Below are 72,089 nucleotides of genomic sequence, written 5' to 3'. Positions count from 1 at the left end.
ACGAGATGCCAGTAAGGTATTCGCCGTGGTACGTGACGTATGAGGAGCAAATGAACCAACAGAGAGCTGCACTGGTACTATGCCCCTTGTATGTAAGGAGATCAATACCGGTTGAAGCAGCCATAACGTGACAACCCTGGGCAACACGATACCCTATAAGACAGCCATACCAGCCACTGATACGAAATGAGGAATATCTGCACACGGTCCACGAGGAGACCCCTAAAGACTTAATGGAAGGCCAATGAAATTAAACCAAGGCCCCGAGAACAAACAGAATTGGCTACTGAAAGCACGAATGCTAGTACTAGTAACTGCAAGGATAATGATAATGGATGCAGGGGAGAGACACTGTTAAAATGTAAGAGAATGGTGCCATAAGACAAGATGGAAGCAACCGCCCTGTTGAATGTGTGTAAATAAGCTTGAAATGCAAGAGTCTAAGAAATCGATACTGCTTGCAATGCCTAGTAGAAGAGTAGAGCGACAAGTGCCAACCATATATCTACCTCAATACTGCACAATGTACACGTTCGACTCCATTTTGTAAAAGCAGACATGTACCCAGCTGGCCAAAGGCCTGACAGGCTGAGTTTAGAAACCCAGCAAAGACCAGAGAAGGAGCGAAATCGAAACTCAACAAAGAGAGGCTTATGCCGGGGAGATCAAGGTCAACCAGAGAAGGGGAGGTGAGCATGAGCTCACGAGACTCCAACTACAGAGAATACCAGCCCGCCCGTGAAGGTCAAGATAAGAGAGGCCCATGCAGGTGGCCAAGCGCACACAGAATTAAATGCACAAAAGGTTGGAAACTGAAGCAGATTCACGGTGGACCAGCACGTGACCAGACAGGCGCGAAGATGTACCACTGCCTGATGTCATCCAGAACCAGAGGGTGCCATAACTTTTCCCGATAAGAGACTACAGATCCGAGGCCATACCCAGCCAACTAATTGACACATAGCCCTAAAACACTGATTGATGGAAGGGAGGAAGGGTGAATCTTGGGACACTAGGCACCTGGGTGTCTACTCTGCATGCTGCTAATTAAAATGGAGATTTATGTTTAGGGGTGTAACTTGCCCAATCACAAGGAACCATGTAATCTAGGGTCCTATAGACACTGTAACCAATGAGACGTCGTCCTTGTAGTGACGTCAATCACGTGTGTTGTAGGTTGAAGGGCGTAGACGCCCACCCGATAAGAGTTATCCAATCCACTTGCGTTATTTCCATATACAGATATAGCACCTATACTTAAGATACCTTTCCCAACCAATTGTATTGCATGATGATTTTTTGTAGAATTAGATGTCAATGATGACGGATTTTGCCCATAAAAGAGGCTGTTTGACTAAAGTTCGAGGAAGTCGGGGTGAGGCAGGTGTTCGTGATGCTGCTGATTTCCATCTGCTGATGTATGTATCATTAAACGGACTTCCCTTTGCCAATTTACTGAGTCCTGATTATTGAAGCTTGCTGGAGTATGTGAATCCTGCACTCTGTCCTCACATGGTGCAGATATCATGCATTACTAGTTTTCGAGGGTGAGTACTGACCAATAGGCCCGTCAGTAATTTCCTCTCCTCGTCAACAATCCGCGGACACACTTGCCGGACCTGCTCGAAGCACTGGGGCATTCGGCAGACTGTCTGGAATTACATTTACTAAGGGAAAGTCCTCTTTGTTATCCTTAACGGGCCTGAGAGGCGAGACGCCGGATCGGCTACCGGATGTGGGCCTTACGCGAGCGGACAGAGCTGCGCTCGAAGGCAGAGAATCGGAGAGACGCACCGAGGGGGAGAGGCCTGGAAACATTGGACACTGCACGAACAACGGCCAGCGAGCCCATGGGAAGGGGCCGTCCACCGGATACAGCGAACACATGGGAAGGGATGTCTTAAACGTGGTCACATGGAATGTCAGGGTACTAAATGCATACGTCAAAAGGCTGAGGGTCTACGCCTGGATAAATAAGGCAAGAGTCCATATAGCGATGCTGCAGGAGACGCATCTGATGGTGGAGAGGCAAGCCAAGGCTGTCAAGAAATGGGGGGGGGCGAGTTTACAGTTGGACATATTCGAACTACGCAAGAAGAGACCAGACATGGATTGCCCTGGGGATCCCGTTCCAGCACGTAAAGCAGGAAAGAGACGTGGAGAGCAGAGTCCTGATCATACAGGGTATACTGGAGAACCGAGAGGTGTGCCTGGTGAATACGTATGCACCTACCCACGATGCAACAGACTTTTTCAGGACACTTACGCCTCGAATAGCCCCCCTCATTGCAAGTTCAGCCTGCCGCCTAAAACTATTAGCACAAATCAGACCCTTCCTCAGTCTTCCTTATTGCGCAAGCACGTAAAAGTGTGCATGGTGATCTGTCATGCATGTTGGAGGCACTCTAGTGAATGCCTGCCGACATACATCATGACAGGAGGGTGCTGGCGGAGATTTGTGAAAAATGTGTGAGATCTGTTTGTGTCGCTGACGCTAGATTCCACAGGGGACTGTATATTAATACATATATTCAGGTGGGGAACGGAAGAAAGAAAGAAAGAAAGAAAGAAAGAAAGAAAGAAAGAAAGAAAGAAAGAAAGAAAGAAAGAGAGAAAGAGAGAAAGAGAGAAAGAGAGAAAGAGAGAAAGAAAGAAAGAAAGAAAGAAAGAAAGAAAGAAAGAAAGAAAGAAAGAAAGAAAGAAAGAAAGAAAGAAAGAAAGAAAGAAAGAAAGAAAGAAAGAAAGAAATCCAGATGAATAACTAAATAATAAATGGATCCATATTTCTCTGGTAGGACCCCTTTTGTTATATTGATATCTTAATATCCCCAGTAGGGGCGACCTTCTCTTTTGTTACATAAGTAAGAAATGTGAGAAATGGTTTGTGTCATTAGTAATTTTTGTGGGGTTTTGTTTTTTAATACCCAGCAGTTATGTTTAGGTGGTTTATGGCAATGTGTGAAATTGTGGGAAATTAGGAACATTGTGAGAGTGAAACGCTCCCATGTTGGGAGGTATAAAAGTTAGCCTCATTATGTAGGAGGCGGAGTTAGGGTCATCCTGCCCCAAGAGGGGAAGTGACGTACGAGGGCAGGAAATCCTCAGTTTGTAGAAAAAAGTTGTTTAATCAAGTCCTACACATGTGGTCTCTTCATTAGCCAGCCAGGCCAGGCATACCAAGTAGGGGATGTATCCCCAAACCTAGCACTGGTGATGAGGGAGAAACCTGCATGTCGGTCACAAGACGGAGCAGAACCCTAACATGATGTGCTGTGCTTCGGAGTGTGAGCGGAAAGCAGGCGACCCAGTGCAGATGGATACGTGCTGCATGACTGCAGAGGGAGAGGCACGCATCAGCAGGAGGCACGACAAAGTGCGGACGGCCCTAGTGGACACAGGGAGACTGTGAGACCGCTGCAAGAGAGGTGCAGGGCACGCCATGGGAAAAGGACAGAGGTTCTGAGAGGTACACAGAGTGCTCTTGAAGCTCTGTGAGGGACACAGAGAGCTGTTAGCTCTATGTGAAGCAGGCACACTTGGAAGGGGCAGGCACGGAAGCAGAGTGCAAAGTGAGAAACAACCTGCCCAACACATACAGCAGTATAAGCAGGCTTGCCCACATTACAGGACATTTGGCCCAAGAAGGAGCAAGATAGCAAGTGAAGGAAACACAGATGGAGCAGCTGCTTTCCCAGATAGGCATAGTGCACCACGGGAAGTGTGAGTGAACCCAAGATGTCAGGGCAGGACATTCCTGCAACCGTATCAGTGAGATCATCTGATATGTTCCAAATGTCACAAGTGGAGGCTGTACCCGGACAGCTACCCACAGCATTTGATCTTACAGACACCAGCAACCTGGGTCCATGATGGGTCAGCTGGAACAAGGATTTTAAGGTCTATTTTGAGGCAATGAGAGAAAGAAGAGCATGTTAATGCAGCCATGCATGACATATGGTACAAAATAGTGGACAAGGAGAAGGCAACTTTTCAGGAAATATAGGATGCCTTGACAAATTACTTTGCACCACAGACCAATGCTGATTATTAAAGGCATGTTTTTCACACAACAACTCAAGACAAGGGTGAAACGCTGGACAATTTCCTAATGCAACTCCGCATATGGATCAAACATTGTGCATTCCACTGCTATTCAAATGAGGAGGCATTGAGATCTCAAGTAATTGCGGGTTGCCAATCATCAGACTTTAGAAAGAAGCTCCTGCAGAAGCAGCAATTTTTGGACGATATACTGGCTATGGCACAAACAGAGTGGGCCATTACGCAGAAAGTTCTCAACATGAGCAAAGTCACCGGTGGCGAAAGAACAAGAGACCATCAAGAAACTAATGCCTAGTCAAGGTGAGAGTGGCAGAAAGATGGACAAAATATGTTTCAGTTGTGACATTGAATTCCCTCATGATGGCAGATGTCCAGCGATAGGTCCAAATTTTGCAGCATGTTGGGGGATGACCATTTCAGAGCAGTATGTAGAAACGCCCCTGGAAGTACCACAAACCATGTGTAACCAAGAGGGGGAAGAGGCTACAAGAAATATCTATCTGAAGACCACAAACACAGGAAACACAGACATGCAGAAGAGGAAAAGGACAACTACCACTCAAGAAGGCCACCAAGATCACCAGAAAGAAGCAGCTCAAACCAGACTAGAAGCAATGTGAGATACATAGAGGCCTTATCACCATCTGGGAGTGAGTCATCCTTCTCATCTGATGATCAGAGGAAAAAAGGCTGTGTCTGGGCATTGAGAAATGAGACGGCCAATGAGCATAGCCCCATATTAGTGCTACAGGTCACCAACACACCAATGGAATTTCTGATCTACACCGGCATGACTGTGAACGTGTTGAGCGAAGAGGCCTACCAGCATCTGCCACATCCTCCCAAACTGAAGCCGTCAGTGGTGGATATCTATCCTTATGGTTTGAACACTACTCTACACAGAAAGGGCATGTTTACAGCCATGTGCACGCACAAATCGCAGTTGACTCGTGTACAGCTGCACATGCTCACCACTGAAACGAACAGTGGGTGCATTTTGAGCTTCAAGACAGCAGTTGACATGGGTTTGGTTCACATCTTATACCACCTCAGGGCACACAAGTACATGGCTCAAGATGGAGATGTGGCGAAGACATTCTGCGAGCTATTCCAAGGGCTGGGCAAACTCTGCAACTGCAAAGTGCGATTACACATCAATCCCGCCATCAGGCCAGTGCCCAACACCATAGGGGAATAACCATCAACATTTAGAAACAGGTAGAAGAGATTCGCCATCTGCTAGATCAGAATACCATAGGAACCTGCGACTGGAGCTACTCCTTGGGTTTCCCAAATAGTGCCTGTGATGAAAAGAACACCAGATGGGTCCATAAGAGTGTGTGTGGACATGCACAGGCCAAATGAACCCATTCAAAGGGAGAGACATTAGGCACCAAGAATTACAGAAATGATTCATCTTCTCAATGGGGCGACTATATTCTCAAAGCTAGACCTCAACAAGGGCTACTATCAGCTAGAGCTCGCCCCTGAATCCTGATACATTACCATGTTCTTAACTCACCTGTGCTTATACAGATACAAACGGCTAGATTTTGAGATAGCCTCAGCCGAGGAAATGTTTCAGGAACAAATCCATCGGGTCATCAAGCATGTACCAAACTGCTTGACCTATAGCAATGACATTTTAGTGATTGGTACCTCAATGAAAGAACATGACGACACAGTACACTGTGTCTGTTTAGCGTTGCAAGCCGCCAGATTGATGCTGAACAAAGGAAAATGTGAATTCTGCAAGCAAACCCTCAAATTCTTCTGCCACATCTTCTCAGAACAAGGCATGCAACCTTATCCTGTAAAGGTGGCAGCAATGAACAACACGCCAAGACCAAACACCATCTCCAATTTGAGATCTTGTTTAGGTTCAGCCAGCTACTGTTCACGATATTTGGAAAACTATGCCACAGTTAGTGCCCCACCATGTGAACTCACGAAGGACAAACAAATCTTCCTGTGGACACCAGAGTGGCAGACAAGTTTTGAACCTATACGAGAAAATATCTCTTTTGTTGAAGATATGGCTTATTTAAACTCCTCAAAGGAAACAGAGGTGAGCGTAGGCACCAGCCAGGTGGGCCTGGGTGCCATCCTGACCCAATATGACAAGAAGAAGCCACACATCAAGCAGATTGTTTCATATGCAAGTCACTGTCTTTCAATCACTGAACAGGCTTACTGCCAGGCGGGGAAGGAGAGCCTGGTGGTGGTCTGGACATGTGAGTATTTTCATCTTTTTCTTTATGGAAAAGCTTTCACAATTGTCACAGATCACCAGGCACTCCTCTACATATCTGGGAACCTGAATGTGAAAATGCCACAGAGGATGTCAAGGTGGGGGCTGAGGCTACAAGATTACAAGTTATGTTATAGGTCAGGAAAAGACAAGAATCTGGTGGATTATTTGTCCCGTCACCTATCAGACCCGGCACAGCCAGAGCACTCAATTGCAGGTGCATATCTCAACTACATCAAACATCAGATTAAACCATTCCCGATTGCACGGGACATGCTGCAGGTGGAATGAGAATTGCAAAATGAATTATGGCAGGCAAAATGAAACACGCCAAAGACATGGCCAAACACCATGACCTAGACACACAATAGGAAGTAAAGTGTAGGCCGCTGGTGAAGGTAGAGCATTCTGTGATGGAAGACCACATAGTGATGAAAGGGTGCAAAATAGTGTTACCAGGGTTGTTGCGCCAGCAAGTCATCGACTTGGCACATGAAGGACATTTTGGCATTGTGTCAATTAAAACAAATGGCCAGGCAGAAGATTTGGTTCCCGCGGTTGGACATGAGAGTCGAAGAGACACTGAAGAACTGCGTCACAGGCTGTGTGATTGGGCCAACTCCCAGACCCAACCCTTTGCAAATGTCATCACTGCCTGAGGGGATGTGGCAGGAGTTAACCATTGACTTGTTCAGCCATGTCAGAGACAGGTCTTATGTTCTCGTGGTGGTAGATGAATATTCGAGGTTCCCTGAAGTGCAACTCGTTGCATCGACATCGTCCACATCGGCCACAACTGTCATTCCGGCACTGGATCACATTCTCACAGCTTACGGCATTCCGAAGGTCATCAAATCAGACAATAGCCCACTCTTCAAGAGCCAGGACTTTGCAAATTTATGGTGGTTACAAAGATCCTTTAACATTAACATTAACATTAACAACTTTAGCACAATACATGTGGTTTCTACATCATAAGATCACACCCCTACGGCCCCTGTCAATAGCAGAGTCAAACAATTTATGGCAAATATCAAAAGGGCACAAGTGGCACAGGTAGTGGACAAGCCACTGAGCAAGTGCTATAGCAGCTCCTAAGAGACTACCACAACACCCCACATAGCACCACAGGGGTGTGCCCAGCTGACCTCATGTTTGGCAGGAAAATCAGAACTAGGATCCCTCAAGGTCCGTGGCAGGATGGGAGGAAGGAAAGTGATTGGCAGGTCTGTGCTAAGGACAGGGTGGAAAAGAGGAAGATTAAAGAGTATGCTGTTAAGAAAAAAGGTGCCCAGGAAGGATCCATTGATTGATATTTTATTTCCATTGTGCTCATACAGAAGTGTTTCAGAGCGCGACAAGGCAAGGGAAGGGTAACAAAGGAGAAACAAAAACAACAATCTTACTAGGCCCAGTGACATTGAGAACGCGCAAGTGCATGGTAGAGGGGGAGGGGGAGAAGTGCATGGAAGGGGGAACAAAAGGAGAGAGCGGAGCGAGGAGGAAAAAAAAACATAAATAATAATCAATTAATAAATAAAAAGGCAACAAACAGTGGGAGTGCAGCCAGCAAGTGGCAAGTGCTGGGTTTAAGGCAGCAGGCTGGGAAGGTCTGATAGGTGCAAGAAGAAAAAAAAAGGGGGGCTGTAGGGGTACAGATACAGACCCCAGTGCAAGGGGTGGCCCGGAGGCAGTGCATGCGGGTGGCAAGAGGAGCAGGTAACTGGGCCCAGAGGAAAGAGGGTGGCCAGGTGCATGGTGCCGAGGGAGAGTAAAATCAGCAAGGGACAGGGGGGGGCGAAGGCAGAAGCAAAGAGGAAGGTCTTGAGGTGCTTCCGGAACCGGAGATGGTTCTCCTCAAGTTTTAGAGTGGCAGGGAGGCTGTTCCAGGGGGAGGCCCCAGCCGAAGACAAAGATCTACTCCCAGCTCGTTTCTTTGAGAAACGACTGACCCTGAGGGAGTTAGAGGTAGAGGAGCGGAGTGCTTGAGATGGGAGGTATTTGCAGAGGGATAGCTGAAGGTATGTTGGACCCAGGTCCCCGAAAGCCTTGTGGGCAATGCAGGGGTTTTGAATTTAATCCTTGCACCCACTGCGAGCCAATGGAGAGATTTCAGAGCTGGAGAGATACGATCCCAGGGCTTGAGGCCAAGGACAAGTCTCGCAGTCCTGTTCTGGATAAGTTGCAAAGGGCGGAGACTAGAAGTAGGTAGATTAAGAAAGGCTGTTGCAATAGTCCAACCTAGAGAGAACCAGAGCTTGGGGTACAGTGAGCTTCTGGGGGAATGAGAGGAAAGGAAGAGTACCTCTGAGGAGGTGCAGTAGGAAGTTTGACTGATACATCAGCAAGGTGGGCGGAGAAGTAGAGAGTGGAATCAAAGGGGACACCAAGGGTCTTGGCCTCGCAGGTGGGCATAGGAGGAGGGCCAAGGAAGGCCGGCCAGAGAGTGAGGGGAAAGAAAGGAGATGGTGTGCCGATGAGGAGGATCTCAGTCTTGCTGGCATTCAGACAAAGATCGCTGGCGGCACACCAATCTTGAATGGCAGTTAGGAAATCAGTGATGAGAGAGGTGGAGGAGGTGGCCGAGAGCAGCCTGGAAATGAGTTGAGTGTCCATGTAGCACTGGAAGTTTGAGCAGAAAATGGCAATACAGCGGGCGAGAGTTGCTAGGTATTGGTTGAAAAGCCACAGTGAGAGGTTAGACCCCTGGGGAACACCACAGGTGGAGAGGAAGATAGATGATAGGAAGGACCCAAGTCGTATCTGGGAGGGGCGATCCGAGAGGAAAGAGGTCAGCCAGGCCAGAGCCTGATCGGTGATGCCCAGGTTATATCGGAGACGGTTGAGGAGGATGGTATGGTTGACCGTGTCGAAGCCAGAGGAGAGATCGAGTAGGATGAGGACAGAGGGAATGCTAGAGTCAAGGTTGGAAAGCAGATAACATAGGTGATCAGGTAGTAGAGCGGCAATCCAGACATCGTAAGGAAAACTCCACGTTTGCTCCAGAAATCCTGACAGTCGCGTGAAAGACTGGCTGAATGGTAACAGCGGGGATGGGACTCAGAAGATTCCTGTCAAGGAGGAATGGAAACATCCGAGGAGGAGTGGCAGGCACCAGAACAGGAAACACTAAGAAAAAGCCCGGAAGGCAAGAGAGAAGGGAGGTCCGTCATAGTGAAAATAAAACCCATAAGACTCATTGAAGAAATAGGTTGTTTGTATCTCATACTTGCCAACCCTACAGATTTAGGCAGTAGGCTACTGCTTTTTAAGCAGTCCTACCGCCTACAGATTGGGGTGACAGATCCTACTGCTTTTTGCAGTGGCAGGTAATGTATGTGAATTTAAGGCATGTTGCAGGCCAAAGCGTGCAACACATTAATTATTCTGTCTGTACAGTGGGCTGGTAGGTGATTACTTTGATTGTGCGCAGACGAATCCACTGACCCGACAGCTTTGTGACTCTGTCCTGCACTCTTGCTGGGATAGCCCTTAGGTGAACCACCAGTGAAGCCAAGTGGCAGAGTGTAACACCATCACACAGCATCTGCCTTTCAGACTGAGGGGGGAATCAGTCTCCATGTCATTCAGTGTTCAACTTGCACTGCAGGAATACATATGTATTACCCATTCGCCTGCTACAGAGCAGTGGCAAACGTTACCTATCAGCTCCGTGTGATTACCTTCTGTGAATTTAGGTAATTGAATTTGGTGTTAACTTACCATTCAGAATTATAATTTTTTTTATATTTGGTCATCTTTCCATGTTGTGCTGTTTGATGGATTGTGTATTTTAGAATGATTCAATGGTGCCAACAATGTATGTTTTGTATTTTCCTGTGATGTCATTGCATACATGCCAACATCCTGATGCACCAGGGAGGGAGATTTCATAAAAGAAATTCGAAGACCACAATTTTCCCCATAGGAAGGCATTGGGAAATAATTATTTTAGGCGGGAGAACGTGAAAAATAGCAATATTTTTCACTGAAAAATCGGGAGTCTCCTGCCTAAATCGAGGGGGTTGGCATGTATGTCATTATGCGAATTATTATTTTTGAAACTTGAAAAATCCTACATCTTTTTGGTCATAGAATGTTGTCAAGTATGGTTTCATCATAGCTCTCAACTCACCCGCTTTTGGCGGGTGTCACCCGCCTTCAAAGCAGACGAATCACCCGCCAAGTCCCTCATATGCCCATTCACTTCAATGGGCCTCTCACCCGCCAAAAAGAAAATCGGGTGTTTTCACCCGCCTAGGTGACAAAAAAGGTAGCATTTAAGAAAGCGGGAGATGTCATGTTGGTGGGTGTAACAGTTAGCCTCATTATGTTGGAGACAGAGTTAGGGCCGTACTGCCACACGAGGGGAAATGACGTACGAGAACGTGTTGTCCTCCGTTTGTAGAATAAAGTAGTTGAATGATGTCCTTCTTGTGTGGCCTCTTCTTTAGCTAGTGACGACTGGCATCCCAGGTAGGGGACGCATCCCCAAACATAACACAGACCCTTTCAACGTGTCCTCTCAGCGGCAACCCTCCTCGAAAATTGGCGGCTGGTTTCCACCGTCTATTATACACATTAGTTTATCTTTGTTTTGTAATGAGGCAAACTGTTTTGTGCTACCTTAAAATAAACCACAGTGCACACATGTATCTGCTCTGTGGCGTTGCCCCTTTAAGGGTACGCACGCGACGGAGTGACGTTCACTCCGTCGCGTGCTCTGTTAAATAAACGGGGCGGCTCCTGGTGACGTCAGATCACCGGGGAGCCCACACCGACAACATCCCTGTCTCCGTGTCTCATTATCACGGGGGTGGGGGGCTCACGGAGGCGGCCCATCGGAGACTGCCAACAGTGGCGACGAGACCGGGATCACTTCCTGGGACACGCGGGGAGTTTCATCGAAGCGCAGATGATCGCATGTGAGCGCGCGACGAACTCCGACCGCAGAGAAGGAAGCGACGCACGTGGGCGGCGGCCATTTTAATCAACAGGCCTCGGAGACTCACGGCTTCATAACGAAGCGTCGGTGAGCCATCCGGACTTAATTTTTGGAAACTTCAGCGGCGGATGATCGCTGAACACAGCACATGTCAATTTCAAGAGGAAATTCTGACATTTGTCACTGTTATTGTCGAGCAGAGGCAGGGAGACTCCATGGGAAGCCTGCTGTTGCACTAGGGGTCTCTTCCTCTACTCAATTTTTGGACACCTCGTTGTCTGCATGCTGGCTGGAGTGACACCTTCACGAAGATCACGGCTGGTGGTGAGTTGCGGCCCCGTTCCTACCAATCTTTTGGGGTGCCTGTGCGCTTTCCACCATGAATCAGGATGCTGCTGCTGCTCCTGCTGCTGTGGCTCCTGTACCGCCTGTACCTCCGCCTGCTCCCCCGCCGAAACCACCGGGGTCCCTACAGCCAATGCCTGAGTTTGATATCTCGGGTGCTCCATCGGGCCTGGGACAGAGGTGGAAGATGTGGATGGATAGGCTGGAGATGTATTTCAGGGCCACAATGGAAACAACGGACGACGGCAAGCTGGCCACCCTCCTGTACTCTGCTGGTCCTGCGGTGCATGAGGTATTTATGTCCCTGCAGCCGGTGGACGGATCGTTTGCTGCGGCAAAGGAGGCACTCCACAATCATTTTCTGCCGATGGCCAATGCGGACTATGAACGTTTTCCCATGGGAACGGCTCGACAAAAAGATGATGAGACTCTGGATGTGTTCTTTGGGCGGCTGCGGCGTTTGGCAGCACCTTGTGCCTGGAATGACCCTGAGGTTATGATTAGGAACCAACTCATTCAGGGGTGCAGCTCTGGGAAACTGAGACGCCAGATACTGCGAGAGCCGGGCATCACCCTCCCTCGCATCCTAGAACTGGGTAGGTGCCACGAGGTCTCGGAACTGCGTGCAACTAGGATGGAAGCGGGTGCTCGCCCAGCCAAGGTGGAAGAGGTCTGCGCGGTCGGAAGAGGCCGCGGGTTAAGGCGCCCCATGAACACTCAGAGCCAGCGCGCGCAGGGGTCGAATGTCTCATGCCCGAAGTGTGGCTACGATCTCCCGCACCCCGCGGAATGCCCGGCAACGGGAGTCAAGTGCGGCAGATGCGGAGGCCCTGACCATTTCGCCAGAATGTGCAAATCTGCCGCCCCCAAAATTGTGCCGAGGGGACCAGTTTGAGCCGGCTTCTTCCGGCCCCAGAGGGCCTCCAACGTTGCCCAGGTGGACCAAGGTGACGAAGGGGCCCCTCAGGAGGAAGAGGAGGAGGACGAGGATGAGGAGAATGTGTTTTTCGTGTCCAGTGTGAGCGTGCTCAAGTCCCGCTCCAAAAGACAGCCCCGGTGCAACGTGCTGGTTAATGGAGACTCTGTGCCGATGCTGGTGGACACTGGCGCATCTGTAAATGTAATGGCCCGCCAGCATTACAAGACCTTGCTGGCCCCGCCTGCGCTTGCTGCGCCGAGGGCACGCATATTCGCCTTCGGCGGGGACCGGCCTTTGCCTCTAGACGGTGTATTCGTGGCTGGTGTGCAGTATGGGGACTCACACATACGGGCTAGATTCTATGTCACACCGGTGAGCGACAACACCCTGCTCTGCTGTGCCGCGGCGGAGGCACTGGGTATCGTCACGTTCGCCTACGCAGTGTACTTAGATGACATCCAGGTCCACCTGGCCAAACATGGATCCCTGTTTGAGGGCATTGGACAGCTGGTGGGTGAGCCGGTCCCGCTCCATATCGATGAATCTATACAACCAGTGGCGCTGAAGCACCGACGGGTTCCTTTCCATCTCAGGGATCTGGTGGATCGCGAACTGGACAACCTCGTGGGGCTGGACATAATTGAAAAGGTTGAAGGACCCACCCCCTGGGTGTCCCCTATCGTCATCGCCCGCAAACCCAAGCAGCCCGATGCTGTGAGAATCTGTGTGGACATGCGGCTCCCCAATAAGGCCATAAAGAGGGAGCGACACCTCACCCCCACCATCGATGACATTATTGCGGAGCTGCAGGGAGCGAGGTTTTTCTCCAAGCTCGACCTGAGATCGGGCTATCATCAGGTGGTCTTGCACCCAGAATCCAGGTACATCACTACCTTCACCACACATCGGGGTCTCTATCGATACAAAAGACTAAGCTTTGGGGTGTCCTCCGCAGCGGAGGTCTTTCAAAACATAATAAGGGGTGCACTGGCGGATCTGGAGGGCGTCCTTAATATCAGCGATGATATCCTGGTGTACGCCAAATCGGAGACGGAGCATCTGTCACGCCTGTCCAAGACTTTTGAACGGCTACGCTTGCTGGGCCTCACCTTGCACAAGGACAAGTGCGAATTCCTGAAGACGGAGATCGAATTCTTTGGGTTCGTATTTAAGGCGGATGGGGTGTCACCAGATCCCCGCAAGGTGAGGGACATTAAGGAGGCGCACCCGCCCGAGAATGTCGCGGAGGTGAGGAGCTTCCTGGGGATGGTCACTTACTGCGGCCGTTTCATCAGAAATCTCGCATCCCGCTCTGAGCCTCTGAGGTCGCTCACCAAGAAGGACACCACCTGGCAGTGGGGCCCTCTGGAACAGGCGGCATTTGACGACATTCGAGGGGCTTTAGCGGCGCATGACACCATGGCATTTTTCGACCCGAGCCTACAGACGGAAATCATGGTGGACGCCAGCCCATATGGGCTAGGGGCGGTGCTCACGCAAGTAGGAAAAGACCAGGAGGTACGACCAATAGCCTACGCCAGTAAGGCCCTGTCCGACACTGAGCAACGGTACTCTCAAATCGAGAGGGAGGCCCTGGCGGTGCTGTGGGGCTGTCGGCACTTCCGCCTCTATATTCTGGGGCGTCCCGTGACCGTGGTCACGGACCACAAGCCGCTGTTGCCGATCATGGCGGGCTCGTCATCTCGCCCGCCAGTGAGAATTGAGCGCTGGATGCTCGCCCTGCTGGAGTATGGGGTGTCATTGACCTATCGTCACGGTGCCAACAATGCGGCGGATTACCTATCTCGACACCCCAGGAACGACTCGCAGGAGTCGGCATCGGCGGAGGAAGCCGACGAGCACGTCTGCCTGGTCGTAGAGACTGCGACACCCAACTCCATGCAGGTGGAGGAACTTGAGGCTGCATCGAGAGGCGACGAATGTTTCGACATCCTGAAGGAGGCCATGCAGAAAGGAGCCTGGAAGACAGTGCTGGAGGCGGTGGAGCGAAGAACATGTGAGGCCCGGGTCACACTCGAGCAATTGTGGAGAGTGAGAGAGGAACTAACATTCTCCGAGTCGGGGCTACTGCTAAGAGGGGAACGGATCGTAGTGCCCCAGACCAAAGTGGCACAGGTCATCGCGCTGGCGCACCAAGGTCATCAAGGGGCCCCCAAGACCAAAGCTCGCCTCCGTCAGAAGGTGTGGTTCCCTGAGCTGGAGCGGAAGGTGGAGGCGTTCGTGGCCTCTTGCGTGTGGTGCCAGGCGGTGGCCCCGGCCCAGAAGGAACCGTCCATTGAAGCAATGCCCCGAGGGACTCGACCATGGGAAGTGGTGCACGCCGACTCTGGATCTACATCCAGAGGCACGCATTTTCTGGTGGTGGTAGACGAGTGGTCGAGGTATCCGGAAGTTGAGTTTATAGACTCAGTGGCGTTTGAGAACGTGGTGGTGGCGCTGGAGAAGATCTTTGCCACTCATGGCCTCCCCTCTGTGCTGTGCTCTGACAACGGAGCCCCATTCCAGGGTGAGAGTTTTGCCGAGCTCATGAAAGGGTATGGAATTCAACACCGGCGGGTCACCCCACTGTGGCCCCGCGCCAACGGGGAGGCCGAGCGCATGATGCGCACTCTCAACAAGGTGTTCAGAATTGCCCATGGAAAAGGGGAGTGTTTGCAGAGGGCTCTGTACGTCTTCCTACGTGGTTACCGAACCACCCCTCACTCGTCAACGGGGGTGGCTCCGGCAGAGGCACTCTTCCAGCGGTGCCCGAGAGATGTCATACCGGAGGTGGGGGACAGAGACCCTGCCGTCATCGATAATGAGCAGGTGGAAGAGGACAGACAGGTCAGGACACAGATGGAGAACATCAGGAGGGGGCTCAGACCCCCACACATCGCACTGGGGGATGAGGTGCTGGTGAGAAATCGTCACCCCCATGGAAAACTGTCTCTCACGTATGAACCCGCCCCCCTAGATGTGGTGGCCGTCAAGGGGTCAATGGTGACTGCCTCGGATGGAACTTCATCGGTAACTAGGAATGCGTCGTTCTTCAGGAAGATTGGTGACCCCAGAGTGGACAGCCCGGACAGCCGAGAAAGTGAAGGCGCTCTGGATGAAGGTGGGGGAGAAAGCTCCGCAGTGGAATCTCCGGCTCGAGGCGGACCCAGTCCAGGAACACCAGCCAGGGACGGTGGCAGGAGGTACCCCCTGAGATCAGGGCGTGGGAAACCTGCCCGTCTCAATGACTATGTTACGGACTGAGCTGGGGAGGCTGACAGGGGACTAATGGTCAGGCCACGACAGGTACCCACGGGGGATCCGGGGTGGCTGTCAATAAATGGGGGTTTTTGTTGAAATGTATAGAGTTATATGTGTCATAGATGTGTGCTAGTTAAGTACTCCTGTTTCCAATTTGTTGTTATGGAAAAGGAGGATTGTGGCGTTGCCCCTTTAAGGGTACGCACGCGACGGAGTGACGTTCACTCCGTCGCGTGCTCTGTTAAATAAACGGGGCGGCTCCTGGTGACGTCAGATCACCGGGGAGCCCACACCGACAACATCACTGTCTCCGTGTCTCATTATCACGGGGGTGGGGGGCTCACGGAGGCGGCCCATCGGAGACTGCCAACATGCTCTGCAACGTCCTCTTTTGAGATGTGGGCCACTAATAATTTTGTTAACTTGAAAGTGTATAGAACAGCAGTGCAAGTGGCCGTGGAAGTACTTTTGTAATACATAAATACCGGAGCAGGACGATTAGGCGCGGCCAGTTCGGCGCGGGCCGATTCGCCGCGACCGATTCGGCGCAGGAGACAATTGGGCGCGCCCAATTTGGCGCGCCCAGTTCGGCGCTGCGACATTTGGGCGCGGGGATGTTTTGGCGGGGGAGGGGTGGGAATTGTCATTGTTTTGCGTCGTTCAGTATTTTTTATTGTGAATTGCCCAAAAAAAATAATACAGCATTTGATATGATATGATAGTTTATTTATATAGCGCCATGAAACACATTGTGTATAGGCGCTATATAAATAAACTATCATATCAAATGCTTTATTATTTTTTTTTTTCTTAGACTGTTCAATCATGGGAGTTAAATATGTGACTTTTGCTGCCCCAGGCACAAGGCCAGTTTGGTCTTGTGGTTAAGTTCCAACCTCACAATCTTGCAGGCCATGGTTCGTGGCTGGGCTAAAGCTTTTAATTTTATTCTATTTGCAAAATATCACATTATTTTTATTTAAAAGGAGAAATTAAAGAAAGGTTCAGTTTATCCACAAACCATGGCCTGCAAGGCTCTAGGGTAGAGAACTTACCGCAAGGCCACTACCTCCAGCGAATCCCTGTAATCCCTGGCATGGGGAGAGAGGTGGTAGTGGGCAGGTGGTTCGTGGCATCTTGCGGGGGTGGAGGGGAGAGGTGGTATCTGACAGGGGGTTACAGGTGGTAGTGGGCAGGTGGTGGGAGGGGGAGGTGGTAGCTGGCAGGGGGTTAGAGGTGGTAGCTGGCAGGGGGTTAGAGGTGGTAGCTGGCAGGAGTTGGAGGGGGGAGGTGGTAGGGGGTATGAAGGGGGAGGTGGTAGTGGGCAGGGGGTGGAGGAGCGAGGTGGTAGCTGGCTGGTGGTGGGAGGTGGTAGTGGGCAGGGGGTGGAGGAGAGAGGTGGTAGCTGGCAGGGGGTTAGAGGTGGTAGCTGGCAGGAGTTGGAGGGGGAGGTGGTAGTGGGCAGGGGGTGCGAAGGGGGAGGTGGTAGTGGGCAGGGGGTGGAGGAGCGAGGTGGTAGCTGGCTGGTGGTGGGAGGTGGTAGTGGGCAGGGGGTGTAGGAGAGAGGTGGTAGCTGGCAGGTGGTGGGAGATGGTAGTGGGCAGGGGGTGGAGGAGAGAGGTGGTAGCTGGCAGGGGGTTAGAGGTGGTAGCTGGCAGGTGCGGGAGGTGGTAGTGGGCAGGTGGTGGGAGGAGGGGGGTGGTAGTGGGCAGAGGGTTCTTTTTTATTGTGAATTGCCCAAATGCTTTATTATTATTTCTTTTTATTAGACTGTTCAATCATGGGGGTTAAATATGTAACTTTTGCAGCCCCAAGCAGAAGGCCAGTTTGGTCTTGTGGATAAGTTCCAAGCCTCACAATCTTGCAGGCCATGGTTCGTGGCTGGGCTAAAGCTTTTAATTTTATTCTATTTGCAAAATATCACATTATTTTTTTTTCAAATAGAATAACATTAAAAGCTTTATCCCAGCCACGAACCATGGCCTGCAAGATTGTGAGGCTTGGAACTTAACCACAAGACCAAACTGGCCTTGTGCCAGAGGCACCAAAAGTTGCATATTTAACTCGCATAATTGAACAGTCAAATAAAAAAAAATAGTAATAAAGCATTTGGGAAAATCACAATAAAAAATACTACACTTCACGGCAGTCACTTGACCCCAAATTATTTTCAAATGCAACAAGTTGTCAGGCACAGTTCCTGTCAACGTGCTGCATTTGAAAATAATTATGCTTTTAAATTTGGCGTGAGGGAGTTTAGATGTGGCTGCAATGTCAGCCACGTCCAAACGTCCCTCGCGCCAAATCGGCGGCGCCAGAAAGGCTCCCGCGCCGAAATGGGCGCGGCGAACTGGCCGCGCCGAACCGGCCCGCGGCGAAACGGCCGCGCCAAAAGGGGGTGTACCCCATAAATACAGGCAGTTTCAGGAAAAACTAGGCTTTCCTGCCACCTACAGGTCATTTATGAGAACAGCCATGCTGCGAATTTTTTCTCATAGTTTTCTTCGCAACTTCCTGCTCTTAAGCTGTTCCGCGTGTCCAGAAGTTGGCACCTCAACACCTCTCTCGCTTCCGGCCGCTTGTGCATCTTGTTCAACCACTTTGCAAAGTAAATCTTTGCGGAAACCCCCTTTCTCTTTAAATACGTTAATCTCGCGCAACGACATTAGAGGAGCGTTTTTTGCTGACGTCAGGCACGATTGTGAAAGTGAAACCAGGGCATAATCCACACGGAGAGTGCTCCGTAGCGTTTAATGTTTGAATCAGTAAGATACCTTAGGGTTTGAGGCTGACAATCGAACATCGGGGTTCTCTGTGGACTTCGCTGTTTACTAACCAATCCAACCAAAAGTTAGGAAAATACGCATTTTCTTGGTATTTGTTTTTTTGCTGACTCTGAAAAGAGGGTGGTCCTCGCGAGTCGGACGATGGCTGTTTTTTTGCCTTTGCTGCACACCATCTCAATCAATTTGTCAGAGAGCGAACTGACTTCGCTTAAATTTCTATGCCGTGAAAAAATTCCCAAAAGGAAGCTGGAGAACGTCAACAGTGGAGTGGGTCTCTTCACCATCTTGATAGAGTTAAAGGAGATCTCCAGTGATGATGTGGGCTTCATCCGTGAACTGCTAATCCACATCAAAAGGCAAGATTTGGTGGAAAAACTGGACAACTATGCAGAAAACGGATCCAACGAGGCCGTAGACCAGTTACATCCAAGGGAAAGAGGTAGACTGTTTATCTGTTTATGTGTTAGAGATCGTACAGAGGAACAGTGCTGTTTCTTGCATTTTGGTGCTTGGAGTTCTGTATTCCAAATGGGAAACGTAAAACTACAAGTACCAGAATACAGAGGAAAACAAGCATTAGCAAGGCCCAGACTGTTTATTGGCTTTGCTAAAGAAAACTTCTTCAACCAAGCAACTCTTCTCCCAGGTTGCAGGCCGCAGAGCAGGATGTATTGGGGCGGCCAGTTCGGCGCTGACATTTTGGCACAGGAGTTGGTTTGGCACGGCCAGTTCTGCACAGGGACGTTACACCACCAGTATGTTTCGGTGCCAAGACCGTCATTTATTTTTATTTTAATGACAGTGTCGCGCCAAAACATACTGAGATATGTACCTCTTTTTTTATTATTTCAAAAAATAACGATGGTGTTCAAAAATGTCACTTTTGCATACTGAAAAATGTTACTTTCTTTTTATTATTACAATAATGAATGATGGTGTTCAAATATGTCACCTGTGCACATTTAAACTACAAGATGAGTTTGGCCTTGTGGTCAAGTCGTCCGGCACAGAGGCTTTCGTGCCATGGTTCCCGGCTGAATGAAACCTTTATTTATTTTTTCATTAAATAAGAATAATGTATGTTTTGCACACTAGCCTCTGGGGCGGACGACAACCGCAAGGCCAAATTCATCTTGTAGTTTGCATGTGCACAAGTAACATATGAACCGACTTTGCATCTGGTTCACAACTTCTACAGAAATGTATTTGTGATATAATGCACAGCAACAATTGTTCCCTCCTGTGTCATATGTTTGGAGTCGTTTTTTGTTGTTGAATTTGTAGGCTGAGTTGTTCCTTCCTTTCATTGTTTCCCTTTGGTTTTCTTGCGTGATTACTTTGATTGTGCGCAGACGAATCCACTGACCCAACAGCTTTGTGACTCTGTCCTGCACTCTTGCAGGACAGAGTTAACCCTGTGGTTAAGGGCAACATTTGTACACGTCTCTTTTTATGTGCCATATTAACCATTCCCCCGCCCCCAACACATCTTGACACTATTGTGGGCTCAGTTTCTCTCCACTACTTGAGGGGCACATACTTCCAAGATGCTGTTTATCATTTCATCAATGGATGGGTCCTTTTCATTTGATGAGGTCCAAGCACCTGCACCTTCCTGCTCTGGTTCTGACAAACCAGTGTGACGTGGACAATCCTTCAAGATCACAGGCATTCAGTGCCGCTGGTTCTCTGTAGCAGTGGTTGTTGTAGGCTTGGGTGTCTACATGCTGTGCCCACTGATAGATCGGGGACCAGGATTCGAACATGGTGTGCACCTCATCAACTGGGTGAACGCCTCACCAAATGGGTGACTGCAAAATCAACTTTATCCCAGATTTCAATCTGTTGCACCCTTATTATGTTGAGTGTGTTTAGTAAACTGTACATGTACCACTTGATGTATTATATATGTAATTTGTTTTATCCGCTGATTTTCATTGAATATCCTTTCATATTTCTTTGGATATCCTTTCATATTTCTTTGGGTGCAGGTAATACGTGCCAGTGACAGTATTTCTTGTTTTTATCTTATGATATGATATGATATTTTATTTGTATCGCGCTTGTACACATGTGTTTCAGAGCGCGACTAGGCAAGGGAGGGGAACAAGGGAGAACACAGCACAACATAAAAACGATCTTACTAGGCCCACTGACATTGAGAACTCGCAAGTGCATGGGAAAGGGGAAAGGGAAAAAGTGCATGGAAGGGGGAGAGTGGAAAGTGCAGAAGCCGAGGAGCGCAGATAAATAAAATAAATAGAAAATTGAGGCAATCTGTGGTAGTGCAGCCAGCAAGTGGCAAGTGCTGTGTTTAAGGCAGCAGACTGGGTAAGTCTGAATAAGTGCAGAAAAAGAAGACAAATGGCGGGGGGGCTGTATGGGTACAGATACAGCCCCCAGTGCAAGGGGTGGCCAGGAGGCAGTGCAGGAAGGTGGCAGGGTGAGCAGGTACCTGGGCCCAGGGGACAGAGGGTGGCCAGGTGGACAGTGCCAAGAGAGCAGATCAGCAGGGGAGAAGGGGAGCGAAGGCAGAAGCAAAGAGGAAGGTTTTGAGGTGTTTCCGGAACCGGAGATGGTTGGTTCTCCTCAAGTTTTAGAGTGGCAGGGAGGCTGTTCCAGCGGGAGGCCCCAGCCGAAGATAGAGATCTAACCCCAACTCGTTTCTTTGAAAAACGACTGACCCTGAGGGAGTTAGAGGTAGAGGAGTGAAGAGCTCGAGAGGGGAGGTATTTGCCGAGGGATAGCTGAAGGTATTTTGGACCCAGGCCCCAGAAAGCCTTGTGGACAATGCAGAGGGTTTTGAATTTAATCCTTGCATCCACTGAGAGCCAATGGAGAGATTCAAAGCTGGAGAGATACGATCCCAGGGCTTGAAGCCAAGGACAAGTCTCGTAGTCCTGTTCTGTATATATTGTAGAGGGCGGAGAGTAGAGGCAGGTAGATTTAGAAAGAGGCTGTTACAAAAGTCCAACCGAGAGCGAACCAGAGCTTGGGAGTCAGTGAGCTTCTGAGGAAAGGAGAGGAAAGGAAGAATACCTCTGAGGAGGTGCAGTAGGAAGTTTGACTTTTTAGAGCTTTTTAGAACTTTCATTAAACATCAAAAGACAATGAGGTACAGACTCTCACAACTGCATTCCTGCTCTTTTTTTATCATTTTAAGGAATGCCATTCAAAGAATGCATGCAACTTCTTCCTACGCTTTTATTCTAAAGCAAAACCATTCTGGAACGGTTTCTTTTTAAAATAAAAGTACACGAACAGTAAAACGTAATTAAAAAAAAAAAATAGAGGTGCACTGCTCCTGCCCACTTTGACCACTGTCCAAGTGCACCTCCATTTCTCCCCCTTCCATGAAGCACTCGGCCTTGAAACCATAGGGCACACTCGTTCGGAGCAGGATGATTTGGCGCCCCCATTTCGACGCCAATTTGGTGCGTCTGACTGGCTGCAGACCCCGTTTTGGCGCCCCCATTTCAGCACGACCAGTTTGCCGCTGGCATGTTATGACACCAGGATGTTTTGGTACAAGGTGAAAATGTGATGTTAATAACACTAAAACACTTTAAATAATATATATAAAAAAATAACTGAGCCAGCCAGGAACCCCAGCATGCAGGACTGTAAGGCCTAGGATTTGACCACATGGCCAAACAGATGTTACTGTTTAATGCGCACAAATAGTATATAAGGGCTAAAACACTTTTTAAATAATATATATAAAAAAATTATTGAGCCAGCTGTGAATCCCAGCATGCAGGACTGCAAGGCCTAGGACTTGACCACAAGGCCAAACGGATGCTACTGTTTAACGTGCACAAGTAATAAGTTCTCACAATTGCGAGAGAAAGGAGAACGTTTCTCTTCAAGTTTTTGAATAAAGGGCCTATGTTACTCTTCCGTTGCATATACGTTATATGCATGTGTACCAATTGCTAAGAATTAGATAACCCCGGCCCCCGGCCAAGGGGCAGGGGTTCAGCCAGCAGTGCGGTTAACTGCATGGTGACCAGCTCAGTGAGAACACCTGCCGTGGTGTAGCTAAGAAGCTGCAGAAGCAGATGGCGTACAGAAATAGGCAATGACTTTCCACCCAGTGAGCCCGCTTACCAACTGACGAGTACAATATTTGTAATTGGAAGTAATTTGTACTCGAATCCAATGCTGGGCCCTGATACATTTTCTTTCAAGTGCTGTCCAGATGATAGACACCTTGTATGTGTTGACTCAGTGCAAACAATGGTATTTTCACAATATGCTCAGCCACGGGCTGAGAGGAACTGGGAAAGTTGAGAAAATTGGCAGCTATGATCCCATGGAGGTATCACCCCCATGAGACAAGCGTTTCGGGCTTTGCTGAGAGCACAAAGCCCCAGAAAGCACGAGATTGAAGGAGGAGGGAAAGGTGCTCTATCCCATACCTCTCACCATTACTTTGGGGTTCTCTGTGATGCTGCTTATTGAAAATATGATGGTCGTCTAATATTTCAACCACCCAGACATGTACAAAGGCTGTGGAATAACATGGGGGCAGTTGTGCATTGGGGTGCGGGGGTCTGAAATGTAGGAGCTCCAAGTCTATCCAGAAACCCTCTAAATGGGCACCACAAGCAATGGCACAAGAAAGAAAACACAACCCAATGAAATGCATGCATCTCCATTATTTTATTGGGAGCCTTGGCCTAGTCCGACATGTATCTCATGCTGGTCCCGTCACCACTGTTCAGATACCATATAGACACCATATAGAGCACCACAAGCAATGGCCACCAAAAATGCAACACAGGGCACACACAGCAAACACGGGTCAATGGTCAGGTCAGACCTTGCATTTTAAGCAGCAGCAAGCAATCGGACCATTATCACGGTCACATGATGCACATGAGAACTCCTAACATTGTAAATAGTTATCAACAACCAAAAGCTGAGGGAAGCAGACATAAATAAGATGAAAAGACAATACCAACAAACAATACTGCATGGATGCTATGTTTATTATGGCAACTGTGCACAAACCATTCGAATCGCAACAAATAGATCTGTACCTGATCCATTAAAAAATTGTGGGCAAGACCGGGTAGGTACTCCAAAGCATCAAGTTCACCATAGCTTCCCACAGTGTTCTGCACCCTCGTGTTCTGGTTGAGGCACCTCTTCCGCTTTGCAGGCGGGTATTCACCACGGATGTATTCCTCATACAGTTGGTCTCTACCCTTTTGTATCAGACGTACCACATATACACATTTCCACAGTGTAGGGTGGGTCATGCCAAACTCAGCCTGCATCCAGCGGTGGGCAGCTTCAGCAAAGTTGTTAGTCCGTGCCTGGTCCTGGCGAGTTCTTTCACACACTGACCACATCTCTGGTGGGAACATAGCGCAGCAGCTGTAGTCAGGGTTCTGGCAGCCCATGTAATTGTCCTCAAACCAGCACAGATCTGGAACCAACTCTGCAAGCATTGCATTGTCCATTATGACCACTGCTCTGTCTAGGTCATGAATTGGCACAAAGGCAAGCGCCATGATCATGCGTGCCGCCAGTATGAATTTGGGTTCAGTATTGTACCTTGGGAGTAGACCTACCGTAGCAAGCTTCTTGCAGACATTCCAGGCTAGATGAAAAAGGCGTCCATGTAATTGCGAGCCGGCAAATGTTGCGCTCGCTGCCCCAATGACCGCCTGTTCAAAATCCATTGAAATGGATGCCGGATCGAGATTAGCCCACATGTACTTGACCACCTCAAACATGCGCTGGTACGTGCTCCTTTCCTTTTTGGGCAGCAAGACCTAGAGGAACGGCAGCACAAATCCTCCCCGCTCTGCACTCTTCACATATATCTGCACAAAGAGCGCTGGAGCCAGGCCTGCTCCTTGATCCCTGGCAGGATGAGGCACACTTCCCCTTTTGCAGCATCAATCACTCCCATGGCTATGCTCATGCATCCTGCTCAACACCTGGTCATCCACCGTGGCTGTGTGGAGGCGGGCTTTGCATTCACCTTTTTCCTCACAGCACCAGAATATCTTTGTGCTGTTGGCACTGTGCCTATCGAAGATATGCTGGTAACCCTCATGGAGAAACTTCTGCTTGCCACGCTTGGAAGTACTCCAGCCACACTCCTGGAGACAAGTTGAGGAACGTTTTCTTTCTCAGGCCTTCAGACACTGTGTGTCGCAGCTCTGTCAGTGCAGCACACTAAAGAACATGTCAGTGCACCAAGCCACCCTAAATAGTGCCATGGCAGTGACGGGAAAAGGCCTTCTTAGTGCCTCATTAGCCTAGTACAGTCCAGCAACCTCTTCAGACCTTTTGCCTCCAGCTACCACCCCAAAAAATGCATCAGTGTGGGCCCTTCACCGAGCGCAACAGAAAGTTAGGCAAAACATTTTGATAATCTCATATAGGTGCATGGGGATTTATAGCAGGGCGCAAAGTAAGATTCTGAAGTATTAACCTGGGTGTGTGTATACTCACTACATGGGTGTGCACCACTATGTGTATCTAAGCTAGCATGCTCCTGTGTATGTTTGCGTTCACATGCCCTCTTTTAACGCTGCCCTCTCAGAAAACGCAGCAAATGAAAGGGGCACAAAACGCATTCCAATAGCTGCTATATATATATATCTATATTCAATGAAACAAAGTTGTTAAAGGGATGTTATGGTTAAGTTGCACTAATAAAAACCTATGAAATTCAATGAAAAAAACATTGTTAAAAGGGCGTTATGGTTACAAATAAAACTGAAAAACCTCAGACATCACATATCTAGGCCACTTGTTTTTGTTCACTGACATATCTAGGCCAGGTGTTTTTTTTTCACTGACAGTCCGAATATTCAAATTCAAAAGGTGCTATATATCTAGACGTTAACCTTGTCATATGTTCTTAAAGTACTTTCCTTAGGGTTTGGTCTCGGCTCATGGTGCACATACATGGGGCAATAAGCAGGCCTCAAACACACAATTCATTTGTATACATGAAGATAAACTTTAATCTTATTAACTTTTTCTGATGATGCTGATTCTTTGTTCCTTACTTTAGTTTCCCTGTATGTGCCTCTGATTTGTATGCATTGTGGGTCTTCATATGTATTGTTTGTACCAGCACACGTGGGTACTAAGTCTTGAATTGTTAGCTAGTTATTACATTGCTATTATATTGCTCAAAACTCTGATAAGGTAGCATTCATTATTTTACTGTCCAAAATTATAAGATTATAAATATTGTATTTCTATGGTGCCTACTGCCGCCATTGCCTATGTTTATGTATGATTAGGTTCCTATATTAACAACACTCCAATACAATGTTGTTTAAATGAGTACATTCTTTAATGGATTAGTTTGTTCATGATAGCTCCCCAGATCACCCCTGACATCTCGTTACCAACATTATAAACACAACCCCTTGTAGGGACTTTTTATCAAAATTAATTTCATATGTGATGTCATCAATTACATTTGTGATGTCATCTTTGATGTCCTGGGTGTTAGTCTTAGCAGTGCACTGTGGTGGCGCAAGTTATGGTTGCTTAGCTTATCATAACTGGCAAATTTCTGAGCTAACCATAACGTCCCTTTTAACCAAGTTTTTTTCAATGAATTTCATGGGGTTTTACCAGTGCATACTATTTCCCTACAACGTACTAATATCATACTTATCATACTTACCCCAATATAGCAACATTTTTGTGTCCAATTTACAATGTTTCACCTTACAACTCTGCCATTTCCCACCTTTAAGCATAATTTTTAACACTTCTTACACATTTTGCAACTTTTTCCACTGTTTTTTGCATCTGACGTCATCACGGACCTTCCGGACTGTGCCACGTGACCATGCGTTCGCAGGTGGCATGATGACGTGTCCGCACTTCGGGACCGTGCTTCGAGGACAGTACCGAACTCATTTTCTATTGATCTAGGTACTTTCAAGCTCAAAATGTACCCTTGCACAGCTCCTACACCTATACTTACCCATTATCCATTAACAATATAGTACAAAGCACATACTTGGAAGAATGTTAGCAAAACTGCTATTTATCTTAAAAATGGCATCAGCTCTTGCCATCGCTCCTCCCCAAGAGCCACCACCAGCTGGAGGACCTACACAACAAAAAAAAGCGCTGTACTTCCAAAGACAATGAAGAGGACCGAGAAGATGAGGTGTAGAGGAAGTTCCTACCTCTATCACCCAGTGAGAATCATGGGTGTGGCAGTTCTTTACCACTGTTGGGAATGTACCAAAGGCTAAAGCTACCAAAGTGAAATGCACGGAGTGTAATACTCAGTTACGAACTACCTGTATAGTGCTCCTAAGGGACCACCTCCATGTGCCGCCCACCCCAAATCCAGCCACTGCAATGCTGTCAGAAAGGTTGTTCCTTTCTTAGCAAGCAGTAGGCTGTCTTCCTCAACCAATACTGAAACCACACAGCCTACTCTGAGGGACACAAAATCCCCCCAGCTACCTTGAAAGCAATAAAAGAGGCTGTTGATCCATATCTTTCGAAGACAACAGTGCTCTGTATATACTGCAACACACCACTCTAAATGTGGAAGCAATTTTGAAGTGCTTTAGAAGCTGTAATCTAGGAGCACGAGAAACACTGCCCCTTACCATAGAATTAACACATGTGCAACATCTTCCTATGTCCACCTGCCCCTCCATATTAGTGCTTGGTGCCTCTTCCCTCCTTCCCCTCCCCACTTTATGTTCCAACCTCTCCTGCTAAAATAAAATACATAAAAAAACAACAAAAGCAAGGTTCCTTTAGGAACCACCTTTCACAGTTAAATAATTATAATTAAAAAAAAAAAATCTTAGACTCCATCTACTTTACATTTCCCCGAAAAGTACATGGACTCAATAAGATTTTCCAACATTGCCATTAGCATTTTGTGTTCTTCTAATCTAATTGCAATAATGTAGCGCTCATCCCCCGTTCTAGGCACTGGAACGGGGATAACGGCCAGGAAGCCCAAGTTATCAGCCCATCAAAGCAAAGGCAGATAATGAGGCCTCCGGACCGTTATTCCCCCGTTCCAGCCCTTGCAATGGGGTATGAAGGCCCTTAACACCCCAGGTTCCCAAAGCCGGAACCCAAGGTGCTAAAAGGAAGGAAAATCCTGCTGTAGGAAGGATAATCCTTTTCCATATGGCCACCATGGAAAGGGAAGGTGGTTCTCCATACGGAGCACCTCTGCTTTCTATGGCAGCCCGCAGAAACCAAAGAACCCTATGTCCATATTACCATGAGCACATTGTTTTTTCCCCTTTCAAACCTATCCCACTTTCAGATAACTTAACCACATAGCCGGTCCCAGGTGGACATGGCCACTTTAACCCCATTTGTTGTCCCTCGTGGTCATGGCCAGTAGTCAGATTGTCTGGGTCATGACCTTATGCCATGACCCAGACAATCTGGCCACTGCCCATGACCACATGCTATACCTCAGTCACCAAAGGTATATCACTATTATTTGTACCTACATTATGACACTTGTCAAAAATAAAGCATGGGTACATTTGCAAAAACCATGCTTTAAGGTCCTTGCCAATGCTCATTACACGAGTTTGCTGGAAATCCGCCCATTTTTCTTTCTCAAAAGTGTCAAAATGTATTTACATATAATAGTCATATAACTTAGCCCCCACTTGAGAAAATCCATTCAGATTTTACAGAAACATTCAAGGCTGGGTCTACAAGATTTCTGAAAACTTTTGTCCACATTCGTCAAACGGCAACACAGTTATAAGCCATCTAAAAATGTTAAACCCCCCCCTCCCGCTTGACAAAATCCCACCAAACTTTAGTAAAACATTTGTATCTCAATCTAAAATCTTTTTGCAAACCTTTGTGTAGATATGTCAAATGGCACCACATTTATAAGCCTTTACATCATTTTGGATCCCCCCCTCCACCCTCTAATTGTGTTTCCTCTTGACAAAACAGCTCCACACTTTCCACAATCATTCCGAATCGGATCTAGAATAGAATTCTAAAATTTCATACAGTTTCATTATGTGGCGCCAAAGTTATAAGCCATCCAAAAACTGCTTTTCACCAACCCTTTAATGCAGAAATAGGCATAGCTTTCCCCGAACATCTGAAGTGGTTCTCCGATGACTTTGCCCCTGTTTCACATGAAGCATGCCCCCCCCCCCCGGCTACTCGCTTATCCCGCTCAACAGACCTTCCAGAGGAGGCACCGTGGCAGTCTTCTTCAAATCTCACTTCTCCATCCCTCCCGCTGAATCCCAGACATGCATTCCTTCATGCAAATCCCTTCTAGTTAAGCTCTCGCTACCTCCGACTTTCTCCCACAGCTTCCTACCCGTCTACAGACCGCCTGGTTACGACAGACAATTCGCAAACAACCTCTGTGATTCTGTAGCAACCATTCAAGTAAATCACCCTTCTCTGACTCTCCAGGAGTCTTCAATATCTGACTGGACATTCCCACCAACCCCATGACCCATCCTCTGGTCGACACCCTAGATGCAATCTTCAACTCCCACGACACGATCCATCTATCTCCCCCCCATAACTCTCATCTGGTCCGACCACTTTGTCATCCCTTTCTCCATCCTCACCCCCGCTCCTCCCCCTACACCCCACCCCCTGGTCTCCCTGAGACCTCAAATGCTGGAACAAAGTAAGAATCCTTCCTGACCTTGCCGAAACCCTACTTCTTAGACCACCTACAACGCCCACCCCAGACAGATGCCTAACCATTGCATCCTTCGACACTTGGCTGAATGAATCACTAATTCCTCTCACCCTCTCACGCCCTGCTTCCTCACACAATGGACCATTTACCAAATGGTTCACACCCGAACTGAGGAGCGCCAAATAAACAAAATAAACTTCTGGAACGCAAATGGCGAGCATCAAAAACAGATCTCAGCAATTCCGCTTTCGCCTTGCACCACCTTAACTACAGAGCCAAAATCCAGAATGCCAAAAAAGCCTATTGCAACAAACAAATTCTCAACTGTGGGAACAGCAGCAAAGAACTCTAAAGGGAAGATTCTATGCCCTGGTCCAAATAAAGGGGCAGTGTACAATGTTGGCACTGGTGGACACTGGATCCCAAGCTACCCTTCTGTCAAAAAGGGCCTTTGATAAACTGAACTAGGGAAGGGGGGAGGATTACCAAATTCCTCTCGCCCCTCTTCCTGGCCAACTGTCATGATGCCCACCCCCGGAGCACCAGGCCCAGCACCCCCGGGAGCAGGCATCACGCCCCCGGGTAAAAGCCCAGCGGCCCTTTATAGGGGCTCTTTGGACTCAGTCCTGGCGCCATTGGCGCCAGGCTCATGTTGGACATCAGTCCTGGCGCCATAGGCGCCAGGCTCATAAGGGGAAGTGTTTGGTGCACTTCTGAAGCAGACCATGCTGCACACTAACCTGATGCACACCATGCTGCATGAAGAACCAAGCCAAATGAGGCTTAGGACGGACTATTTTTCTGAAGGAACTATTTTGTTACTTGGGTGGGGCTGTGGAAGAATACTCACCTGGAACTTCTTACAAAGCTATTTAAGCCACGCCCGGACAGCCACACGTGCTTCGCGTTGTTCTGCATCCCAGCAGCTGAATGCTCACCGTGTCTGCTCCTGCACCTGGACTCCAGCCACGCCCGCCTCGAACCTGGAACACCTGTAAGGGAATAAGAGAAGAGAAAGGTGAAAACCAAGAACTTATTCAACCTTCTTACCTGCATCTGGAATCTTCACGCCAGCATTCCTGAAGGAAGACTTCCATTTAAAAGCACCGCGTTGCTCGCTGCAGCGCCGCGTTGCTCGCTGCAGCGCCGCGCTTCACTCACCTGTTCCCGAGACGCCGCCCGGCTCCATCGCGGCTCTCAGCACCGGTCGCCACATCTCTGCACCTAGCGGAGAGAAGAAGAGATAAAAGGTGAGCAAGGGAACACAAGAGGAAAGCCGAATTTTAAGCCATATTACTTACCGGCTTTTCTTGGTGAACCATTCCACATCTCGGGTCGGCGCCGCATCTTTGGCAGGCATCGCACCCCGGCCCCTATGGGGAAAGGACAAAAGACATTACTGGGGAACTATAAAGACATTTAGAGGGTTCGCCCTCATCACTAACTCACCTGATTTTACCACCGGCAATTTAACCCCTCAACGCATCGCCTTTGTTCTGCACCTGAAATAAAGGACAGAAAGAACAACATAAAAGAAGGCTCACACTTGAACTTTTGCATCTTCATACTTACGGCGTATCGCTCAGAAAAGTCAAGTGGATGTGCCAGCGCCATTCAGAAAACCAGTGAAGTAACTGGATGAACGCGCGCCCCTGCACCAGAAGCAGGATGGAGAGTTCATCCTTCCAAACCATAAGGTGAGCTTAAACCGGGGGTTTTGGAGGAAGTCAGAGAAAAACGAAGGGGGAAAGGGGGGAGCAAGCACACTATTCAGCAGACAGTTAATCCCCTTTCTCATCTGCAGAAGGATATTCCTACCGGCCAGACGAGCAAGATTTGGGGGTCCTGTTCAATCGGTGGTCCGAATTCTGCGCATCACGCTTGAAGAGGCCACAGCAACCCAGACCAGCGCCTCCGTGGGAGCCAAGGGAGCGTTACACCAACTTCAGAAGTTTGACGAGAAAGAAATTCCCGCCAAGGGGACTGCGGATTGAGATATTAAAATTGGGCGACACAAGGTGAACCATCCGGTCATAGTTGTAACTCCAAAGGGCACCCCTTGTTTACTAGGGAATGACCTCCTGCTAAGGTTGTCACCCCTAATAGATGTGTAAACAAGGTCCTCTGGACCCAGTCTAGCCGACCAATAAAATTAAAGCAGAGTGTCAACCATGTTAGTTTAAACGGCACCTGCCACATGGTTGAACAAAAATCTGACCAAGTGGAATTTCACTTCCAGAACAACCAAATCCCAGACGTGACCGTAATAGCAGTAGGACAACAAACTGGTGATGGGGGTGGGGTGGGTCCTCTCTATTTCTGAAAATCAACCTTCCTTCCAGTCTAAGGTAGCATTCCACACTGGAAGGAAACACTCTGAAATTCTTTACCAATTCACATTCAGACATTCTCACTCCTATAGTCCAGAAAGATGAGAAATTAGCTCAGAGCCTGGCTGACATTCAGCAAATTGGAGAGCAGTTGTTCATCCCTATTCAGTTAAATGGAGGGAAGGACTCTGTTCTCGCCCGAGTGTGTGTGAACAACGGTAAGAGCTTTATCAGCGAGGCCATGTTCCGCAAACTTCCAAAAGATTCAGCCATTCCCACATTTAAACTGATAGACAAATGGGAAATGGAACTGGAAAGACCCAATTCCAACCATCTCCTGCCAAGCAGGTGTATGCTCAAAATCTCCATAGGCAACAAGAGCATAGTCCATAATTGTTGGGTCGTGCGAGACGTCACTGCCGCCTTTTACTTAGGCAGTGACATTCTCAATCGCTTTGCCATTAGTTTGGACCTAATAAACTTCAAAGCTTGGTCCCGATTAGGGGATAATCCCATGGGCTTTGATGACCCAGAGAAAGCATTTAGGTCAGCTCAATTGCTGCCTTATGCATTTGAAATTCAGATTGGAGAGGAAGTCGCCATCCCAGAAAGGACCCGGCAATTCTCCCTGGAAGTGAAAGTTAAAAGAGGATAGAAATTGAAAAACCCTGATGCCTATATTCATCTAAATGTTTATTTCCAACAGCAATGGTTGGGGGTAAACCCAACACCACTAGTCAATATAGAACATCACACCATTCCAATAGAGGTGGATAACAGCGACTTAAAGAGTATCACTCTAGCCGCAGGCACCATTATTGGAATGGCGGTTGATGACCGACATTTTTCGCAAAGTCTATGAAGAAGACAAGTGTGAGGGAATGCCCACTGTCTATGTGGATGGATGCTCCTACCATGTTGACAACAACGGGGAAAAAGAACTTGTGGCCGGCGTAGGGAATGCATGGGTGAATGACGCCACAGAACCTTCCGCTGGGTACAAGATTGGTCCCCGAAGTAGTCAAGTGGCAGAGTTGATGGCTGTGCATCAAGCCATCCTCACTGCTGTCCAACATCAACTCCACCTGGTTAACTGGAAAACCAGAGGCATGCTATGTGCTAACAACAAACCATTGAAACATGGGAAATTAATTCTAAATATTGATGATCTGGTCACCTCGAATGGGATGACCATCTACTGGAAAAAGATCAAGGGTCATTCTAAAGTAGAGGGACCAGACAAAACTGGAAATGACCTAGCTGATAGCTGGCCAAAACCAGAGCCATCCAAGAGTATCTACTTGAGATCGAGTCCCTGTTGGGGAAAATCCAGGTCACTGCTATCACTAGGTCCCAGATAAATGCTCACAATGAACTCTCAACTGCACAATGGATTAAGGAGACCCCAGATGCTGATTTGATTACGGCTCAAAAAGGGGATCCAATAATTGGTAAGTTTTATCAACACATTGAGGACCCTGAGAACTTCCCCTGACGGATACCAATTACATAGGGAAAGAGGACCTCAGAGTGTTGATGAAATGTCCAAAAAATGTTCTGAATCCAAGAATTTTTGTCGGTGAGGAAATCCCTAGCTGGCCATGATCAGTGGGTGGTCCCTACCTCATTCCGAAGCCTGATGTTGTCACGGCCATGATGCGGCCACAGCCGGTCATGGGGGGGTTTCATACAACACTTGAAATCTTAAGAGAGGTTGCATACTGGCCACATATGGGGCAGAACCTCGACAAATACTTGAAGGGGTGTCTTGTGTGTGCACAATTTCAGCCAACATCCCTCACACACCGTGCGCCTCTCCAAAAGAGGGGGATGACACTGCCATGGTCAGATTTGTAAGTCGATTTTATCGGGCCCTTGATTCGCTCCTCTAGGGGAAACAAGTACATGTTGACCGTGACATGCCTGTTTACTAAACCAGATCTTCTCGCGTTTTGGACTACCCCAAAGGATCGAGTCAGACCGAGGTAGCCACTTCACTAGCGAAGTAATGACAAAGATGTGGGAGATACTTGGGGTCAAAAGGAAATTACACATTGCCTACCGGCGAGCCTCTAGTGGTGCAGTAGAGAGATGCAACAAGACCATTGTGAGCATATTAAAAAAGTTTGTGGCAGATTCGGGGCCAAGTTGGGATATTCCATTACCCCTTGTCCTGATGGCCATCAGATCTACTCCTTCATCTACCCCTTCATCTGCAACTAAAATGTCACCATTTGAGCTGATGACGGGACGAAGAATGGCGCTTCCCCAGCATCTGCTCTACAGAACCCAAGAGCAGACATTGATCAATGCCTCCACAACTCATGAGTATGTTGAAAATCTAAGAAAACACCTTCAACATGCTTTTGCCTATGCTCAGCGAAATCTAGAAAGATCTGCAGACAGCATGAAGACCCACCATGACTTAAAAACTACTAGAAAAGAATACCATGTAAGAGACCGGGTCTACTTATACAATTTCCAAAGGAACCAGGCCAAACAGCGCATATTTTTGCCTAGCTGGAGGCGCCCTTTTGAAATTGTAGACAAAATCTCACCAGTCGCCTACAAAATCCGCATCCCCAAAGGCAGTTTGGCAGAGGGGGAAGATAGGTGGGTCCATATCAACCAACTGAATTGTTGCCATCCTAGGCACACTCTGCAGCAACTGGAGGAGACTTCTGGAACCCCAGAGGGGGTCACTCCAGCTCCCTAGAATTCCCACTATAAAATATTCCATCTATATAGTCAATAAAATGCAAATAGAAAAACGTGTCCTGATTTGTCAAAGTGTATGTGTCCGCCCCACTACATAAATAGTGGTGGGGAAATGTCTACAAATATGTTTTTGCTTTGTCATCCTAGAGTTGGAAACCGTGGAGACTAAATCCAAGGAGGACCACCCAGGGACCGGAAGGAAAGATCCAAGGGGCCCGGGGTACCGCTCCATACTCACATCAGGACTGGGCGAAGAGAACTGGTCGATCCACCACTGAATGGAGAAGCTGATGAATTTTGACATTTAGACCCGAAAGAAAAGAAACTGATCTTCCCAGTCTCGCGACTTCCCATTGACGGACGGTCAACGCCAAATCACGAGGGGGGCTTGTGGGATGTATTGACTCACTAGGCTCTGCCCTGGAACATCACTGTGTGCTGCTTTCACCAGAACCAACAGAATCGCCACAAAAAGCCCCATGCACGCTTCACCTCTGAGAATTGCGCAAGGAAACCGGAAAAAGTGGATGCCATAATAATGGTCCCCAAACATCAGAAAATATCCAACATCCTTGCTGGGTGTTAACTATCACCTTATCTAAGGAATCCCCATAAGCACACAATGTCAGGAGAAGCAGATTTCATCACAAGAATATCCACATTAAAAAAAGGTGCTTGCCTGGGAAAATCTGTCAGATATGGGCGCAGTACCGCTGGCCGCCTGTATCAAAGCTGTCATTAAAGTACACTGGCAGTTTAAACTTGTACATTAAAATCAAACTGTTGAAAAGAAGTGACTTGCCATCAAAAGCAATATAGGTTGCCACTATTTAATGTCTAGGTTGAAAACGACTGGAATTGGAGATATGTTTGCCTGTTTTTAAAATTGTAACCTTAATTTCAACAAAGAACAATGTAACAATTTAACTTAAAGTAACCTGATTTAGCAAAACTTCAAAGAAGCTTCCCCCACTGGGAAACACACCACCTTCTCCTTCCCGCCAAAAGGGCAGGAACTCTCAATCGGATGTTAATGAAGGGGAGTGGGGGGGTTTGCAAAACAGCCTGCTTCCTGGTTCAGTGAGACCGGGGGGGATTCAAAGAGAAGGGCTTGATATAAGGGTACATCATTCAGAAATAAAATAACTTGTAGACAAAAATATATAATTAAGGGTTTCAATTGTGCATCCCACGCTAGGCATTGATTTAGTAAAGTGCTGAGTTGAAATCGCTTACATATATCAAGTCCAACTTTTCCGGATGGTCACTCTTCAGCATGTGCTCGGACAACTGGAAGAGGGGGACTTCCTGTCGTTGCTGTACTTAGAGGATGTATACTTCCACATCCCCATTCACAAGGGGCACCGCAGGTTCCTGCGGTTCGTGGTTCAAGGAAAACACTACCAATTCAAGGCCCTTCCCTTCGGATTTAAGCCGGCACCAAGTGCTTGGCCCCAGTGGCAGCACAGCTGCGCCTACAGGGGATTCATGTCTGCCCTTATCTGGACAACCGGCTCATCTGGGCCAGCTCGAAAGAGATTGCTATCGACCACACGGCGAGGACCGTTCGCCTACTGACTGATCTGGGGTTCTCTGTGAACTTTGCAAAGTCCTTTTTTACTCCATCACAGGACGCTCTGTTTCTGGGATCCCGACTCAACGCAGTGTGGTGACTGGCGTCGCCGTCGGAGGAGAGGATAGTGGCCATCTTGGGCAAGGTACAATGGCTGTTGGCCCTAAAGATCGCCAAGGTGAGGTCCATCAAGTCTCTGCTTGGCATGATGTCTTCATGCATCTACCTCATTCGGCTGTACAGGCTACGGATGCGTCCCCTACAGGAGTTCCTCGACGCCCGTTGGGTACAATTGTTCGGGAAGCTTCAAGCACAAGCTCACACTCAACGAGAGTTTCAGTCGAGCGTGCTGGGGAGTACGCGCTCATCTGTCCAGAGGTGCGGATTTCCAGACCCCACCACACCAGGACACAGTCACAACCAACGCCTCCCTAGAAGGATGTGGAGTTCACACCGGAAGTCTTCATGCAAGAGGCCTGTGGATAATGGAGGAGAGAATGTTGCATATTAATGTCTTGGAGCTGCGGGCAGTGTTTTGGACCCTCAAGTCTTTCCTTCTGTCCCTCAAGGGCATGGTGGTGCGGGTCTTCACGGACAACACCACCACAATCTTTGACATCAGGAAGCAGGGGTCACCAGTTCCCCAGCACTCACCAAAGAAGCGCAGGACGTATGGCACTGGGCCGTCGCCCAGGGGATATTCCACATCCCATTTCATCAGGCAGGAGTGAAGAACACCGTCGCCGATTCGTTCAGCAGGGAGCTGCGCCCTTGCCACGAGTGGGAGCTTCGGCAAGACCAAGTGGATCACCTGTTCCGCAGATGGGGCAATCCCCAGATCGATCTATTTGCAACAGCGACGAACACCAAGTGTCAGAGGTTCACCAGCAGGTTTCCCCAGCCAGGGAGCATGTGTGACGCATTCTCATTCCCCCGGGACGGCCTGTTTCTGTATGCGTTCCCTCCGTTGCCATTGCTTCTTCGACTAGTCCATCAACTCAGACGGTTCCGGTGCAGGATGATCATCATCGCACCGGCGTAGACGAGGCAGATCTGGTACCCGGACCTTCTCGACATGTCAGCGTCTCCTCCAGTCAAGCTTCCGGTGGTCGCAGATCTAGCCAGAGAAGGAGGTGCAATTCTGCACCATGACCCAGGATCGCTGAACCTGAAGGCCTGGCTCCTGCAGCGTTAGAGTTCAGGGGTTAAAACCTCCAAGCAGATTGCAAGGAGGTGCTTGCCAAGGCCAGGACATCATCTACTCTTAAAGGCTATGGACATAAATGGAGGAGGTTCGACGCTTGGTGCCGTGCAGAGAAGATCGACCCTCTGTGAGTCAAGGCTCTGCAGGTGGTACCTTATTTGCTGCTGTTGGCCAAAGCAGGACTGGCTCATGCTTCCATCAAAGTTCATCTGGGAGCTATCTCATGCTACACCAGATCTCCAGGACGATGGTCACACCATCTGATTAAGGAGTTTGTCAAGGGACTGTTTTGCTCGTTCACGCCGGTGAAGGCGCCAGCCCCAGCGTGGGAACTCAATGTGGTGCTGACTAGGCTCATGGGCCCTCCATTCGAACCTATGCAGACAGTTCCACTGAAGTTCTTATCGTGGAAGACTGCATTCCTTGTGTCCATCACATCTGCACGACGAGTAGGTGAGATTCAGGCCCTGTCCTGTAAGCCACCTTATTTGACTTTTCATGACACGAGGGTGGCGCTGCGCACGCACCCCTCCTTCATGCCCAAATGCTGTCGGACTTTCATCTAAACGAGCCCTTGGTGTTGACTGTGTTTTTTCCGACTCCTTTGTCGCCGGACGAGAGGACTTTGCACTCGCTGGATGTGGCTAGAGCGCTGAAGTTCTATGTGGACCGCATAGAGTTTTTCTGGAAAACGTCACAACTTTTTGTGAACTTTGGCCCTGTGAACCATGGGAAGGCGCCCTCCAAGGCTTCCATTTCCAGGTGGCTCTCTGGCTGCATCACCCATTGTCACTGGTTGGCGAACCGACCGTTGCCTGGCCGTCTGAGAGCCCATTCGACCGGAGCGATCGCTGCAACTACTGCATTCCTGTCTGGTGTGCCCCTGCTGGACATCTGCAGGGTGGCTACGTGGAGGTCGACGCACACCTTCACGAGATTCTACTGCGTCAACAGGGATTCCAAGGAGGAGTCCAGAGTGCGCAACCTGTTCGCTTGAAGGTGAGCCTGGTGAGGAGGTAAGAGATGCTTATGTTGAGCCTTTGCCACCTCCCGTGGTTGTGCATGTGTGTACTGCTATGGATTCTTTATTCATTAGCATGTGAATCCATGCCAGACCCCATGCTGGAGAAGGAACAAGTTACTTACCTGTAACTGTTGTTCCCCAGCATGGGTCTTGTAAGAAGATTCAATTCAACACTACAGCTAAGTCAATGCCTAGTCTGGGATACTGAATGGAAACCCTTATTGATATATCTTTATGTCCAGTTCATGAGTTCTGGATGACTACCCCTATATAACACCCCTCTCTTAGAATCCCCCTGACCCCACTGAGCCAAGAAGTAGTTCTGTTTTGCAAGTTTAAAAGGTTTATTTGAGAAATAAGACAAAATATAGATACCACGCTTTTATAATAAATTAATAATCGATATCGCCCTTATAAATATAATGTTAATCAACAATGGGTAATCTGACACTAGCACACTTCTTTATAATCAATGAGGAGTTAGTATAGGATGGATCAAGTAGCAAAAATACTTTTATGATTTCAAGGGAAAAGCAATGCGGAATAAAAGGCAGTACAGAAATACTTGAGATGATTTTAGCAAAAGATAATATAATCACTTTTTCTCTGACCATTCACCCCCCCCTTTATGCAATGTAAGGAGATGAAGAGGAGAGCACACAGTACTTAGAAATGCAATCAAATATAATTCAGTTCAATTCCCCCCCCAGCAACTTAGAGAAATCAGGTATGAGTTTTAAAACACTGGCCCAAGTGCTTTGAATGTGGTGGCAAGGAAGTGAAAAATATGCCGAAAATGGTTTTAATTCCCTTTAGGAAGTTCAGGGTGAGTGAGAGATACTTGGGATGAGTTCAGGCTCACTTTAGCAATGATTCAGAGATGGTGATTAAGAGGCAAACAAATTTTTAGCAAGGAAAGAAATGACTGCTGATGGTTACACGTGGCTGGATTTTTAACCAAATCGCAAATCGCGGTAAAATTCGCGAGTGCGTGAATCGTGATTGCGGAAAGTCGGTTCTAGGCTCGTTGGAAAGCTTAGATTCTAAGCTTTCAGAGGTAAGTTAAACCAAGTTCGTAGCCCAAACGGTTCCAGAGATATGAACAATTTTGTAAAGGTCGTTTTTCGGATTTAAAGTAAACTCAAAATGACAGGTGACAGCTTTGCAGCTTCAGAATTGACAAGTGACAGTGGTGCAGCTTTACAAAATGACAAGTGACAACTTCTAGGAGGCATTTCTGGTTAGATTAAAATAGTTTGGACTAGATTATTTTAAACTAAGAGATTGGTTCTGCTAGGTACTCACAATATAAATTTGAAATGGGCCTCGCCACGGATCTGGTCAGGTTTCGGACTGGACTCCGGTTCTGGTCTCGGCACTTCACAGTGATCTGGGTCAGCTCTCTGGTTCTGCTCACAGCGGTCTGGGTCACTCTGGATCTCTGGTCTGGTCTGTCCGGATACAGCGGTCTCTGCACAGCTCCTGGATCTCTGCACTGGTCCTGGCAAAAGTTCTTGGCAAGGGATTCAAGCAGCTCGCCCGGCTGTGAGTAGCTTGCAATGATTTGAGGCCTGCTGCAGAGAACTCAGCTTGTGGTTTTAGGCCTCTGATTTAGGTTCTAAAGTATAAGTTCTAGGTTCTGGAGTATGTAGCTAGAGTCAGTCTGGAACTGGTATCTTCTGGATGTTGTGTGGTCCGGCAAAACGCTCCGCAGCAACTGGATTTGAATGTCTCTACCTGTCCCAGCAGTCTCTTTTTATGTGTTTTGAAAATGGGTGTGTGCCTGGGCCTAGCTAAGCCTGCCCCTCTCTACTTGTCATTGGCCCAATTCTCCCCTCTCCCATGATTGGGGGAAGGAAATGTGAGTCAGAGTGATGCTGTAGGTTTTATGGGTCAGAGGATCCTCCCCTGGTCAGTTTGCCCACAAATCTTTATTTGATTCAAATACATCCTTCCCAGATATACAATTTGTTGAAATTACATGTGCACATTATATATTCCTTATGGTCCATGCTTGTCCGCATCTGATCTTCCTGGGGGCTTGCATTAAAAAATGACAACATTTTGCACTTTTTAACTGGTTTTGCAATATCGGACATTTACCCAAATTTACACACATGTGTGCAAGGAGTATGGACATTAATTGATGAAGTGTCAGATTTTTAACATGCAGACATTTGGAGTGAGACCCTATTTTCCGCTAGCAACCCCCCAGAATACACCACAGGGTCCTAACGCATCTCAAAATGTGGGCAGAAAAATCACAAGAATTATGGTATCATTTAGATAATTTTGACAAGTCCGCACCATGAGTTATACATCTTTCTTAAAATCATATTCTGGCCAACAGGGGTGTGTCTTCCCAGGTCACATGGTGGAGAAACCAGTCTATCCACTTTCTTTAAGCTCAGCCTGTCCTCAGAGGGGGCTGCCCCTCCCCGTTTCTGCCAAGAGGAAGCCACTTTTACGACGCCCCCAATATAACTTCTGCCTGAGTCAAGGAAGGGCTTTGTTCAAAAGGAAGCCATTTACAATCCCCCCAATAAACCATCTGCCTAGGCCCTTTGTTTAGTTTCTTGCAGTCCCCTGGTAATTCAATCAGAGAGTGTGTGACCTCCTTTTGTCAGGGGCAACAGAATGCAGCCAGGCCTGGGAACCTGTCAGGCAGAATTGGAATCTCTTTAAGCCAGTTTTCAGCTAAAATGTCACTTTTTGTTCCCCAGTTTGTCAATACAATTTTTACATATGCAGCTAGAATGCTGATTCTAAGTTCAAAACTATGACATTTTAACAGTTACAAACTATGTGACACTCAAAAGTAGGTCACTCAGTTAATTTAAACATTTCGATTTTGGTGGTTTTAATCCAGTTTCAGTTAGGCTGCTGACATGCATAGCTCAGCCAGTTTTGTTATGAACATTGTTTTGGGCTCTTCATCTTCCCAGATTTTGTATGCACACATACTTCATTCTGCCAGATGTCCGCTGGTGATCAGTGAGATTTTTGGATGTGTTGCAATGTTTGAAAATAGGCATTTTGAGCTGGCATTCCGAGAAACCAAAGGTAATTTGAAAGCGTTTTTGAGCTAACAGGCGCTGCTGTTTTACCTTTAGCACCCATTCCACTCATGGCACCCTGGCCCATCATGCTCGCACTGGTGGGTGGCAAGTTAGGCAGCCATTTTGGTGTACACACAAACTGCGTGGTTCTCCTGGATTCTGGCGCACATGTGGGCTTTTTGGCCATCTTGGATTTTCTAAGCCCACAGCATCAAATGTTGCAGCATGATAGCTCAAACGTGGGTCAGGACACCCAACAGTCTGGCATGAATTCACATGCAAACCCTCCCGCCTACCCCTCTGCGGCTCTTCTCTTGGTCCTACTGCCACTTGACGTGCTACCAAATATGAAGATGGCTGCCAGAGGAGGGGCTTAGGTAGGGGGCAGTCATTGGCAGGGGCAGTATGACCCAGACCTCAGTGATTGGTTGTTAGGAGAAAGACACCTCAGAAAAGAAACTGAAACAGATTTTTCTTTACCGAGGACTTCCAGCCTGATGACTGGGAATGTTCATGAGCATGTGAATCCATGCCAGACCAATGCTGGAGAACAACATTTGTAACTTGTTCCTTTTTCTATTTTATGATCCATTATTTGTTACTATCTCCCTCCTGGAGTACACGTTTTGTTAGGTTTTGTAAATGAAATGTAGTGGTTCAATGAAATAATGTGGATTTTATAAGGTCTACAATATGAGATGTTTTTAGGATTATTGATGATTTTTATATGTTCTTTTGGGGGCTGCAAGCTTTAAACTGTATGATCTGTACGTGGTCACTCTCTTCCCCTCCACCCCAAAGACATTGGTTTACTAGATTTGATAATTGATATGTTTTAGAACTTGGATGAATTGAATGTCACTGCTGTTTTTAAAAGATATGGTGTAATATGAGGTTCTTTTATAGCTTAATAGCCGAATGAAAGATTACAAAAGTGAAAGCTATCGGCTGTAGCAGTTTTCAACTTCCTGACATAAGTGAAAGGTTTCCAAAGACTAGGCGTTGGCTTACCACCTCTAGTCATCTTCATTACTCAATCTCTCTTCCTCATCTCAGTACCTAAATAGAGGATGGGGGGCAACCAGGGTATTTGTTTGGAAAAACCTGGGATTTTTGCCTCTGTACAGGTATGGTGTATGGGTCTCATGTGTAATTAGGATCAATGGTTATTTTGCTCTATGGGTTTCCTACCTCTTTGGAGTTGATTTCCCACCCCCATGTAGTCCTCCCACAGATAGCCATCCCCAGGGTCTGAGGTCAGGTAGCTTCTGCCTTTCCCTGGTCACATAAAAGAAGCTTCCCTCCAGAGAATCAGTGACAATATTGTTAGATTAGTCACATCCCATAGAGTGAGTCAACTCAAGAGGGCACCATGGCATGTGTTTAAACCCATATCACCTTCCGACCTCCTGCCCTTAAGAAAGGATTTTCCTTCAAAGCTAAGATTAAAAAATATGTGTATTAAGCAGGGACTTTTCTATTCCATCATTCATCCTCTCTGACTCATCTGAGAGCTTTGCTTAGAGAAAGGGCTGTCGAGGATTGAGTGTGATATTTTGCTAATCTGTTTGTCAGAAAGATAGAGAAATTTGAGTCGGTGATTAATCTGTGATTATCTACTTTCTTCCTCTTAATTATGCAATTCATCTAGGCACCCCATTCTGTGGAACTTTGCTAACAGACGAGAGTGGAGAACAGTACGGCAAGCTAAAAGCAATGAGGAAGAACTGGCCCAAACAATACCAGGAGAAGGAGTCATTCTCCTGGTGCCGAACTAAGAGTTGTGATAAAAAGCCAGGGGAAGGTAGACATTACCCCTGAGCTTGTTGTAAACTTTACCAAGTACCAGGGGAAGAGATGCATTCTCTTGGGCCCTTACTGAGAGTTGGGCTGGAGGCGCCAGGGAGTCTTTCCCCTCTGGTTTTATTGGAAACTGTATAGATCTACACCAGGAGAAGGGAGCCATTCTCCTGGGTGTTAAGTTGCGTAAGGACTGGGTAAACCTGTAAACCAGGGGAAGGGCCTTTCTGTTGAGAGAACATTCTTTTGGACAATGTTCAAGAAGCAGGAGAAGGAAGCCATTTTCTTGAAGATGGAACTTTGTTAGTTACCTTTAGTTTAGTGTGAGTGTTAGAGCAGGATTTTGAGACACAGGACGGTGGAACTTTAATTTGAAGGACATTCTGACAGACCCTTTAATATTAGTTTCGAGGCAGGGAAACCCTCCCTTAGAGATGGGGACAGTTAGGATTTTAATACGATAAAGTAAAGTATATAACCAAAACCAAACCACCTTTTGTGCCCGCTTCCTTCTTGGACACCTCTACGGTACCACGGTAAGAGCCCGGAAAGAACACCTAGCTTCAACTGGAAGCCAGTGCAGTGCTCTTCCGGCTTGTGAAATATGCTCTCTTCTCCCTAAACCTTCCACAGCGTGAGCTGTGCTATTTTGGATAGCTTGTCATTTTGACATGTCCCCCTTGCCTTTTCCCTGTAGCAGACTGCCACAATAGTCCAATTTGGCTCTAATGATAGCTTTGGCAATGGTAGCACAATTCCTCTTTGTTAAAAAGGGGTGCAGATGATAAAGCAATTTGTTATAATAGGCAAAAGCTGAGACCAGGTGGTTTACGTGCACCTTAATGCTCATTTTCTGATAGAAATAAACTCGTAAGGTTTTCACCTTGGGTAGTGTGGCAATCATGCAGCCTGATATGACAAAATGTATAATCTGCACCTAGTTTTCTTAGCCTACCTGCTGTGCCAGCTATCATTACTTCCATTTTGTAGTCAATTAGAGCCCTGCCAATATCCACCATTCAGTGCTGTATTACGGAATACACACTATTAACGTCTTCAGTGTCCTTCTTGTAATCACTTGAAAGAGGGATTGAGCACTGCGTAGTATCTGCATAGTTCGTATACATTATCCGTCTTGCGTCAAGCAGCGCGTCCGCTGATATTTAAATGCGATATACTCTGGCCAAGCGATTGTCGAGGAAGGTCTTGGCCCAATTAGCTGCAGGGATAGAAAGGTGTTCAGAGTGTTGAAGTCCATCGACTAGGATAGTGTGATCGACTAGATCAATAGCAGTGGAAAAGTCTAGAAGCATTAGAAGCATGATTTTACCATTTTCCATAGCTTGCAGAATATTAGTCTTCAAGTCCAATAATGCTGTTTCGATACTATGTGCTACTCTAAAGCCAGATTGTCACGTGCCCAAGATGTTATTAGCAATTAGATGCTCCTGTACCTGCAAATAGACCACTTGATGAAGGATTCTGAGAAGAAAAGGACCATTTGTAATCGCCCTGTAGTTGGCCGCATTATTAGGATCAAAGGCAGGCTTCTTCAGTAGTGGTTCTGCCCATTGCTGAAGAAGCCTGCCTTGGATCCTAATAATGCGGCCAATTACAGACAGATTACCAATGTTCCTTTTTCTCATTTAGTACCATGTGCTACTCAAAAGCCAGATTGTCGCTTGCCCAAGATGTTATTAGCAATTAGATGTTCCCGTACCTGCAAATAGGTCACTCCATCAAGGATTTTAAGAAGAAAAGGAACATTTGTCATTGGCTTGTAATTGGCCACATTATTAGGATCCACGGCAGGCTTCTGCAGCAATGGAGAGATCCATGTCTGATTAATATATTCGGGTACATAACACTCCGAAAAAGATTTGTTACATTTTGTGATGGTCGGTATCAAAGAGGGTGCACATGCCTTAACCACAGCCGCTTGGCTGTCACCTCCTTTACAAGTAGTTGGCTTAAGTTGTGCAACAATATCTGTCATTTCAGCTTTATATACTGGCCTGAACTCAAACGATTCCTGCTGATTGTCTACCGTATGAGCATGGGGAGCAGCCAGTGCACATTTGGTTTTGGGGGTGTAAGGAATCAGAAGTAAGGCTTGGACACAATCGTGGTATACCTTTAGGTATAAACACTTAATTATTCAAGAAACTGATGGAAAAATGCCTCTCTATCCCTAATAAGAGGGGTTTCCCTACCTCAAGGAAAACGAGTTTAATTGTCAGGATGTCCAAAAGTAAAAAGTCTGTCCCTAACACTAATAACGTAAACAACTGTGCAAGGATGATTTCTTCTCAAAGTAAAAGTGTTAGTTGTAGAAAGGTTCCCACTCTCCCTGGTAGTAAACAATGATGAGAAAACAAACAACGTTTAGAAATGCAAGATTCCAATACCAGGGTGGTGCTCCTTTCCCCTAGATTTCTTCTAATCTTATTTTCATGTGTTTAGTACCCCTGACTCCCTTTCACCCTGTTGCTAAAATGTCACTGGGCTACTCTCAATGATATGCTTCTTGGATTTAGAGTTCTTTATCCCATTAACTTGGCACACTCGACTACCAAGCGTAGGATTCCTTTTAACATGGATTTGCACTTCTTTATCCCACCACCTTGGCACACTCTGCTACCAAGAGTGGGATTGCTTTTCATAGTTCTTTATCCTTCTAACTTGGCACATTGTGCTACCAAGAGTGGGATTCCTTTTATCAGTCCCAGAGTTCTTGACCCTCTTATTCTCAACCTTTCATGTGGGCGTGGGTCCCAGACTTGCAATACTTGATATGGCTTGGATCACTCTCCTGCCAAGCAAGTGTCCTCTTTGGACTGTCTCTTTCTCTCATAGGGTCCCAGACCCTCTTAATCTTTGTCACTTTAAACTTTGATTTCTCATATGGGTGTGGGTCCCAAACTCGCACTGAAGCATAATGCCTGCTTGGTTTACTTCCCTGCCAAGCATACAACTCTTCCTTGTTTGCTTCTTTTATCCTTATGGTCCCCTGATACCCTCTTATTCTTGACTTCTTATTTGGGTGCAGGTCCCAGACTAGCACGTAAGCTTTATATCCACTTGGTTCACTCTCCTGCCAAGCATACAACTTTCGTGGTTTGCTTCTTTTCCAATCAGGGTCCCAGGCCCTCTTCTTCTTTTCTCCTTATTTGGGTGCTGGTGCCAGACTCTCACTGTAACCATTGCTTGCTTCACTCTTTTGCCAAGCATACAGCTCTTCCTCGTTTGCCTATTTTCTTGTCAGGGTTCCAGACCCTCCTATTTTCGCCTTATTTTTTAGGTGCAGGTCCCAGACTACACAGTAACGTTGCATCTGCTTGGTTCAATCTTTTACCAAGCATACAACTTTCTAATTTCTTATTTTTACATTCTGGTCCTTGTGTTCGACTTTCTGGGTGCACCCACTGGACCTCTAGGACCTTGGGTAACCCACGTTCCTATAGCTTCTTTGGCGCAGGTACCAGTGTTGCCCCTGCAGCTGTGTCCTTTCTTGAAACTCCTGTAGGAATTGGGTGACCTGCTGGATTTGCAGTGGCTCTGCAGACGTTTGACACTTCCGGGCGGCGCATTCTCTTGCGTGTGCTTCACTGGGTCCTGAGAGGCCCAGAGGATTCGTTCGGCAGCAGCCAGAGTAGTCATCTCATCCTGAACCAACCTTGGCTTCTCCTGATCCTCTGGTCACAGCTCCCCTTTCTGTTCGCGTGCTAAGTGAAAAGATCTTTTAAAAAATATTTTTTTCACTTAAAGACCAATTTAGAAAGACTGATCCGTGACCGCACAGAGCAGTCTTTCTTAATCCACTGTCAGGCCCCTGTCACGCATGAGTGCCCACAGAGGCTGACAGGCAGGTCGGGACTCGGAAGCGCAGGATTAGGAGAACAGGTGAGTGTGTAGGTGCGTGTGTGTTGGTGTGTGTATGTGTTTTGGTTTGGGAGTGTGGGGTGTTGGGAGGAGGAGAGAAGTGGAGGGCGGGGAGGAACAATGGGGGATCGGGGGGTGAAACAACCTGAATATGTAAAAAAATAAAAATAAAATAAAAAGGAACCCGCATTTTAAAGGTCTCGAAAGAAAAAGACCTTTACAATGCCGGTTTTCCGAACAAAAGACAATCGGTCAATGAAAATCAGTCTTTTTCTCTTCAGACCTTTATAGAACCGTTCGAATCCGTGGCTCCGGTACACGCCTCCCGATGTTCCTTCTCAGAGGATCCTTCTCTCCCTCATGCATCCCAGCTGAGCTCCATTCAGATTCCTTCATGGGATTGTTGTACTGCCGTGTGTCAATCGCTTGCCGTGAGAAGCTACTGGTTCACGAGAGTGAACCTTGGACTTCTGGTCATCATCTTCTTCTTCACAGTACCAGTTTCAAAACCACATTCATGATACTTTATACTTTTGGTCTTTCTGTCTTGTCAGGAATGTTGGATTGACTGACTTAACAACACAACACATTAGCTCTTTCTAAAGAGGGGAGGAGGATTTAAGGTTGGAGAAGGGGTTGAGTGTACTGACGCAGGGTTTTACCATGTTCTCTGTCAATGATGGTCCCTAATCCCATAGAGGGATGTCTTCCCCATGTGATCCACCCTTGGTGCACCATGCCCAGGGCGACTATTGTACTGTGGATGCACCGCCCTTACCCCATGGGAAAGGTCAACCCCCCAACGGAGAAGGGACGACATCCTCACATTCATCACAGGGAACTTACACTATCTTCAAACGTACATTTATTATTAATGTACTCCCTGATCTGCTGGGTTTTCCCAATCATAGCATTCTGCACGGATGAACAACAAGCTCTATCCTTGTTGTGTTTTTATATTCATGAGGTCTTTCGCAAGACATGTGACTGTTGCAATGTCTTTCTAAAAGGGGATTGCGAGACTATCAGCAAGTGATTCTTACCCAAAATAAAAGGAATGCTGATTCATGAAATAGGACACTTTCCCTTCAAATATCCACCCTCGCTTGAATATTTATTCTTCAGTACCCAAAACATTTGTAAGGAATCGGGAATATAAGACCGACACAGGAATAGTGGTTAGTTGATTCCCTTTTATTTAAAGTAAAAGATAAAGGGGGTTTGGGGAAATGCCTCACTAGCCTGAACACTATAAGGGGTTTCCCTGCCTCAACAAAACTAACTGTTGAACGGTCAGTGACAGAATGTCCAAAAATAATATTCTCCGTACTGTATCCAAAACCTAATCTGATCCTCACACTCTGAATTCTACAATAAGATGCAAAAAGGGAAAAAGTAAAATGTCTCTTGGCTATGCTCCTGCAGCCTTGTTCAATTGTGTAACACAAGGTTAACACAGGTAAAGCAAAAACCAAAGTGTTCCAAAAAAAAGTTCCACCAGTTCAAAGGAGGTTGCTTTCCTTCCCTTTATTGGTGTTTACAACTTCCCAAGAGCATTATCTTTCTTTAATTAACTGACAGCCTGGGCTTTACTCTCGTGGCAAGGTCTTTATTCCTGACTTGGTCTATTATACTTGGTTTAATAACCTGCCAAGTATATATTGGGTGTTTAGACTTTTGCTACTTTTTTCTTTTTGCAGTAGCTTGCATTTTCTTTGTGTCCAATATACTTTCTTTTAGTAGACCTCTTTAAGCAGCAACACAGCCTTGATTCACTCTCCTGCCAAGGTCTGTGTATGTGACACGCTGCTCGCTCCACCCCCAAACCTCAGCCTCCACTACTTCACACCCCTGGAGTCCCTCTCTTACAGCTCCATACCGTATTACAAGCTTTCTCCGGTCTGCTTGTCTACTTTGTGCCAGCCTCTGTGCTCACTGGGGCAGCTGGGATCTGTTCTGCTGCTGTGCGGCGGCGGTCGCACCAGTCTGCAAAACTCCACTTGGGGATATTTTCTTTGTTCTTCCCCCCCAGCTTCCTGATAACTTTGCTGTGAGGCACGCTTTGGTTCTGCGGTGTTCCGGAATCACAGAGGATATGAAGCTCTGACACGCTGCCATAGGTAGGTGTCGTCTCCACATGCCCTTGTCCTTCACACGCCCTGAACACCATCTCTGTGACTTTCAGCAAGTCTTCCGCTGTCTTTGCTGACCACGAGTCAGTCACGGCACTCACTGCCTTTACTAGCCTGTCTGCCCTGTTGCTGCGGGAATCTGGGATCAGTGTATCCGTGAGGTTTAGCTGGCTTGCCCTGAGTCGATGGTCCCTTCTCACAAGTGGCTTTTCTTGCCAGACCTCCCTCGGGTTCCTCCTTTGGCATTCAGTTTTCTTTTCTGGGCACGGTTCGGTCAGCCAGCTTTTAGTTTGCTGGTTAGCGTTTTTTTCGCTTCTTCAGTCTCTCTGCAGTCCTTCTACGTCCACGACTCCTACTACTACAGTGTGTCTATCCTTGTCCTTTGTTTCTTTTTATTCTCTGGCTGGTTTCCCTGATGGCAAAATAACTTGAACATTGACAGTAGTTCTGTGCATCCTCTGGCTGCCTCCTCGCCCCAGTATTGCATATACTTGTTACCGGTGTCATTTTACCTAAGTATAGTGGTTGATGTGACATGTGAGTGTTTTTAAAGTAGGGGAAGAAGAGAAAATCTTTTGGTCACGTCAGGTTTTAACCACTGGAATAGTGTTTGTTTGCATCAAAACAGGGACGTTAGTCTTGGATTTGTCACACATTACACCAAACCCAACAAATCCTCCTTGATTACCCTTGTGGTACCTCACCCTCCCAGTACTTACCCTCGCTTCTATTCTTTCTCTCTTCTTTCTCCACTTGCATGGAATTCTCTTCCCCCTGACATCTGAGAAACAGTCCACATGATTTGTTCAAAACTAATCTAAAAGCCTAGCTCCTCACCTTTGGGTTAGCCTATTAACCTACCTCTCCCTTGCCTCACACCTGCCTCTGTCCCTCACTTTCACTGCCGCCACTCTAGCACTTCATCTATCATGGTCACATCACTAACACAGCTGTCCTCACCATCTACCTGCACTTAAACATGTCTATTGTTGATTGTCTTTAATCTTTGTAAGTCCACCCATGTATTGTCCCTGAGGACAGTTCCATTTACTCCGATCCTCAACTGGTCAGAATGTCACTCAAACTCATCCCATTGTAATAAGCTCACTGGTTCCCCTTAAATCTGATTTCTTATCTATTGTATGCTTTTTAGTGATCCATAGAGCATTGCTCCTTCCTATAAATAAATAACTACAGTTGAAAAAAAAACACTGGTTTGGTTTCTTTTTTAATTGCTTTTAAGGCGGTTGGGAAGGAATAAACAACCTAACTCCCCAAACAATATTAAAGATGTTAACAGTTCCACTTACTGCCAGTGCTAATACAACACTTTCAGCATTTTCAAATGTGGACGTGGTGGTGCTTCAGAAAATGGTGAATCCCACTAACTAGACTTGCCGTATCCAACATTCGCCACACAAGCTAAGCAGCATGTCCCAAGCTGCTGGGCAATGTTGTCGGTATCACTGCTCTCTGTGATAGTATCTATGTAATAACGCATCCTGAAATGCTGCCTGGAAAGGGATTGACCTTTTGTTTTTGGGTACCACCCCATCAGTCTAGAAACAGGGTGCTCACTCATTGTAGGGACACACTTTCACTTATGGTGCGGAACTACTTCCCAATGTACTGCGAGCAGTCAACCACGTTCCCCTCCTCACTTGTGTGGGGTGGAGGCATGGTCATAAACATCCTTGTTTTAGGAGTGCAGGTGCATCTGGAGGGCCTTTGTACCCAGGGCATATCTCGCCGAGATGTTAAACCTCCTGACTGCCCCCTTTACCATGTTGACCTCTGCCTGTAAAACCCCTCGGTCACCTTAAAATCCCAGGCTTTACAGGATTATGCCAAAGGAAGGGCATTTTTCCTGCTTGGAAAGACCCCTGGGCATGCTTTGTCCTCCTGACCCCTGTGCTACTGGATGTGCCACCCTTTCCTCCACCACCATCTCACCTGCATGTTAGACCTTCCTTTGCTCCTACCCCTTCCTCATCCACCCCTCTTTCATGCTCCTCTTCTTCCCGTTCCTCCTCCATTACTCCTAAATGCTCCTCATCCTCCTTTCCCTCCATCTCACCCTGCCCCTCATCATCAACATCCTTTCTGACTACGCTCCCATCCCCATCAACACTATTGTCTCTGCCACCACCAGTGCCACCCTCAAACCCAGCAACATATGTTGGAGGAGGAGGCGGCAGATTGTCTGCATAATTCAGCATTCCAAATATGCTATATTAGTTTATTATTAATGTTATACAGTTTACAAATATGCTATACAGGTGTGCCTTCCTCTCCTCAGATTTGCATCCTCGTCCTCCCACCCTACACTTGTCTTCAAATAAAAAAACAACAAATGAGTCCCTTAACAAAATGTTTCCTTAGAGAAATATAATGAAAATTGGCGACCCAAGCCAAACTGGCTTCACACAACTAGAAAGATAAAAGGTTTTACTGGCAGGGCACTTCCTGAAATACCCCCAAGCAGTGACCCTCAAATTTGACTTGTGTGTTAACTGTAGTTCACCCAGTCTGGTATGCTATCTGTCGGAGCAGGTCAGAATAAAACACACATATCAGGAAATTATATAGTGAACATTCTTCTGTTTTCTGCATTAAAATAATAATACAACAAATCTTGCAAATTTGCAGCTATCTTGGTTGGGCCTCACACAAACCTATTTAAGGCAGCCACTCCTTCAACTACCTTAAAATGTTTTAATCATGTTAGCCCAGAGGAGGTTAACATTTTTTATAATAGTAACTATTTTCTTCTTAGAGTTCAGAATCATCTTAGTCATCGTGGCCAACCCAGGGATGCATGTAGTTTCATGGAGTTGGTCCAAGCAGTACAGCCACTTACTTTGTCCTACCTTTCCTCTAAGTGATTTGATTCCACCAGACATATAGGATTAGTTGTATCTTTGGGTACTGCTTTCCTTCCTTTTTTTGTGTGATGTTATATCATATTGGGAGTCCACTGTCTCTATCAATCAAGTGAAAGGTGCATTGTTCTGCACTTTGTTACCTGTAATCCGTACTCCATCATTATTATTTATTGCTAATCATGGATTATGACCTTAAAAACGTTTAATGTCTGTGGCTGAATCATAGAAAAACAGCACAGATAATACTGGCTATAAGGCTACTTAGTCACTGATATTCGCAAATGAAATTTGGATTACTTTTGTCACGGAATGTAACCTTTCTTGTCCTAAACCAGGTTAGGGGGAAAGTCCTGCTCCAAGAATGGATTACACTTCGCTTCCAAAAGATCTTGGGAAGACGTGTGGACATATTTAATTTCCCCCACAGTCTGTATCTGATATATTAATTGACAACCTATCTTAAGTAGATACCTGAAAAGGAGCTTCATTCAACAACAGCATAATCTCATCATATTCTCTGCTCAGGGGTGTGAAAAAACAATGTGGCACTTCCAGAAATAAACATGCAATTTTAATCTTGCTGGTCACCTTGTCAGCAAACCTTTAAGGATATCCAATCTAGCAACTATACTGCTCTTCTGCCTGACCCTTAGATTGGATTGTTCTACAAAAAAACGATTTTAGGTGGCTGCTTAGCATGCTAACATTTGGGTGGCACCAAACTAGCCTCCAAAACAGAATATCCAGCTCTTTATAGAGACTGCATAAGTCCTTGCATGGCCCTGTACATAGATCACGTGTCACCCTGATTGAAAGACCATGCATTTGCTCCCTATGCACCATAGGTGTTCCCTAACATCATCATTCATTGTGCATCACTATTATCAAATTGCTTCCAAATTATATTGACAAGACAAATGATCTCATATGTTTCCTACCAGAAAATGTGCTCTGCTTCAGCGTACCACATACGGAATCCAGATCTTCAGTTTGGTTTTGACATGGGTTGAGCCGTTGCAGTGGCAGGTGTTTATCTGTAATAATCATCCTGTCCCAACCAGAAACATATGAGACTAAGCACCCTAAGAAAGCCCATAGACGCTTTTGTTTATTTTCTTGTTGGTTAAATGGGGAAATGCGTCTGTTTCCCAATCGCAACAATTGTGGGTTGTGATTAAGTCATGGGTCTGAGTCCATTCCAAAACCTTGATGGGACTCTGCAGACAGGGAAATCTGACTTTACAGGACTTGCCGGCTAGAGTCATGAGCCACTTGAGGTGGACAAAGATGAGATCCTCGTAGCCCCACGTCCAACTCCATAGACACTTGAGCTACTCTAGCTCACTGTGCCTTTAGATCCTAAGAGGTAGTACTCCCTACTCGACCCTCCCATTTCATTATCCTATTTGAAGCCAGTGTCCACTGCCAATACATCTTTCAAATTGGTCAGTTGTGGGTGAGACACCACAGGGCTGGTAATAAATCTCTCTATGTCCTTCTGCCTTATCCTCAGAGACAGCTGCCCATTCTGCTCCCACAGTGTCCGGACACGTATACCACCCAGCCCATCAGATCCAATCTCTGTTGGAAACCCCAGTCCCTTGTCAATCCTGAATTCAAGATTCACTGCCCCTTTTACTAGCCATAGGGTGTTGGAGTAGGAATGACAAGCACTCAGCCGCAAGTAGAAGATCCATGTGGAGAGGGAGACTGGAGACATTGGAGCTGGTCTTGACTCCGAAGACTGACAGTGATGACAGGAGCACAGGTAGAGGCGCTGCTATACGGATGAGGGACTTCCACCTGGTTGAATAATGGAGGAAGGGTTATTGATGCTTGTAAGAGTGCAGTGCTGCCACATGTGAGTGTGGTTATGCACTGGAACAACCAACTGGATCAAAGTTTTACAAAGAGAGGATGAAAGTTCAGCCAATCCCAAAGCCACATAGACATCTTCAGCTAGGAGAAACCTTATAAAAAAAGTGTCCAATACCCTGCAGCCGGCACTCTCCTATCTGTGTGAAGATCCCTCCTGCTCTCACTTTACAGTGCACACGTCTCTTGCACTGTAAATAACTGCCAAGGGCTGATATGTTATGTTATACACCTTGAGCCAGTCCTGGCTTTACAGCCAATAGGACTTGGGATGTTTCGAATTAATGGTTTGGGCATGGAAATTGCATACATAGTGATGCTACATCGCACTGTGATGCATGCACTCCCCTCACCAGGAAATACCACTTCTGCTTACTAAGATGCATATGCTCCTCTCAGTGAGATGCACAAGCTCCAATCGTTCAGATGCATAAACACCTCCACATTGGCTCCACCGTGCAGCCAAATTTGTTATGTCATCAAAAGGTGCCACTGCACTTCGGAAAAAAGATAAAATGAAAACGGAACAAATTGAAGCAGGAAGGCATCATTGAAAAGGTGATTGGGTGCACACTCTGGGTATTACCAATAGTGATGGTGGTAAATTCTTAAAAACTGGATAGGAATATTTATCAACATATGGTTGCCTACCCTGACAATCAATGACATATTTCAAGAGTTCTAAGGAGCCAAACCTTGAAGTCATTGCAGGTTATTATTAGGTTCTACTTAACCTGGATTGACAGTACATAACCACCTTCTACTCGCCTCCTTCATGGAACTATACCAATGCAAGCACATGAGCCTGAAGTCCCATCAGCAGCTGAGGATATTCTGCATATTTTATGAAATGCACTGGAAGGACTGCTAGGAGTCTTCCATTTTAGCGATATCATGTTGATTTGTGCAATTTAGAAGGTGACTTGGAATAAGGAGGTGCCAGTGACTTGAGAGGAGCAGGGAGGCTGGTTTGAGAGAAAGAGGGAAGAGGTAGAAAGGACCAGGAGGTTGGGGATGAAGAAACCCTGGAGTTCAGGACGTAAAAGACCCATGAGGGATGGGTATAGGGAAACCCAGGAGACTAGGGGTAGACAACCAGAGGGCAAGTGAGAGGGACTCAGTGGCTGGGAGGAGAAAGACCAATGATGCAAAAAAGAGAGAAACTCGGGAGGTTAGGTAAAGTAGAGCCCATGCACTGGAAAGGGTGACGGAATAGAAAGGCACAGATGTCTGGCTAGAGAGAAGATATTAGAGAACAGCAGGACAGAACAACTTAAAGTAAAGGGTGTAGGCACAGTGAAATACCAGGTGAATGTAGGGTGGAGGTGAGAAGTGTATCAGGCAAAGGAAGATGTAGTAAAAGTACAAAACAAGGATCCGAGAGAACAAATAAAGCCCAGGAAGGAGGCTATAAGGAGATGGGAGTGGTGTAGGATGATCTGACAGTAGACTTTGGAAGAGAAGGTGAGACAGAAAGCCCTGGCAGGCAGAGACATAGAGGGGAGGTGCTCCAGATGGTATTCCCCACTTTTGCCAAATGTCAATTTGCCAATTTGTTACCACCTTTTTTACTGCACATTTATATGTGGTAGGTTGGGGTATGGTATATAAAGTCGTTATGGGGTAAGGGGTACACGGTTGGGGAATGTGAGGGGTCTCCCCCCAATTTTGCTGGTAAAATAAAGTGGTAAAAATGTCAGTGGGGCAAGAAATTTGCCACGGTGACATTCAGCCCCAGAAAATTAAGGAAATCTAATAGATCCCTACAGATAAAGCCAGTGACTGGCACACCAGCAGAGGCAGGAGCAGGTACGAGCATGTGGCAAATTGATGAGGAGGGGCTAGAGGCTAAGAGTGTGGACAGAGTGAGAAGTAAGTCAAGGAGAGTGAAGAGAAGAAGCCCCTATGTTTGAGAGTGTTACCGAGGTGCGAGGCGGGCAGGCAGAGGAGTGGTTTGTGGGTTAGTCAGGGAATCTGATAGTGTTGTCTAAGACCATAGTTTCATTACAAGGGGTATCTTCGACTATATTCATGCAGGAACTAGGGACCTTCATGACTGGGCATTGCCCACAGAACAATTGTATAATGCTGCATTTCAGCTCTAGCAGTATTGGCATGGTAGGCTTGCTTTCCTTGGCTGCAAAGTCCCACTCTGCCCCCTGCCGCCAGCCTTGTGACGGAGACTGGAATCTGCTTTTGTCACAGAGGTGAACATGGTCAGGTAACTGAATGACATTATGGTTTTAATGCTTTGTAAAACCACTGCTGTCACTAATGAAAACTTTTCTTCATTTCAGAACAATTGAATGCTGCATTTATGGTGATATGTGATAATGTCGGAAGAGATTGGAAAATGCTGATTCGCAGGCTTGGAGTTCCAGACACGAAAATGGAGGGAATCATTGCTGCATATCCCTTCCAAATGCAAGAACAATTGATGCAGTCTCTGAAAGAGTGGCAGAAAAGGAAGGGTGCAGATGCCCGAGTGGCAGACCTACTGACCGCTCTGCAGCAGTCTAGGATGACCTTAGTGGCCGAAATTGTAGAAGAAAAATTGAAGACACTACCAGCTACACCATAAGACACGTACATTTTATTTTGACTGGCCACTGACGTTAGTCCCACCTTACCACAATTATGTCATGTGAGAGGAACATTGAGGCAGATATCTTGACTTGGGCAGAAACAAATTGTACTTTTGTCTCAGTGAACTATGAACACTAAATTGAGGGTAAAGTATCAGGTAACAGCTAAATATTCCATGACTTTTTTACTACTACTTGAGGTAGGTAGAATTGGTCTTAGTCTTCAAATAGTCAAATTTAATATGTGTATTTTACATTTTGTAGAATTTTCAAATCCTAATACGAACAAACTTAAGTGTGGACTTTAAAGCTCAGGTAATTTTATTTGGACTCGTGCTCACTTTTTTTAGGCCATTTTCACCAATCATGGAAAGAAATCAGTACGTCACCTCCAGAATGACAGGCCATATATAAGAAATCAGTACGTCACCTCCAGAATGACAGGCCATATATGTTTTATTTTTAGGTGTAATCTAATTCAGTTTGAAGCTCCCACGCCACTGATGTCTGTCTGTTGGGTTTTTGATTAATTCTAACTCAAAATATGTCTAGTATTTATTTCGGAAAAATATTCATGATTTACTGACTATAGGTCAATGTGGCTTTTCTTGCTTTTATGGGGAGGGTAAAAACAAATTGAAGTGTGACATTTTCTGTTTTAAAGATTTCATGTGTGTCTTTTGAATAAAAAAAAATCATGTTTACATTGAAAAACTATATTTACTCTCTAAATCAAGTACCATCAGGCATAATCATTCGGAGGCCAATTCTGCAAGCCAACAGATTTTGAATTTGGGTTTTATCTTATTGGAAAATAAGAGAGCATCATTTGAAAAGCTGTCTGCAGTGCTATCCAAATGCAAGACCTGGAGGGCAAATAGGTAAGTTATAAGAAAGTCATTGCTGCTTTTTTTTAAGGTTTTCAACTATGGAAAGATGTACTCTTTGTTAGGCTAGCAGGGATGAACCTGCAGAATTCCCTGCCTGTTCCGTTCTGCCCTCATCCTCCCCAATGTGGAATGTAGCATGTATCACATGAATTCCTTCCATCTGCTAAAATTCATCCTATTTCCTATCTCTTCTGCCATGCTACATTAAACATTTTGACTAATCTCATTGGCTAAAAGGTTACTGAGCGCTTTCACTAGTTACAACCATCCTCCTCCATCCCATAAATACCACATTTGCAGTTGGTGTAAGTCAATAAATGTCACTGCATTCGGCTGTTTCTAAGACCACATTTTTTGGGGTTATCATACTGCAGTGATGGGCAACGTGCGGCTCTGCAATTGTTTTTTGACCTGCAACCACCAAGATCCCTCACCAATGACTATGTTGGCTACTGTTGATGGGGTTTGTAGGCCAAATCGTCTGGAACGCCGCAGGTTGGACTAAACTGACCCAAGGTCTACCCTCAAACTGACTAAACTATTTTGCAAGGAAGTGGAAAATTTAGGGTGGTACAACCATGAAATGCACACATTGGAAAAGCAAATTGTTTTGTTTTTTGAAGTTGCTCATTGCATTTTGCAATTAAAGTCTATAATTTGTGTCAGCCCCACAAATAAAGGGCCAGCTCAAACAGCATGCAAGCTGAAGGGTCAGTCAAAATGTGACTATGATTCGTTGAGCTGTTATCCTCTGCTCTGCTGGATGATAAAATACTTTAAAAGTTTTACAGTAGCAGCTGAGGCATGAGGCCTGTAGCTTTCATAGCCTGATACACAGGCCAGTAAAATGTGTTTTCTCTCTGTACCATTTGGCCTGGAATCTTCAATAATGTTTAAAACAAACCCTTAAATCCCAATTGACCAAGGGCATTAACAATGTCCAACAGAACAGTCTAACCCCTAACAATCGGTTCATTACAAGGTCCACAAGTATGACTGTACCACTCTAAAATAGAACACAGACAGACACACATGGTATGAGAGTATCTATATGAAACCATATGCCGCTGCCTAATAGCTATTTTTGCAGCAAGATGATAATATTGTGCCATACCAAGATCCAGCACCAGTTTACTAGCCATGCCTATGCAAAAACATTCATGTCAACGTGCTAATTATAACTGATGCATGAAGGATCCAATGGCATGAAGGCCATATAGCCATTTCTGGCTGAGGATTATTTGAGCAGCTTGCATGTCTTATAATTTACCTCCAAGAGAACTGAAGTATCTGCTCTACCTAGACCTAAGATTGAATGCATACCGCAAACTCTCCAAGCAAGGCGCCCATTTGCCAAAAGTAGAAGTACCAAACACCATATAAATATGCTTGCTTTGGATGTGGTTGTTTCAGTATAATAAAGCACAATTCTTGTAGATTACATTACATGTTATGCTTTCAGCTTACAAAATGTCCATGCCTCCTTTCATGGTTACTTCATCTACTCTTTCACCATTTCCACCTCACCTGGCATGGCACACCCCAGTGAGATGAAGGGAATGAAAGAGAAAGCAAGAGTGGGAGCGGGATTTATGGAGAAGAAAAAAAGAAAAGTTAAATGATTCAATGGAGGTGGGGGGAGAGACTGACAGAGATGGTGCCTGAGCGACTGACTGAGAAGTATGCAGGTGAAGCAGAAGTAATCTGATAAAGGACTAGGATGAAGGACTATGACTAAGAGCTAGGGCTAAGGAGAAGGACTGTCATGAAGGAGAAGAACTATGATGAAGGAGAAGGACTAGGTTGAAAGACTTGGACAAAAGTGAAGGACTAGGATGAAGAACCAGGGTGAAAAAGAAGGGTTAGAATGAAAGAGGACATGGATAAATGTAAAGATGGCCTCAGGCGAAGTAGAAGGACTGGGACGAAGGACTACAACAAAGGAGAAGGAGGTCTTGGATGAAGAAGGATTAAGACAGGAGCAGGGCTGGGGAAAAGGGAAAGGAGGACTGTGATGAAGGTGAAGAAGAACTGGAAAGTAGGTGAAGTTGGACTGGGATGAAGGAGGAGGACTGAGTTGGTGGTGGACTGGATTGAAGGAGGAGGAACACTGTGGAAGGAGAAGGACTGGGACAAAGCAAAAGACGTAAGGCTGGGATAAAGGAGTAGGAATTGTGAGAAACCTGAAGGTGTCTCACCCGCTGGTCCCCGGGGATCTGTCATCCAGGTGGTCAGGACACGGCCATGGCTTTTGGATCCAGTTCCTGGGAGTGGACCAGTGCGAGAGGATCACCTGGATGAGGGGTCTTCGGGGAGTGTAAGTGGGACACCGAAGGGTGAGATGCGGTATTCCCTTCCTTATGACACCTTTTCCCCATCCTACCAGGTAGGATACCTGGGAACTCAACCCCTCATCCCCCATTCCCAATACAAACACTTTCTCACAAACAACCCACCGTGAGCCATAACGGATTAACACCAGAGCCATATACCTGACATGTCCCAACATCATGGTCAGGCAATTACAGATCATTACACACACCTGACTTCCATCGCACTTCCCCACACGGATAAAAGGTGGAGCAAGCAAGCATACTCTGAGTGAGGCAAAACACTCGAGGAAACAGCAGTTCCGAGATGGCAGTTTAATAAAAGGAGAAAGACGGCAAGACCAGAGAGGGTCACAAGGAGGGAAGTACCCTGAAACTCCAAAGACTGTAACTTTTGTAAGAACGTAAGAAACCAAAGACCAGGAACAAAGGCTGATCAAACCTGTACAGTGTGTCAGAGGTACCCGGAGCTCTCCTGTGTCGATAACTCGGCAGGGAGGAGCGATTGCATCCGTGGTACTGTCCTTGGCTCCTATAACAAAGTAAAGTCAGAAAAGACAGCACAGCCGGTGAGTCGGAGAGACTGATACCGAACCATCTTGTGTTTTGAACCAAGGTTGCAAGCAGCAACTTTGTATAAAGAGAGCAGTATGTGAGACGTTTGCGATGAGTGACGCAAATGTAATTGGAAACTAACAAGAATAATTGGACTTTGGGAGGTCAAGTCAAGATACCATATTCAGAGTGGTCCTGTGCCACATGGTCGCTCATTGTATCCAACTGGTGCTGAATGAATTAAAAGGAAGAGTGGGATCTAAGTGGTCCTGCAGTGGTTCAAGCTAAATCCTGTGCACATTCGAATGTCTTCGATCATTTAAAGTGCATCGTCATTGTCCCGAGCCCGGCTAAGGGATATTAATTGACCAGGAACTGAGCCTGGCAAAGGGATAACCATCCTGAAAATTTTGAGTTAAACATTTGCTTTGAAAGGATTTGAGCCCAGCAGAGGGGGATCCAGGCTGAACACCCAAAGGGTGTATATGCAAAATACTGAAGGGGAAGATACGCCTCCTTATTGTTTTGTGCAGCAGTCTCTCTGAGTCAAGAGGCTTGTAGAAGTAAAGAGACTTAAATACAGAAGTTCTTGAACTGTGAAAATGTAACTGCATTCTAGTGCCCCGGAAGCCAGAGACCATGCTTTGCCCGAGTAACCCGCCTTGCCCGTGCTGAAAATGTGGGGAAACAAGGCAAACGGCCTGAGCATCCTGACATATAATTTTGTGAACACATCATTCTTTTTCATGAACACTACCCCCAATTATTTTGTACATTGGTGGTAAGGATTGGCAATTGGTTTCTTAGTATAGGCACTTTTCATTTGACAAGACTCCACTAGGACTGCATTATTATTATTATTGTAGCTTGCTCCCATTTGTAGGTTTAGGTTCAGATAGGTGTTTATCACCCCCTTGTGAAATTTCAATAAACACCCTTAAAGTTCACTTGTTTCTGTCTTACTATTGCCAACATGCGTTCCTTACAGAATGGAATGAAGGAGCAGGATTAGGATAAAGCAGAACTAGGACAAGGATTTGGAGGAAGGAGCAAGAAGGGGATTGGGATGAAGCAGAGGGACAAGTACTGGGACAAAGAAAGACCGGGACAAAAAGAACTATGATGAATAAGGGAGGCTTGGCAGGGGGACAAGGAGAAGGAGGGAGACTGGGACAAAGAAAGAGGAGGACTGGGATGAAGAGAAGAAGGACTTAACCAGGGAAAAGTAGAAAGTCTATGACAAAAAACGAAGTACTGGGACGATGGAGAAGGACTAATATGTAAACAGAGAAAGACTGGGACAAAGGAGGAGGAGGACTGGGACCAAGGCGAAGGAGAACTGGATTGAAGGAGAAAGACTGGTTTCATTTTGCTTCCTCGTGCATGCACCAACGCATGGTTGCAGAATAACAAATGGATTGTGGCAGGACACAAGCAAGTTGATTAGAGGTGTCCGGTCATAGGGTAGACTACAAAAGGATCGAATGCAATAGGGTCGACGCAATAGGCCCGAAAACAAAAGGATCGATTTTTTTTTTTTTGATTTTTTTTTTATAATTATATTTTTGGGGGGGTTTTCGTATAGGTAAAAAAACTGGTTTTTAGCACTAAAACGGTTTGGGGGGACCCCCCCAAAAAAATTTTAAAAAAAACATTTTCGATACTTTTGTTTTCGGTCCTTTTGAATCGATCCTTTGACCATTCGATCCTTTTGAATCGATCCTTTGACCTATAACCTTGATTAGATACATGCATACCAAAATTAATCTGCAAGGTAGGATGCAATCACTACGCTTGGATGCATGTACACCAAGAAGGAAAAAGAGAACTGAATTACAATGTATCCTTACAATCCGAAAGTCCAATATACACAGGAATAGTTTGGAAAAACTAAAAAGAGGTTGAGTTACCACTTGTTTGCATTGCTGTTCCCTTAAGAATCATCTCACTTTAGTTAATACCTCACCTTATGTTCAAGAAGCTTTTGTATACAGAATGTTTTCTAGGAGATGTTGTACGGGTTGTAACGGCTCTGGACAATTCGTTCCTTCTCCCCACAGGGGAGCCACCCCCTTTGTGGTTATGGAGGTGAGCCCGCTATGCAAGAAACTCCCCAGGGGTCTGGAGAAGTGGAACCTCGTGGGAGTGACTCCCCTCTTGGGGACAAGGACTCCCATTCCAGAGCAGAACTCCCAGTCCAAACCACCATGTCCGCATATATGGATGTGGAAAAGACTTTAATTTCTCCTGCAACAACTATATTCTACAAAGATCCTTATTTACATTTATTGACTACAGGCAATGCTGAACACAGGCTGAATGCGATGGTCAGCAAAGAAGGACACTGTTCTGTTTATTCCTGTGAGCTGTATAAAAGCAGAAACTCCTACAGAGGGAAGAGAATCGCTAAACGGGTGCGAGCCTCTGCATCATTGACATCCTGGATGGGTGGAGACACGCTGCACTGCAAAGCCAGTGGCAGCGAGGAGGGCGAGCAAGCCTAGGAGTCGAGGTTGCAAAGGGAGCAGAGACTTGAATGCCCACGTCTCATCTGGTGGCACGACCCCGAACAAGTGGTGGTGGGCTGCTCGGCCGTTAATGGATGCCAAGACCAGATCGTATGAGGGAGCCTGAGTCTCGAGCTCTCAATACGTCAAACCGTAGCTAGAGTGACAAATAGCTGTGGGGAAAACCAACGAAGTTACGGGAGCCTGAGAACCCCGACAGAGCATATTGTTACAAGTGACGAACATTGTGATTAACGACTGGTAAAGCTATCAAGGGTACAGGAGCCTGAGAAACCAGAGTGTGAAAATACCCTATGAAAGGGATTGATAAAACTACAAAAATTGTGAAAAACCACTGGTAAAGGGATCAAGGTTACGGGAGCCTGAGAAACCAGAGTGTGAAAATACCCTATGAAAGGGGGATTGATAAAACTACAAAAATTGTGAAAAACCACTGGTAAAGGGATCAAGGTTACGGGAGCCTGAGAAACCGGAGCGTGCAAATACCATATTAAATGGGGATTGAGGAAGAGATGTGAACACTAAGAATGCAACAGAAGGTACAGAACTCTGCTAGGCCAGGGTGGACAGCAGCCCTATGTGAAACAACTTGATTGAAAGAAAATAACCTGTATGAGGATAACAGTACTTTGGTGAAAACCCAATGCCTCAAAGGAGGACTTGTTTTTTGTTTACGAGGAATCCTGGAGAAATGGAAATATTCGCAACAAGATACAGTTTTCTTTAATAACAGGAGAGAGTGAAACCCATACCATGATACAAAGGGGGTCATTATAAGTTTGCCAGCCCGGGAAAAGTGGCAGTAAAAGTGGTGGTAATTCCGTGACCAGCACTTGTGGGTCACTGATTTACCTCCAGCCAAGAGCCAGGGGTAAATCAGGCCCCCACTGGCAAAATACTGCTGGTATTTGTGTTGCAAATACCGTCGATCCCCTCCATGGAGTCCTATGGCACTCCATGGAATGGGGATTTACCGCCATTGCCAGCACCTGAAATGTCCCCATAATACCAGGATATCAGGTGCCGGTAATGGTAGATCAGTTTCCTGGTAATTCCAGGAAACTTGTAATGAGGGCCAAAGACAGGGGAGAATATCTTGTTGAGGAAAGGGGAATTTTGAAACCCAAGAACAAACCAAACATAAATTGGCCCAGGCAGATGCCCTACTGAGGGTTCCATGTAATAATGTCCCCGCAAAAATGTCTCCTGACAAAAAATGTGGCAATTTTTCGCAGAGACATTATTACATTGAACATACAGGGACAGCCCCGCAACCCCTGAATTTCCCTCGCAGCAGCCCCAGCGCTATTGAGGATGTGCTAACATCTTGGCACCGGGGCTCCGCCGAGCCACAACCTCTCCCCTGTTACTAACCCTCCATCAGAGGGAGTGTGGCACACCATTCTGTCCCTCGTACGGATCTCTGCATGCTGGCCCCAGAGTGATGGACGCGCAGCCACAAGCCAACCGACGCTGCGTACCTGGAGTGAGAGACACCCTGCAGCGGTGGACCTGGGCCGTGAGCAGTCATAAGATCAGCAGTGCAAGAGAAGAGACATGCCCCATGCACCGACTGATATAGGTGAGGAGCACCATCCCCCTTCACCAGCCTTGCAGTGTTTGTCTCTGGGGCACTTCAACGCTCTTAAACAGGCCCCGGGAACCCGGCTTGCTCACTAGCCGGCAACAACTGGGTGGGGGAGGCCCTTGTGCATGTGGGGCCCCGCTCAGCCTCCTCCCCCCCCCCAGTACAATATTGCCCCACTACACTGTGCCCATTGCCAGTGTACGGCGGATTCCCCCATTGTAAAGGACCGGGCTGACCCTTCGGGCTGGTGACCCGATCCCGTACCAATTGTGCCGATATAGGTGGGTACATCTACCCACTGCCCCACACTGGCACAAGATCCTGGGGCAGACCCTGCCATCAGGCGATGCCAAACTTCAGCGGCTGGATACCTAGGGACGAGCAACACACTGGTCTCCCCCTGCTCACCACAGGCCCCTAATTGCGTAAGCCTGTACCATAAGTAGGGAAGCCAAGATAAATATTAGCTCTGTAATACTGACCTTGTGTGTTACCTGCCAGCGAGACCCCACAGAGGTCCCATTAAACACTGGTTACGGCCGCACTACACCCTCCAGGTGAGAGTGGATATCTAGTACCCCTTAACCTACACTCTGGCCTGACACTCGTTTAATCCAGCTGCATGACCCCTGAGGGACGACCCCTCTTACCATGATTAAAGGATCGAGTGGGGGGAAATAAGTCTGGTTCAATGGACAAATTTGTGAGGTCCCCTGCCCACGAGCATGATGGAAGCAATGGCAAAGCAATGGCAAAAGGATTTGCTGCCGTGCACAAGAAGCTTGATGATATTACGGCAAACATAGCGTCTATGCAATCCCAACTGGCTCAGGAGCGGGCTCGGATAACTGAGGACGAAAGCCAGAATAGGGGCCACGAGGACAATTTGCTTCAGGATACTGTGTCTACTCTCACTAAAGACATGAAATATGTCAAAAACAAAGGTGATGTCCTCGAATCACGCTCTCGAAGGAATATTAGCCGGTTTGTCGGGGTCCCTGAGAATTCCCTAACCAGAAACATGGAACTGGCTGTTGAAAACCTGCTCAAAGACTTATTGGGGCACCCAGAACTTTCCCCCTTCTTTGCTGTGGAGCGAGCCCACTGCGCTATGTCCCCTAAGCCCAAACCAGGATACTTCCCTAGGCCCATCATCGCGAAAGTACTGAGTTATCGGGACAGGGAACATCTGCTTCGTCTGGCCTGAGAAAAGAAAGAACTGAGACTGGGCTCCCAAACCATCTGTCTATTCCCTGACTTCTCTATACCGGTGTAACATGAGCACCAACAGTTTATTGGGGTAAAGAAGATGCTCCGTGAGCGTAACATCCAATAAGCTATGTTGTTCCCGGCGTGACTAAAGCTTCAGTTCTGGGGCAAACTTTACTTTTTTACAGTCCTGAGCAAAGATGTGAAGTTCATTGAAGCGCAGATTCCCCTAAATAGTCCTGTTCCTGATCCCGTTGAAGAGAATATACCAGATGAATGGTTCTATAGCCCAGCATCATGATTAATGTTCCCAGGTTTAACATGAGAAGTTAGTAGCTTATATTATGTACTTGCTGCCTCGTTACTCTATATATAATGGATATGATATCCCAAGTACAAAGTGAAATGCTGTGCGGCAACAGCGTGCCCCATTTCAGTTGCTTTGTGTGAAATGAAGGTAATACGCTCCCTTGGGCCAGGTTGGAACAAGGGAGCAGTTGTCGGGAGGCCAGAGAGGGGTAGATACACTGCAGGGTTGGGGGAGACAGTGGGGGGTACAGATGGGACCCGTAAAGTTTTTGGGCGCCTCTTGTGCAGTAAAAGGGAATTGAGGGGAGAAAACAGTTAAAAGATTGGCAATTGAGTACTCCGGGGGCTTGGTTCTACAGTACATAGCTAGCAGTGCTGTTAGGGAACACAGTGTACAATAAATGTTAACACAAAGATTATGGCACAACAGCTGAAAATACTATGTTGGAATATCCGTGGCCTGGGAAATTTTACTAAAACTGGTATGGTAATGTTGTATGTACAATGACATAGGGCTAATGTTCTATTCGTGCAGGAAACCCATGCTACAAAGGGAATATGCCATAACATAGCCCCTTCGTGGGGGAAGAACAGGTATTACACCTCCTACTTCTCGCAGTCTAGAAGAGTCATGATATTAATACACAACCCTAAAATCTGTGGGGGAAAAAGTGCACATCGACCCCAAGGCAAGGTACGTGATGGTTCACTGTATCCTGGAAGGAACCAAACTGGTACTTGCAAATAAATATTGCCCCAATATTGACTCCCCTGAGTTGTTCGACCTTACAGGAGGAATCATGCCTGGCTATTGTGAAATACCCCTATAATGGGGGGGGGTGACATGAATCTGATCCTAGATCGTTCCCTTGACAGAACGAATGCAGCACAACAAATGCAGCACCTAGACCCCAAACCAGAGCCGCCCGTCGACTGCAATCCCTTATACATTCACTTTATCTCTGTGATGCATAGCGCATAGAGCACCCAAAGTCGAAGGAATATACCTTTTACTCCTCGGTGCACGATATGTCCTCCCGGATTGATTTGTTCCTGATATCTGGGTTACTAATGGGGAAATTACTTGATGTGGACATTAGACCTCGTACATTGTCGGACCACTGCCCTGTGATATTATCATTGCAGATGAGCAGCTGTCACACGGGCTGCACCTGGAGGTTCAAGTTAGCCACCTTGGAAGACATTGTTCTGAGCGAATATTAAGGCCGACATTGAGATCTTTTTCGCCTGCAATGCAGCTGGCTCCACCTTCCAGGGCATCAGATGGCAGGCCTTTAAAGTCTATATTAGGGGCATGGCGATATCTAGGGATGCTGGGGTTCTTAAAAGCATAAGGAGGGACCTAGAGAAATCCAAAACTGCACTTAAAAGGCTTGAAACAGAATCCCCAGGTGTTAGTACAAATACGTACAGAACTGGAAAGATTTGAGACACGTGCTCTGAAGGAAGTTCGGTACTTCTCCCACCCACAGGTGGCCAGGAGATATGGAGGAAGAGACGGACTGGGGAGAACATTGTAGAAACTGGTTCAGGCAGAGTGACGGCGATCACAGGTAGACTGCATTCTGGACGAGCAGGGTAACACCAAGTGGTTAGACACAGAGGTGGTTGGGATATTCTGTGACTTATATCGGTCTTTATACAATGCAGAACAGCAGCATGGGGAGCAGGCCATACATGCACTCTTAGAGAGCATTCCGTTATCATGCCTTAGCGCCCAGGCCAGAGAAAAACACAGCAGAGTTTTACCAGGAATATGCAACAACAGTGGCCCACAATCTCCTTCTGGTATGGGAGGAGTCTCTTCTGGATTTGAAGCTATGATCATGGTACTCCTTAAACCAGACAAGCCTACCAATGAATGCAGCTCTTATAGGCCCCTATCCCTCATGATCTGCGATAGCAAAATCTATGCAAGGGTCCTGGCCAATCGCCTCCTTCCTTTAATCCCACATCTGATCCACCCTGATCAAGCCGGGTTCATCCCCAGAAGGTCCACTGCGTTAAATATTAGACGGCTGTTCGACATTATGGCCAGGATAGACCCTGGTGCTAAGGCTGTGGCAGTAACTATTGATGCTCAAAAAGCCTTTGATTTGGTATTGTGGGAATTCTTGCTAGTGACACTGGAAAGGATGGGAGTGCGTCCGAACATGATACAGTATATTAAATTATTTTATACACAACCACTGGCCAAAGTACTAGTTAACTCTTGCACATCTGAACAGTTCCAATTAGGAAGGGGCACCCGACGGGGCTGCCCCCTCTACCCTATACTTTTTGCCCTTGAGCCTATGGGATATTTCATTAGAGAGCACCACGGAGGATGTGGTGTCCACTTGGCCAGCCCTCCTGAGATAATTTCCCTATTTCCCTATATGCTTACGATGTGATACGTCGGAGACCCTCACATTAACCTCAACCCCATTCTTCAGGACATTAAACGAATTGGCGAATTCTCCGGTTTCACGATTACTTTTTCCAAATCCGAGATATTCCCACTTACAGATAATACCCATGATTGCTGTGGCACCTTCCCTCTCTGGTGGTCCCCCGACCACATTAAATATCTGGGAGTGGTGGTGTCCAGAACGCACACCTCCTTCATTCACGACAATTATGACGCAATCTGGTCTCACGTGGAATACAAACTTAATAGATGGAAATCCCTCCCACTTTCTGCCACTGCCAAACTTTCCCTGATTAAAATGATATTACTACCCAAGATGCTATACACATTTGTTAACGTCCCAATACGGCCAGGGAAACCCTACTTCGCCAAGATGCACAGACTCTTCGCACAATTCTTGTGGCATTCAGGAGCAGTCCGGAAGAAATGGGTGGAGATTACTTTTCCATATGAGAAGGGAGGGTTCCCCGCACCACACCTGGAACTAAATTGGAAAGCTGCCCAAGCACAATTCACCACATTTTGGTAAGTCATGGAACATACCCCACCCCATGTCAAGTTAGAAACACTAGCAGCAGGATGCACTGACCTAAAGACATTACTACTGGGTCGACAATATAAAGACGACTGTTCATATGACCCTGTCGCCTCCACATTGAGAGCGTGGCGGTTAATATTTGCTGTTACATGGGCTGATCGCCCATATTACCAATGGCTCCAACTGTGGAAGTTCCCCGAGCTAAGGCATACGTGGGATAGAGCCGTTCAGATGAGGTGGGAGGGAAAAGGCTATTGAGCATTGGCGGACCTATTTCCTGATGGGGAAATTCATTACACCCTCTACATGGAGGCCTGGACATGGGGGCTCTGGAGGGGAGCGGCTTCAATACTACAGGATCTGTTCAGCAGTGTCAACTACATGGCCTGAATACCCCTCCAAACCCCCTGAGATGCCCATACTGGAGTACATAGCCAACTCTTGGGATTGCAGACACACCCTCTCTACCCTTTATAAAATGGTGTTGGACAAAATGGTTCCCCCCATTCCACGAGCGCATGCCCGCTGGTCCGAAGAAATGGGTATAGATCTTACTGACGCTCAGTGGATACACATGTGCACCCACACCAGGAAAGTATCCCTACATTTTAGGTTTAAGTTCATGCAATTTAAAATTCTAAATCGATTTTATACACCCGTCAGGCTAACCAAGAAGTTCCAACCAGTGGAACATTGCTGCCCCAGATGCCAACATACACCTGCAGATCACCTACACATGTTCTGGGAGTGTTCCCAGCTAAGACACTTTTGGGACAAAATACTAGATACCTTGTCCAGAATAGTGAGCTCCCACTAGAACGGAATCCACTTGTACCGAGTAAACGACACTTTGCATTTGTAAATATGGGTTGCATGATTGCTAAACTACCATCCTGCTGAAGCGGAAAGATAAAAAAAATCCCCCTGGGGAGAAAGAATGGCTACTAGCATGACTGGGGCTCGGGAAAATGAGGATCAATACACATGCACCGTACCCCCTAAATCCAGACCCCATTATATCTGGGCTGAATTCTGTTCTTATTTGGCTAAAAATGCAACCACTGACTAGGTTGAGAATGGACAGTAATGTATAACGGATGCATTAAGGAGGATGCTAATTAACTCAAGATGATGTACAAAATGCTGCAATGTAATGCAATATCTATGTATGAACTATGTTTGTATGGAATGTTAAGCTCTCTGACATACTCTCAAGATTGCCAATAAAGGTTAAAAGAAAAATGTCAAGTTGTGAGCTCCACATACACACAGCACACCATTTCATACTCACCAAGAGTCTGTTATCTCTAGCCAATGGTGAGTGCACATTTTCAGGTCTGTTCTACATAATAGTGCCAGGCATTATTGCCTTACTGTGCTCTTTGTGGGAACTATTGTTAAACTAGTGAGATGCAATGTACTTGTGCTCTCCACTAGACCAGGAGTTGTCTGCTGTAAGGTTAAACAAAAGATATTAGCACTTGGGGAACATTATGGACCTCCTCTGAGCCAATTGGATCATTAGAGTGTAGTCAATAACTATTGGTACTGACTGCATCCCGAATATTCTGTCTTCAGAGCAGACAGGGAAACTACAATTTCGAGGTAAGATTTTGTTTGAACAAGACACTTGCTCCCTGGGAGGGACTTTGTTTTTGCTGCAACATGCTGTTGCACACATGAAAGATGAAACATTGAATAATGCTCACACTTTCTTACAGAGAAACGCGTTCCTTTTATATGACACCCAATGTATGCTCATGCTACACCTATTCCAGTTCAATCAAGTTGAAATTAAAATGTTTAACTTATGAAGACAAACAAGATATTTAAATACTACAAAATTAAACCACATATATATATATATATATATATATATAAGTATTGGTAGGGTCCCATATGAAGTAAACTACATTTTTGTGATATCCTTTTAAATACTTTAACGGTAGGTCAGAAAAGAAGAGAATTTCTCATTATTTCAATGGTAGCACAACATTCACAGAAGCTTAGGGAGCGCAGCAACGGTTTGTGGTAAGTCAGACAGAAGATAGATAAAAGAACATGTTTGAACAAGATAGTTTGAATAGTTTTCCACTAATCACTTCTTCTGAGATGTATTATCCTGGGTAGGGCAGTATTCACAACAAAACAAGTTACCTCTTTGTTGTTCGTGTGGTTAAGAATTGAAGCCCGGGTAGGCTGTGGACCTGCTCCGACTTGTTTGATTTATCTGTTCTTTTACCCCCTCGTGGGGTGTCCGATCTCTCAGGCCTAGGTGGGCCACAGGCCTCCTCAGCCCTGTTGTATCTGTCAGGGGCTTGAGGGCAGAGATGTGTCCAGAAAGCCAAGGGTAGAAAAGTTCACAAGAGACAGGAGTGTAAGGAGTCCGGCAGAAGAGAAAGGGTAGCTATTAACTACAAACCGGCAATAAAGGCAGTAAACAGAAAATGGCAGGGAATACAAGTTAAACAAACACATTTGGTTCTGTGATGAATATGGCAATGTCATCACTTCTTTCCTGGCGGGGGGCGACTCATCAGCGTAGAAAGGACTCGCCAGAAGAGACATGGTATCCCCCTTTTCCCTTAGGAACTGACAACACTTCTGCATACCCCACGCTTCTATGACATACTAGGATGGTACCCCAGAACATCCAATGATGACTAATACCAAAACCCTGATGGACTCTGAGTAGAATGTATTAGATTGTACTGAGACAAGAAATAGCCCTGTTACATCTTGGGTGAATAAAAGTAAGAAGAAGCCCTGAGTAATAAAGAGCACTTACAATAGCCAAATTGCCGGTCTAGATTTTTCCATCACCTGATTGGCTCAAGCTCGTTTAAAATACCAGAGGGAAAAGAAGAAAAGAGACTTCCTCCTGGTGCCGATGGAGGGTTTGTCAGCTGGCATGCAGAGTGAGGCAGAAGACGAAAACCGAGAAGAGGTGTCTGGGCTGGAGGCTTGTCCCTGAGAGCTCCGTAGTGGATGCAGTAAAACAGGAACCAACACAAGCGCTTCATATTGGTGTGGGGAGCCGGAGCACCAAGAAAACACCTTACCATTGCTGGAGAGAGCTGCATGCATAACGCAAAACCACGGAAGCCAGAGAGAGACCCAAACAAGATCTGGTAAATCGAGAAGAGAACCTCAGTCCAGTGAACCCAAGGTGAAGGGTTGGGACACCGGAGGAAAGCAAGCTGCAGAGCGGAGAAGCTGTTGAGATGGTTGGCCAGGGAATTCGGGCAAAGGAAGGCTTACTGCACTGGTACCGCAGGCAGCAGGAGATGACAAAGAAGCAAAGAAGACCAGACAGGAGCCAAGGAGCCGATGTGAGGTGCGCCCAGCCAGCCATCGAGCAAGCTGAAGTAAGAACGATGGGACACAAGAAATGTTGAAGCCG

At 46.6% G+C, this 72,089-nt stretch overlaps 1 protein-coding gene across 1 annotated transcript; it reads left to right on the top strand.

Moving 5' to 3' along the window:
* Positions 1–18,233: 18,233 nt before the first annotated feature.
* On the top strand, positions 18,234–57,022 carry FADD (Fas associated via death domain). Its single transcript, XM_069623439.1, has 2 exons — positions 18,234–19,008; positions 56,021–57,022. The coding sequence occupies exons 1-2, from the start codon at positions 18,711–18,713 to the stop codon at positions 56,302–56,304; spliced, it is 582 nt and encodes a 193-aa protein (XP_069479540.1). The 5' UTR covers positions 18,234–18,710; the 3' UTR covers positions 56,305–57,022.
* The last annotated feature ends 15,067 nt before the right edge of the window (positions 57,023–72,089 follow it).

This window comes from Ambystoma mexicanum, chromosome 11 (assembly GCF_040938575.1).
Source record: "Ambystoma mexicanum isolate Mex_15411 chromosome 11, UKY_AmexF1_1, whole genome shotgun sequence".
Lineage (NCBI taxonomy): Eukaryota > Metazoa > Chordata > Amphibia > Caudata > Ambystomatidae > Ambystoma > Ambystoma mexicanum.
This window is presented reverse-complemented; position numbering and strand designations above follow the sequence as displayed.

Coding starts and splice junctions, on each gene's coding strand:
- FADD (XM_069623439.1), top strand. CDS start 18,711: ATGGCTGTTTTTTTGCCTTTGCTGCACACCATCTCAATCAATTTGTCA. Junction 19,009..56,020: donor GTTACATCCAAGGGAAAGAG/GTAGACTGTTTA, acceptor TCTTCATTTCAG/AACAATTGAATGCTGCATTT.